Below are 72,089 nucleotides of genomic sequence, written 5' to 3' on the forward strand. Positions count from 1 at the left end.
CAATTTTAAGGAGTTTCTGCTATTTATAGGTATTTGATGACACTAAACAAATGGATTCTAATTGGGGCATGTCCAAGGCCATGCACAGTAGAAAATGTAAACAACATCGAAATTTTCATTGAAATCGTCTGGCCAACGTGAAGCACACAGAAAGGATACTAAATTGGATTAAGTGTGTACAGATAATTAATGGTGGCACTTTTAGAATACTATGTGTAATGTTGAAAAGCCCATCTCTGATATTATTCTAACATGTTGGAAAAGGTTCAAAACAAAGTGATTGGGCAAATTTCAGGTATTAATCGTCAAAGTATTACAAAGCAATTAATGTTGTTTTTAGAAATATCAGATCTCAGATAGGAATTTGTTTAAAAAGATTATATTTTTCAAAAAATAAGATAATCTTTCCCTGAAACACAAGCATGCAATACTGTAAATTTGGTTTTAATGGATTATTTATTATGCAAAAGAAATTGAGATACAGACAAGAAAAAGTATTTACATGTAGCACACGTTGAAAGATTTCAAAACAGGTGGTAAAATACAATTCCAGTAATTCTAACAGCACTCCTTTGCAGTATTCTTATCAGGGGACAAACTTTCTTCTCTAGCACACACAGGGTTTGGATCTGATTCCTTTCCTTGACAACTGGATTGCACCTTATTTGAATGTTCATGCCTAGACATTCACAGTTTCAAATAACCTTTACAGCCAAACACTTTTGGTTTGGACCTTTTGAACTAATTCAATACACTGGCGTTGCTTCTCTCTCTTCTTCTGGAGCAACTGCTTTACATATCAAATTTCAGTCAACAATTCTGTCAAATCACCAGCTCAAAAAAGATTTTTGTGAATTATTGGGTGTTTCCCCAAGTCAAAACAAAATCCAGAACCTTCGAACTGAAACCAAATGTGCATCACTGTTTATTCTGTTTGCTGATAAAACTCTTGCAATATAACTAACACCCCATTGCTCTCCAATAAGCCTCTTTACAAGAAATGAATACAGCTACAAAAATACCAAGTTATTGGAGTCTTTTGAGGAAGTAATAATGTGCTCTGAATAAAAGGGAAACCTGTGGATCTAGTGAACTTAGATTTCTGAAAGACAATTGATAAGGTGCTACAACTAAGAATATTGCAAATGAAAGGAGCAGTTGTGGTAGGGGAGAACACATTGACATGAAGAGAAGCATCTTGGCCTGCTGTGTTCATGCAGCTCCACACTTTGTTATCTCGGATTCTCCAGAATCTGCAGTTCCCATTATCTCTGACATGAAGAGAAGATGAGTTAGGTAATATGAAACAGAGAAAGCACAAAGGGGTTGTTACATCTTTCCAACCGGAAAATACGTGTTATATTACATGAATCAGTGGGATCTTTTATTGAAGGGGAATTAAATAACAAAATAAGGTTATGTTTGAATTATGCATTACATTGATGAGGCTACATCTGGAAGACTGTGTGTAGATTGGTTTCCATATTTAAATTATGCAAATGCATTGGAAGCAGTTCACAGAAAGTTTACGAGACTAATAGCTGTAATGCGCAGGTTGCTTGATAAAGGAAAGTTGGACAGAATAGGCTTGTACGTAGTTGAGTTTATTAGAGTAAGAGGTGACTAGATTGTAATGTATAAGATGCTGAAGAGATATGAGGTGGCTCTGGATATCAGGTTTGCTACTGTGAAAGAATCTAGAATAAAGGGTCACCGTTTGACAAAAAGCAGGTTACATATTGAAGACAGAGTTGAAGAGATTTTTTTCTCACAAAAGGGCAAAACTATTTGGAATTCTTCCCCAAAAATTGGTGGAAGCAGAGAATTTGAATATTTTTAACAGAAATGTAGATAGGTTCTTATCAGTGGGGGTGGGGTGGGGAGACGGTGAATGATTATCAACAGTAAGTAATTAGATCACCCATGATCCTAGAAACCTTACGGTTTCTAGGCTATTCAGCCCATCAAGAAAATACTGACCCTCTGAAGAGCATCACACCTAGACCAAGCCTCCCTACCCTATCCCTGCAACCCTACATGTTCCGTGACCAACCCACCTAATCTGCATGGATGCTGTCGGCAATTTGCGTGGCCAGTTTAATTAACCTGAATATCTTTGTATTGTGGGAGGAAACCAGAGTACCTAGAGAAAACCTACGCAGATACAGGGAGAATGTGCACACTCCACAATTACCAATGCCTGAGGGTGAAACTGAACCTGAGTCCCTGCCTCTATGAGGCTGCAGTGCTAACCACTGAGCCACTGTGCCATCATTGAATGGCAGGGGAGACCTGAGGGTGAAGTGGCCTACTTCTGCTTCTTGTATTTTTGCATTTATACCTACACCATCTGCAGCTCATAGAATATTCCCCTAAGCTGGTTGCAGCTCTGCAGCTTGGCAATATAACTGCTTTGACTTGTACATCAGCTTTCAAGATTGATGACTGCCTTTTATTCTGATGGGAACATATCAGAGTACTTGTAGCTGAGCACTTTCTTTTGTTGGTATCTTGCAAAGGAGAACTTACACTCACAATTTATAATGCAATAGATGCCATATTTTAACATTGTGCCTCTTTCTACAGGGCAATGAAGAATGAAGCCGTTTCCAGATGTGTTCTCATTTTTCCTTTTTAATGATAATTTTTTAACTAAATCTCCATTCTTTACGGATTCTATATTGCCTTCTCCAACACAGATTCAGAAATGGTCAATATTGATAAGAATTATGCGCATGATTTGTTGATCTGTAGAAAGGTTCTAATGGATCACTGCAAGGCTCAACAAGTGTAATTTTTACTCTTTTTCTTACAAACTTGCAACAAAGCTTTCAAGGGAAAATCATTTTCAGTTACAAAAGAGATTGAACTCTTTCCTTACTTGTTCTGCCAATTAACCAATCCATGTGTGAATTTTTAATTCTTATAATTAATTGTGATAAAACACATTATAAAATACACGGCAAGATCTGCTTTTCATTGTTTATTATCGGCTATATTTTGGATGAAGGGGTGTGGGCTGAGATATACTTTGCTGGCTGACAGTGGAATTTTATTATGATACATTCTGTTATTATATACTTCGCATTATAACGAGCTCTGTTGTTGGTCCCATTGAGATTACTATTCTACAACTTGGAGAACAGCTGACACTTCAGCAAAGTAAGTCTTGATAAAAAAGACATTAATAGCTCCCAGGAGTTTCTAAAAATGAGGCTTGATTGTTGTCCTGCCAGTTTTAAGACTGATGATATATTTGAGCATTTTGAGCTAAGAACTATCTTCAGGCTGTGGTAAATTAGAGGGATTAGATTTAACATTTCAGAAGATGTAAAGATTTATAATGGTGCAAGTATAAAAAGGGATAGAGAATGCAAAATAAGCATATCATTTTCTAATCCTGATAAAACTTACAAAAGAATGCATATCTTTGTGATTCATTCATGGGATGTGGGCAAAACTGCTTCTGTCAGCATTCATTTTCCATCCCGAATTTCCCAGAACACAATTAAGAGTCAACCACATTGCTGTGGTTCTGGAGGCACATGTAGGCCAGACCAGGTCGGGGTAACAGATAAAACACAGCAGTCTGTTAGGATCTATGCAACAGTTCATTAGCCTGGTTCTGCATTATAAGAACATTTGTTCTATCCTTTCATGCATTACTTGATACTTAAGTCAGGTTGGTTCAATCATTTTTCGCGTGAAGCAAAAATAGGTGGTGTTTCTAGAATATAAGAGCTTATAATTTCCTCTTGAGAAGTGAAAATGTTGTCTCAAACTTCCTGATGTTTTGACATTGTGTCAATCTATCATTTATCAAACATACTAAATACTGCCCTAATTATATTACTTACTCAAGAGATAAATGTGGAGAACATAAATTATTCACTAAAGGGAATCAGTTCCATTAAGTATAGTTATTTTATGCAGATTTTTTTTTCTGTCTATCCATTAGGAAATGCTTACTGGTAGTCTGACCCTCTGATTTTCCCTCTTGTCACATGTGATATTGTGATGTAGTGATATTGGCTCAAATTGCAAACTCAGATTGAGGGTGCTGAGGATACTAATCTGCCTGTAAGTACTGTTCAGTATAAAATATTCACGGTACAATTAAATAGCCATTAGTAAACTTCATAATATTCAAAATAAAATTTGAATTAAGTATTAACTATGAATAAAAGCTCACTGATTTTATATAAGTTGGTCTCCAGGATCATTGCACCAATATTTGCAGACAAGCAGGGATGACAAAATACAAGTAGGTGATTTTAGGGTTATGGAGTTCCTGTTGAATTTAACATGAACAACTCAAGTTCTTCTTCAATCTCAGAGCAAGGCACAGAGGATGTGACATGGAGATTACAACAGGGCTGGTGGGATTAAGGTGGGAAAGGAGTTAACATCGTGGAGAAGAGAGTGGTTGTAATCGGTAGACAGGAATCTCTGTACCTCTGACAGGCTGACAGCGTGCATACTTATTCCCCCGTGTCTAAAAGACATTCGGTAAATAGGATAGTGATGCAGCACTCCCACCTTCCTTTTCTTGCCTGCTTTCTATAGCCCCGGAAATGGAGTCAGCAAATGTTAATGTTATATCAAGTCCTCAAATATTCCCCACATTAGGATATTACCAGGTCACAAAGTATGTTGCAGTGAAAACGGTATACATAGTGCAGTGGGGCATTAAAGTATTTAGGTTTTAAAGTAACCTCAGGGGTCTAGAGCCAATACAAAAGTTCAATCACATCAGGTTGGCTGTATTAAAAAGTACAAATTCTAAGAATAATTTACGTATGTGCATATATCAATAAAGAAATGTACATTTCCATTCTAAGAAAGTCAGTTTAACTAATTGCTTTATAGTTTCTTGTGCAGTAACATTCTTGTACAATAAGAATATTAAATATATATATTTAATGTTGGATTATTTTAATTATTGGATTAATCTCATAATGTCCGGTCTTATAACTTTAGTAATCCAAAAAAAGCAAACGTGTTTAATTTTTTATACATCTGCATATTAAAAATGAAAAATTAATGGCTCATACTCATTATGTTTCCTTGGGCGAATGTGATGATTTGTATATTTAATCAGAGAATGTTTAATTGTATAACACTTAAACTGTATTCATTGCTTTAAAAAAAGACATGAAGTTGAAGCATTTCATCTTGCCCTGATCAAGTCTGCGATGTAAGAAAACCAACTTAGAAAGGGAACAGAAATTTATAAAGTTTGAAAACAGGGTGTTGACTGTTTGAACTGTGGTTGGCATAGAGATGCGGAAAGAACTGTTAACAGTCTTGGTCAACTAATTAAATTCTAATTTGACAAGTCAACTCTGATTGATCAAGGCATAACCATCAAAATGCAGAAGAGACTGGTTTGCTCCATAACTTTTCTTTTTTTCAATGGAAAAGCAGCAACATATTCTTTGTTCTGTAGAGAACAGGGCCCTACATATGTGAATAAATATAGCTTCCAGTTTACAGAAATAAATTAAACTACGATTCTTGCTGGATCCCCATGACAATATCCTGGTGAGAGGCATGGCTTGAAGGGGGGAGTCCCTAATTGTTTGCTCAGTTTAAAGTGACCTCTGCAACATGTCTGTAGCTACCTTTGATTCTCAAAGATGAAAGCACCAGAATCTCACAAGTAAGGCTTACTGTTGTTGGAAGTCAATCATCTTATCATTTGCATATTGGTGAGAGTTCCTTTGAGTTCTGGTTTTGGCCCAGCCTTTTGTAACTGCTTCCTCAAATGAAAATCCCTCCCTCATAACGTCAGATGTGGGAAATTCATTGATTGCACAGAATCAGCAGCATACGTAAGTCCTGAGACACTGAAGCAGCCTGCATCGCTATACAGCAAGACCTGGAAAATATTAAGGCTTTTAACACCTGCACAGCTTTTTTCCTATTTTTGCAGGTTCTAAAAATCCAACCCAGAGTGTTCAATTCATGCAGCAAACTTTTGAATGGACAAATAAACATGAACAGCCTGGAATTACATAGGAAAATGAGGGATTGTAGTTGGCTTCTGGATGGATGAAATAAAATAAGCCAATTAGTCCTCCTCTTTTATAAGTATCTTCTAACAGTGTGAACAGTCAGTAATAAATAGTTCTTACAAAATGACTATGTGAAGAAAACTGGAAAATGTGAAAGGATTTTTATGATGTCTGTCGTGCAAAAGTTAAAGTATGTTGTGGTTCACCAACTGTTCAGAAGAGATAGAAAGTTTTTTTTAAATGGAATTATTTGCTTCACAAACTTGCTTGGAAGAGGTGGGGATTAAATTGCTAAAGATTGTTTAGCGACATTCTTTGGAAGTTGGTTGCTGATTTTCCAGGGGCATCTCTGTCAGTGGAAATAGGTGCCCTGAAAAGCTTGCAGCAGAAAGGTAGACTCACTCACTCTTTCTGTCCCTGGAGAAGAGAAGAAACTTCAAAGCATTTCCAGGTGAAAAAAAAATCTCTCTTGGCTGAAATTTTGTATGAACCTGAAAAAGTCAAGGATCAAGATATTGAACTGACTCTTATTTGAATTCAACTCTAATTTGAAGGCCCAAAAGTTCTCTGGCTGTCAGTAATTATATCTCTATATCATAGGAAGGAGACTGGTCTATGAGAAGTCTTTCTTCATTATCTTTTTTTGAGTTTGGACCTCTGGCCCAATTCAATGTTTTGACAATTTTGTTTTTCAGGCCATATCACTTTTTCTGAGCTGCAGTGTTTTGTCAATCATGTGAATGTGTGCGCTTAGGATTCCACATTGTAGCTGAGTTGACAATCATTTTACCTCTTACTGTAAGAATAAGTTTGTTTATAACAAACAGGTTATTTTTGGGAGCATTACCAAAGCCTGTTGGACGTTTCTTTTCTTCTTGATCATAATGCAAAAAAAATGGTGATTGAATCAAAATATGTAAACTTTTGGTGTAGCTCATGGAGTTGTGGGGCTTGATGATCATTGCAATTCTCCTGTCAGAGTTGTAACAGAGCGTGCTACCAAAAGCTGAAAAGGAAATCAGATGGCTGCTCTTGAAGGGAGCCAGCACTGACACAGAGGGGTGGATGGCCTCCTTCTATACTTTAATCTTTTTATGATACCATCCCGTTTTGGACTGGGGTGATGTTTGTGCTTATGTCCACAACAATTGCAACAGCAGAACGTAATTCCTGTTTTGAAATCCTTCACAGATAACTGAAATGAAATATTACCTGGCAAAACTGAGAAATGGAAGAATTTTTCAAGACACGATAGTTTATATACAGACCAGAACATTTCCACAACAGAGCAAGGTCGAGCAAAAAAGATGTATTTACTGAAATAATTTGTGCATATGTTAAAGCAGAAATGGGGTGCATTTCAGAGTTGATAACACAATGAGCACTAGGCTGAATACAGAAAGTTTAGAGGAGGGTTAGGGAAGTAAATGTGAAAGCCGCAGTCAACTGAGATATGGGGCAGGCATCAGCAAAATGGGCAATTATGAATTTACATCTTTCTTCAAAGAAAAGGGACATGAAGATAATCTAAGTAACTCCAATTCACCAAGGAAGTTTTTGGAAACAAAATGCCAGTATAAAATTCATGGTCACTTGCACAAGTGTTGATGAATTCAGAAATTCCACTTTGGATTTATTAAAGGAAACCCCATATTTATTCAACGAGTCTCTGCACTTTGAAAAAAGAAACAGATATTTGAGGATGGCAATGCAACAGCCGTGGTGCACGTAGATCACAAGGCATTTATTAAAATGTTGAATAATAGGAAACACTTCAGTTATGCAGATGCAATGCAAATTCTGAGTGTACTCTTCAAAAACAAGGTTGGGAGGAGACTTGATAGGGGTGATCAAAATCATGAGCAAAGTAGATAAAGAAAAACTGTTGTCCTTGACAGAATGGTCGAGAACTAAAGAATACCAGTTGAAGATAATGGGCAGCAAAAAACTGTTTTGTTAAAGAAGAGCTTTTCATGCAGCATTGTTGGAATGAACATAACGGAGTGTGTGGTGAAGGCAAATTCAATGATAGCTTTCTGATCAGCAATGGCAAAATGTAGGGGAGTGGGATTGAGGAGTGAATTGGACTTGTAGAGAACTGGCACAGACAAAACTAGCTACTCCTTTGTGTGATAACCATTTAATGATTCTGTGGCAGCAAGTTTACCAGTGCTTTGTCAATAGGTTGGGAGAAATGAGGCATTCAAAACAATTAGAAGGTGTCAGGGGGAAGAAACACAGCATCCTCCTGCAGCCATGCCATTTTGCCAGCTAGTTATATGCCCAGTTAGGGAACACGGCCCGTCACCAAAAGTATTTTGTCTGTGCCACGTGGGTAGCCTCCCAGTGGGGTCATCAGGAGGTAGTGGAGCACTGCGATTATAAACATGCTGTTTCATACACTGATATCCAGAAGTAGAATTCAGCAGCAATGGCTTTCAGAAATTAACAAGCAACATTTTGCAAATTATAGTTTAGCACAAACATCAGTTACATCTTTTGATTGATTGATTGATGTTTGTCATTGTGTACCAGAGTACAGTGAAAAGCTTTGTTTACAAGCAGTACAGGCAGATCATCGCAAGCAAGGATGTACAAATCAAAGGCTGTAATTTAAACTCAGACAAAGGTATATAGATTAGATTGCACAGGATGTGTGCTAGGCAAGATTAACATTAGCAAGATCAGCATTATTTGAGGCTGTCATCCATCTGTCTAATAACCACCAAGACGAAGCTGTTCTGAATATCCTGATGCATGTGTTCAAGCTTCTGTATCTTCAGGCAATGGATGGGGTTGTGGGAGAGCATTACTAGGGTGCAGTGGACACAAACGCAGTCTAACAATAACAAAAACCTAGAAAAGGGTAAGAAAGGAGGGAAAGACTAGATTGATTGTTCAGCTCTTGAAAGACCCTTCACCATAACTCTTATTTTACTAAGTAACAAAAAAATTGCCCACCAGCAGCAGTATAACAATAATAAAATAAAACTAGAAAGGGTGGGAGAAAAAGGGAGAGAATAAAATTAAACAGTGGTGGGGTAAGAGATAATACATTCCAGACCCCATGTTGCTCATCTCTCTACAAAGACTTATAGAATGCTGGTGAACATGACGTCCTCCCTCCCAAAGGACACCAAGCATATTTGTGAAAGAGGCATTTGTCGTGGAGTGCAGGGCTCTTTTATTTTATTACTGGATTAAGAACATCAATGTGTAGGCCATCTTTTATTGCCTAGAGGCCAGCGAAGAGTTGAGCACATTTTTTGGGGAGCTTGGAGTAAATGTAAGCCAGACTAAGAAATATGGCGGATTTCCTCTCCTAAAGGCATTTGTGAACCAAGTGAAGTATTAAAACAATCGACAGTGTGTACATGGGCACATTTAGCATGACACAGTATAACAGCACACAAACAGACCCTCTGGTTCAACTCGTTCATGTGGACCAGGTTTCCCAAACTAAATTAATCCTATTTGCCTGCATTTGGCCCATATCCTTCTAAACTTTTCCTATTCATGCATATGACCAAATATTTTTAACATTGTAACTGTATCTGCATCCTCCTCTTCTTTTGGCATTTCATTGGAAAAATGAACCATCCTCTGTGTGAAAAAGCAGCCCCTCAGATTCCTTTTAAATCTTTGCCCCTCACCTGAAAATTATACCCATTAGTCTTGAGGTCCCCTATTGTCAGGAAAAAAAAACCTTTGTTATTTACCTATCTATGCCACTCATGATTTTACAATCTTCTATAAGATTACCTCTCAACATGTTATGCTCTGGGGAATAAAAGTCCCAGCCTATTCAGTCTCTCCCCATAACTCAATCGATTAACTTTTAATTCAAGATTTTTACGGGATTCACATTTCCTATTTGATATTAATGAGTTTCAAATTTGTATCACCATATCATCATCCAGGGATTCTGAATTATTTGTCTGGCGACATTATCATGTTAGCACTTTTCACCATCTCCAACAAGTGCTCAGCTCTTTGTTCTGTATACCCACCATCAAATTACCAAATTAAACAGGTAACAATCCACAAGAACTACCCACCAGGTGAAGTCCAACAATAACAATAAACAGGAAGGCTCGGAAAAAGGAAGGGGATAAATCAAAATGGCAATCCATTAAGGAGCTCACTATCACTTTCTCAATAGCAACAACAGATGGAGCAAGTAAATATTAGCCAATTAGTGATGTTCACATCCCACAAGTAAATTTTTTAAAAAAATTCAATCATCATGTGCTTGTAAAACTTGAAGCAGTGTCCAACACGAGATGTGATTCTGTGATTGGACAATACTTGCTGAACAATCTGACTGCCCCAAGCATTATATCAACATTAACAACAAAATTAAGATGAACAGTCAAGCTTATAAAATCACTCACTTACACATACAACAAGCCACATACATTCATGTCCTATCCTTTTCAAATAAAATAATGTGTTAACATATGGCATCCTTTTTCACATGAACAGAAATTGGAGAGGCAGCATTTCTTTGGTGCATTCCCATGGCAACGCCTCTACTAATCTGAGGCTACTTCCCAAGCGTTTAGCTTCCTCTGACATACAACATAAACTTGTTGTTCCCTTTGAAATTTGGCATTTTAGTAATTCTGTTCTGATGACTGCAGGGTGAAAAGTTTCAAAAGCATGCTTCTTTTATATCAACTCTTACATCCTCTATTATCAAGTTCAATTATGCATTTAAATAATTCCTCATTTTGTCCTCTCAATTTCCTAACTTGTTCCTTTTCTCCTTAATCCTTCCACTGACATGTATCCTTCTTCATTCCATGTTTTCTGTTAAGATAGTACTGTGCTACTGAGCATTTATGGCACTCACATTAAACTGGCTGACATAAACTCCATACCTAACTGCATACTTTTTAAGTGATATAATTTATTTATCTGCAAATGTATCTTCCTTAAATATGGCATGCCGACTGGCGAATAGTAGTGGATTAATGATCTGTTTGCTGTGTCTGTGAGCATTGCCATAGTTCTTCAATTCAATCTCAGTCTTAGCAATTAATGTACATGTTTCCTGATTCATGATGTCATTGCTAAACAGAGGAAAAACAAAATCATCCTGTTTATGTGAAATAACCAATGGATCTCCCTTTCTCCCAAATAAGCAATTTTCTTCTACTTCATTCATAATTTGTGGGTGTCACTGCCTAGGCCAGCATTTTGCCCATCCACTTCACTAAGTCGAGAGTGAGAGACCAGGTAAGGATGGCAGTTTCCTTCCCCAAAGGAGATTGGTGAGCCAAGTGGGTTATTTCCGACATGGGCAATGGATTCATAGTTGTCATCAGACTCTTAATTCCAGATTTAAAAAAAAATTCAAACTCTACCATGGTGGGATCTGAAGCTAGGTCCCCAGAATATTACCTGGGAATCTGGATTACCAGTCCGGTGATAACGCCACTAAACCAAGACATCCTCTCGATTAGTTATGCATCAGCACATATACTTCCTACTTGAATTTCTGAATTAAAACTCTTTTATCAATTAATACTTCATGTTATTTCTGTTTATACAGTTAGCCTCTTAGTAACTTCTGACCTTCAATTTTTGATCATTTTATTTCCCTTTTCCATCTTTAGATAGTCTAAGAATATCAGGCATGAATACTTAAATAGTTGACAACAGTTCACTCACAATGTGGAAAATATTTAATTCTATAATTCTGTTTGCAGCAAAGTCTTATAATCACCAAACATCTGCAGTCAAAAATTATTGCAAGGAAAGTGAACATTTGAGAGTAAATCAACATTGAGACGTCATCCAAGTTCATAATCAGAAAAATCTACAATTTATTTTGAAGGCAAAACAGGAAGAAATATGGTACAATTACAGTTGTTCTTGTTTAATTATTGCATATCTCTCTCTGATTCCTGTTCCTTCCCTCGTTTACTGGATCTGCTGCTATGTCTTTTTCATCTATCACTGAGGCCGCTACTTAATTCATCTAAGGCTCCTGACCAAGATATGTTGGCTCATGGTCAACTCTCCATGCTTCATCAACTCTCCCTTATTGGAGAGGATGGGATGATCACAATGATTTTAGAAGGCAGAAGAAAACATTGTCAGCCATAATTGAAATTATCCTCTCCTTTGGATAACCCATTTCAACTTCCATATTAACTGCCTACCTTTACCTCTCTCTGAGATGGCTTATAACAGAAACCCTTTCTATTCTAATCTCCAGAACACTACTGATTTCTTGGCTGATGTCCTGTCCTTCACTACCTGAAAATGTCAGTTTATCCAAAGCTCTGCCTTTTTTATTCCTTCCCAGTGCAAATTTGACAACAAGTTTGATAATCCCTCTGCTGGTCTCTATCGGTTCCCAGCTGCTGTCTTGATCCTCTTTATTTCTTACAATTTTCAGCCCCATTTGGGATAACAGGTATCTTGAATTATGGCAAATGTCCCTTCCTTTCATTCAGGTAAACTTTGAGACAATTGAGAGCTCATGCCAATATATTGCCTACATCAGCCCAGAGATTTCAGGGCCCAGGGCGATGCACTGGTTGAACTGTCAGTTTGGATTTTGGCAAAAGGAATGGAAGTGAATCCCCAAGCAGTTCAGCTTTCATTTTATTTTATATATATGTCCTTCGCTTGCAAAGGACCATTTGGTCAGATAGTTTTTGGAGAACTTTCATAACTGATTGGTGTTGCCACCACCAAGTTCCTGGGAATCCTCTAAAAATAATACCAAATATCATAACAGAATATTCAATATCTAGGTTTATCTGATTTAACTCATTTTTGTAGAGAGGCTGAAAGCTTTGATGATGAGAAGTTCAAAGCAAACCACAATTTTATTTTTCTCAAAGTGGGTAAAATGAATCATTGCAGATTTGCTGTTTAACATTACGCCATAACACTAACTTTAATGCCAGTGCTCAGTGTATGTTTTTCTAAGGCCAAGTAAGCTAAAATATCTTCCTGGGATAGGAAACATGCAGATGAAGAATAAAGTCTCTTATTTAAGGAAAGCTTCAACTTCAAAATAAGATTAAAAACTACTGAAAACACTGAAAGCAGGAAATTGCTAAAATTTATAACCCAGCAGGATCCTTCTAACGTTCATGAATATTCAACAATCATGTTCTTTGTTAATGAGATACTCTGACTTGCAAATCAAATAGGCGAGTGCAGGTTTTCAATTTGGGAAATACAATAAACTACATGTTACATTTGTTTCCAACAACATTTTGTTCATACTGCTCACTGTAAACAGGCATGACCAAACATAAAATCACATTCCTAAACTTTATATTCATGTCCAAAACCAAATGTGAATATGAATATTCCTTTATTAGCTTAAAATGGTTCTGCTGTCAGTTTCATCTCAAAACCATCACGTCCAATAACATTGTTCAAACCTGGATGTAGGTTTTGCGAATTACAACATTTGACCAAATACATACAGGTTAAATTTATAAGTGGAATTTAATGATGTGACAGCGGTATCACCCACTGGAGAACTGGTGGGAACATAATATTGCTTCTCACCAAGAAACTAAATGTAATGAGAAGGTAGTCACTGAAGTGGAATCATCAGGCCACTAAATCAAAGGGAACTCCCAGCAAGGTGGAAATCCTGCCTGACAGCAGTCAGCCAATCAGAAACAGTCAATTCTCCAGCGCCAGCAGCATCACTGGGAGCTTTTTTCTAATCCCACAAGCAAGCCTGCTCTGGATTACTTGCAAAATAACAATGTGATTGAGATGAGGGAACTGAGAGGGGACTCACTGGAATGGTGGCTGAGGATCCTTTGTTGAACACAAAGTTGCCACCAATGAGGGGACCATGTTCATTTCCCTGCTGACAAACAAACAGGACGGCATATCAAGAATGTGAGCTCTCTGCCTACTGAAGGTTGAATCTTTTTTTACTCATTCATGAGATGTTGGAATTGGTCAATAAACCAGCCTTTACTCCAATCCATAACTGCCCTTCTTGAATCCCAGAATGGTTAAGGTGCAGAATGAGGCCATTTGGCTCATCCTGCTTGCACTGACTATAAAAACGAGCTTCATTACCTCCTTCTTTTTCTTGAGACCCATGAGCACTACTTCACTGTTAAAAAAAAAAATCCAATGCCTTCTTGAATGCACCGACCATATCCTCTCTACTCACTGTTGGAATTTTTTTTCTCATATCACCATTGCTTCTTTCTTACATCACTTTAAATATATGCCCTCTCATCTTTGTTCTTTTTATGACCAGGAACAACTTCATCCTATATATCCTTATCCAGTATGCTCGTGACTTTGAAACACTCTATCAAATCTCTATCAGCCTTCTACTTTCAAGGAATACAGTCCCAACTTCGTCAATCTACCCTCATCACCGAATTTTCTCATTTCTGGAACCATTCTTAGAAATAGTCTCTGCACTCTCACTAATGCATTCACATCTTTCCTATGACATTCCAGCTGAGGTCTAACAAGAGTCTAACACAAGTTTAACATCAATTCCTTTTTCTTGTACATTATGCCTGGATGGTGCTGAGCTCTTTTAATGCTGCTATGGATCTGTACTCACCTGGGTATGAAAGTATTCCAACTCATCAGTTGAGCCCTGACAGTGGACAGTCTTTGGCGAGTCAAGTGGTAAGTGACTCACCACAGAATTCTGAATCCCCAACCTGCTCTAATAGTCACACTATTTATTTGACTGGCGCGGTACACATTCTGGCTGAGGCGATCTGTTGGCTCAGTTGGCTAGACAGCTGGTTTGTGATGCAGAGTATTGCCAACAGCACAGTTTCCGTTTCCACACCATTATAGCTGTGATTATCAAGGAAGCTCACCTTATCAACCTTAACCCTTGCTTGAGGTGTGGTGACCCACAAGTTAAACCACCACCAGTCATCTCCCTCTGAAGACAGAGCAGCCCTAGGGTCTGCTGGGACTGTGGCAAATGTATGTTTACATCTTCTGGTCAAAAGTAACCTATTTGTTGATGTTGACAGTGGAAGATTTAGAAAAAGTAAGGCCTTTAAACTTTAGAGGAAGATATTTAGATTCTCTCTTGCTAGGAATAATCATTGCCTGGCACCTGTTATTTGTCACTTACCAATCAAGATTGGGTGTTCTTTAGGTAATGCTCCACTTGGATAAGAATTGTTTTGGTCACTTGTCTAAGAGTCACAAATGACCCTGAACATTGTACAAAAAATGTGAATGGTTCTATTTCTGATTGCAGAATGGAAGTGGCAGAATGAGACATTTAAATGGTTATTAAATGGCTTCAAACTGACCTCCAGCAGGAAGGTCATGCTCCACCCTATTCACTGAAGCTTGATTGGCATGATGGAGAAAAAGCTAATTCCCACACCCTCCTGACTGATCAAGTAGTTCTGCGTTAACTATGAACTCATCCATAACAGGTCAGCAGGGAATCGAATTCTGTCCTGAATGTGTACCTACCTCTATCTCATATCCACACAATATGTGTAATGTTAACTAAAGACTCTGAATATAAGTAGCATGGGTTGATTTTATATTTCTTGAATTGCAGCTGATACTCTGCCAATTTCCAACAGATTGATTAATTTTCCCTTCTGTAAGCGCCCATAAATGTCATTGAGCAAATATTTGTCAAACTAATTTTATGTTTGTGTCTTTTTTCTGAAGACAGGACTCTTGGTCATATTATTGCACAATAAATCACTGAATGAATATTATGCCACTCAGCTGGGTAATCTGTCATCACCACTACCCTCTATCAGTACTAGAGGCACTTTTGTTTTTACGTCTGTTTCCAAATAACAGGTCTACAAAACAGTGATGAATTCATTTAAATTAGAACATGGCCCCCATTAACACCTTTGAACAATTATTTGACTGAAATAGTGCCAACAAACAATGCCAAATTGTAAACTCTAAACTGGAAGATTATTTTCCTGTCAAAATTAAGTCCCTTTTTCCGAGTTCCACATTGTAAACCAATTAAAACTCAGAGGACCAAAATTAATGCAAGTTACAGGCTCCAACAGTGTTTTTTTAACAAATTCAATCGTAAGCTTTTTTTTGATAGTGATACAATTTTCAGTAATATTTCACCTGATGAGTGCACAGACAAGTAATAGAGCTAAAATAAGTTAATTCAAATGCTCACAATGACATGCACATAACAAGCCTGCTGTGATTTCAGGACATAAAGATAAATTTGTGTTGCTAATGTTTTCTACTCTGCTGAATTCAGAGAAAGGGAAGCTCAACATTTATAATTCAGCTCTTTACATCTCTCTTCTCTATTTAATCAGCAGTGTAGCTCAACTTATCTTGAAAGAACCAGTTTATCACAGTCATGTTGGCATGTCAGAAATGTAATAGCAGAAGAAATATTAAACACTGGGCAAAACTAAGGAATATGACATCTGAAACAAAACATCGAGAAAATAGAGAAAGATACTTTGAAGAAAGCCGACCACCAACACATTTCTGGGAAAACCTGGTATTCCTGGGATATGGTTATTATACAGGAAATCTGCACTGTGTTTAGGCTTTTATTCCTACCATCCTTGGCCTATGAGGCTTACTCTGGATATCAATAACCAAAAGCAATCCGAACAACTGTTATATAGTGAACTATTCTGTATTGAAGCCAAGTGTATTACAGAATACTGCAAAATAGTAATTCATCACAAGCTTACCTGTGCAATGCTTACAATTGACCAAGTTTGTGAGGGCCTGTCTGTGAATCAGGCCAAAACAGGTTATCCGAATGTTCCATTCCAAAGTCCAGTCACTGATCAAATGACTCCTGTTCCTGAGATAGTTAGCTATCCCTCTGAGGTATACTTTCTTTTCCTCCTTTTCCATGCAAGCAGCCTGTATGATTAAACCTTGACACTGTGTAGTCCTTAGCAACTTATCAGTTTGTACCTGAAATGATTCAAAGTGTGTCATATTTTCCATCGTTGAATAATCTTTCACTTATCAAGACAACTGCTTGTTTTCTCTGAAAAGAGGTTTCTCTCTGGGTTTTCATGAACCTTGACTTCAGGTCAGCTTGCACAGGCTGCTCATTCAAACTACTTCTTTGCAACTTTTATGTTTCTCAATTAACCACTTTGCTGGTGATTAAAGTCAACTGATGGGGTTGTAGTTGGTTGAATTAGATTTGCTCTGCTTTTTGAGGAGAGGAAATACTGAGTAATTTTTGACATTGTTTGATAAATGGCAATGTTGCAGATGTACTGGAGCACCTTAGCCATAGGTATAGCTTGATCTTGGGAAAATCTTCAGTATATAGCCGAGATGTTATCAGGAGCCACGGGTTGTGCTGTATCCAGCACTTTCTCCTCACATATCACATAGAATAGATTGATTTGGTTGGAGACTGGATTCAGTGATGATGGAGAGCTCTTAGGAGGCAGAGATAGATCATCCATGTAGCACTCACGGCTGAAGCTTTTTTCAAATGCTTCAGGTTTGTCTTTTGCACTCTCATCATTGGAAAGGAGCATATTTTTGGAGATTACTCCTGGTTAGTTGTTCAGTGGTTTACCATTCTTTATTTGGTTGCATGCTTTTATTCTCTTCTGGACTAATTACTCATAGTATATATTTTTTTCTTTTAATTCACTCATGGGGCATGGGCTTTACTGGCTGGCCAACATTTACTGTCCATCACAAGTTGGCCTTGAGAAGGTGGTGGTGGTGAACTGTCTTCTTGAACCACTGCAGTCCATGCGCTATAGGTATACCCACAATGCTTTTAGGATTGAAATTCCAGGATTTTGACCCAGCGACATTGGAGTAATGATGAAAAATTTTCAAGTCACGATGGTGAATCACTTGGAGGGGAACTTGCAGATCGTGGTGTCCAACGTCCTTTTGAAAGAAGTGGTTGAGGGTTTAGATGGAGCTGTCAAAAGATCTTTGGCAAAATTTCTGCATTCCTGACTTGTGCTTTGTAGACCTCAGAGAGTATTTGGGGAAACAGGAGATGAGTTACTTACTGTAGTATTCCATTCCTCTGAATTGTTCTAAGGGCCATTGCATTTATTTATTGAGTCCAGTTGAGCTTTGGGTCAATGATAATTTTAAAAAGTTGATAATGGGGAATTCAGTGTGGGAAACACCTTTGAGTACTATGGGGTGGTGGTATGATTCCCTGAGTATGTCTTTGTCAGGCTGTTGCCTCACTAGTACTAGTACAGAGCTTGAATTATTGATTAGCTCAAAACATTAAATGGATGTGCAGGCCTGTGTTAGAGATAATGGGAACTGCAGATGCTGGAGATTCCAAGATAATAAAATGTGAGGCTGGATGAACACAGCAGGCCAAGCAGCATCTCAGGAGCACAAAAGCTGACGTTTCGGGCCTAGACCCTTCATCAGAGAGGGGGATGGGGGGAGGGAACTGGAATAAATTATTCCAGTTCCCTCCCCCCATCCCCCTCTCTGATGAAGGGTCTAGGCCCGAAACGTCAGCTTTTGTGCTCCTGAGATGCTGCTTGGCCTGCTGTGTTCATCCAGCCTCACATTTTATTATCGTGCAGGCCTGTGTTATTGCTTTTCCACATGAGTACTTCATCTTTGGATTTGCTTAGCTTCTGAATTATGTCCCCTTATCCTCCTCCCTGAACTGTTGATAATGGTAAAGAGAAGGAATGCCAGGCAATAAATTACAGCTTCTGGTTGAATGCAATTCTACTGCTGTAGTCCGTCAAAATCTCAAAACTGTCTAATTAAAAACTCCTAAAACTGCTGTGAATCTGACCCATAAAGTATAGTGGTCATGCCATACAACACAATGGAGTATGTCTGTAGCGTAATACTGGGACTTAGTCTCGACATGGACTGTTCAGTAGGCACTTCTATCAATACAATCCATACGTATGCACGTGCAAGGGTAAACTTTTGAGGACACGCTTATGCAAGTCTATCAGGCAGCCATTTTCAGCATGAGTGGTCCTCACCCGAAACCACCAATCCTCTTTCTGGTCTGATATCTCATCCTACTCCCCAGTGAAAGTTTCCACATATCTTAACCTTTGGCCAGCACATTTTCAGTCTTCCTTCACTCACTTTCCCAATGTTTCCCTTTCTTCTGCACTCCCAACACACTTGATGCACACCCACATTTTGGTTTTATGGACGCTAGGTCTTAATGAATTAGGTCTGGATCATTCATTGCATCTACTGCAAGCGAGAAATGGATGCAACCAAACTTATTGACCAGAGTCAAAACAGGCATTGCTGTAAAAGCTCAGCAGGTCTGGCAGCATCTGTGAACAGAAATTAGAGTTAACATTCCGGGTCAAGTAACCCCTTCTCGGAACTGTTCTTGACCCAAGAAGTTGATTCTGATTTCTCTCCACAGATGCTGCGAGACCTGCTGAGCCTTTCCAGCAATTTCTATTTTTGTCTCAGATTAACAGCATCCACAGTTCTTTTGGTTTTTATTTTATCAACCAGTGTGTTCATCCTAATATGGTTAGGACTTCAAAACAAAAACAAAATAAATAGAAATTTGAAGCACTCGCTCACATAAAATTGTAATATTAGTTAGATCCAGTGAACAGCATTGAAGTAGCAAGTTATTAGAATAAATGATTCAAACATGCATTCACTAAAATGCTCTAAGATGTTCACAAAGATGTTCCTGATAATGCAAAATAAGTTCAGTTGAAAACATATCAAGATTTTGAAAAAGCAAATACTAATGATCCACTGGAATAAGAATCAAATACAAACATCAGCTCAATAGTCAGTTTAAGTACTGTAAAATGATTTCACATCAACAGCACAGTTGTTGCATTCAAATCTGGTCATAAATCTACTTTGAGGTAGTTATCCAATCTGTTAAGTACTGTCCGGAAGAGATTTCCCCCTGGACAACCAGAAAAAGGGGATGCAGAACAAAATCAATATTGTCTGCAGTTAGACTTCAGCTTTGTTTAAGCATATACTAATAATATGATACTTCAGCATACTCAACATTGTTTAAGGGAAAGGCAGTCAACCGTAACTGCAATCTTCCTTCTCCAACAGATACTGTAATAGAAATGGAACAAGAATGCACTCAGAAATTTACTTGATCATGATTGATTTTTCAGCCATTTGATTCAGATTGCAGGATGGTTATATAGTGTTGAAACAGGTGAATTTATGACCTTGGTGAAAATTCTGTAGGTGTGCATATATACAAAAAATCTAAGAAGCATGACTGGGTGGATTTTACCTCCCTGTTGAATTAATGCAGCAACCAATAGCCCCACCCATACCTTTGGCCTTGACTGTGAGGTCATCTTTAGGTAACTGCTCCATTCTTCTGTCATCATGACAAACCTCAAAGCCAAGTATAAATTTTCAGTTGGCCATCAAAAGGTACTTATGACTGGCCTTTAGCATGTTGAATTTGCTAGGCAGGAAAATGTAAGACTGGTCAGAAACAAGGATTGGCATGTTATTCTACAATGTAAATCCTGCAGTTGCCTGCATTTATTCCTGGCCTCCATCAATAATTGACACATTGTTACTGCTGAGGTTCTGCTTGTCAATTTGTTGCCGAGTTTCTCATTCCTTCATCTTGGTTGTACTTGGTAGTTACAGTAGTCGTGACAATTAGATTCTCCACCTCCTCCTACTCCAATTTCATATCCATCCCTATGTATATGTCCTAACCCATGGCACTCAGATAGTAACCATGTTTCCTGGAGTCCCACCCTTTTTTTGCACACAGCAGTACCTATGACCCACACAAAACTGTTCCGTACTATCAGCACATTCCTTTTCTCTCCACCCGACTTGTCTACCACAATGTGATAGTCTTTTAACTCATCCACTCTGGAGCAATTATTGTCATTCACTAATGCAGAAAGAATCTCAAAATTTTTAAACAACTGTAATATCAAAACGAACCTTGCTAAATGTCTCATTTTCTCCTGCCATACATCTTGCCAGAGTCCACATTGCTCAGAGCCTGAAAAGTTTCCAGTCAATTCCTCTAAAGGAATGAATTTCAATCTTAAAAATGCAGTTCCATAAAAATCTCAAAATGAATCTTGGACAAAATTGGGAGATGTGGGAAACCACTGAAAACAGATATTTTAGGCAGAGACAAATAGAGATGTATATATTTTATAGATGCAAAGATTTGGGAAGGGAGGGAATATAGGGTCAAATGGTAATTATTGAGCTTGTAGATAGGAGGTTATGTCAATGGTTATGTTATGATCACATGATAGAAAGAAAGTAGAGAAGAAGATAGTATAGCTCAGGCCTTTTCCTCAGCTATAACGCACATATTGCGAAGTCGGGTAAAGTAGTTGTGGATTCTAAGGCATGAAGTTAGCATTCGCTGTGTGGAAAATGCTAGGTGGGGAAAGCAGCATGTGGTCCCTTTAAAAGATGATGATTTTTATGCTTGAAATGTAAAAAAAGATGTTTGTGAGCAGCAGCAGCTTGTGGGTTTGCAGGTGCACAGACAGCCCCTGAATTGAAACATTTGTAACAAAAAAATGTACAGATTAGAAGCTAAGCAGCAATTTTGTTCTGTTATCAAGGTGACAAGTTTTGAATTTGGTTAATAGAATTGAATCAGGCACTCCGAGACGAAAAACCAATTAAATTTAAATCTGTCGGTTTTGACAACAGAGAACCAATCCTATAATAAGAAATAGATATGTCATCAAGTGTATAAAAGGAGAGGACAAGAGGAAAATCAGGAGAGCCAACTGCCATCTGCCAAGAGAACAGCTCTCGGCTCTAAAATTAAGAATCGCTGGCTCTCACAGAATTCTGTAAGCCTTAGAGTAAGCTCCATTTAAATTAAAGGTACCAATGGCATAAGTAATTAATGTTCTTGACAGAAGAATTTGGCATAGACGACGTTCCTGACATAAGCATTTGTCGAAGCAGAACATTCTGCAAGATATACTTTGGCTGTAATTTCAAGAGACTAAATTATATTTTTAAAAAAATTTCTTTTATATAAGTGGATCTTTCATTTATTGGAACAGCGTACCATTATAATCTTGTTTTATTCAGTAAAAGATAGTAGTTAGAAGGGTTTATTCAGTTTATTCATAATTACTTTTTGATTATAAAGAGAGGGTCAAGAGTCTATTTTTATTTAACCATTCTTTTATAACAGATCAGGGCTCTTTTAACACATTATAGGGTGAGGCGCACCTCTCTAGGTATTTTGGTTTTAGTTATTAGAGGGGTCAACCTCCACTTTGAACACATATAGTTACTAACAAGTTACTTTAAAATTCCTTAGACTCCAGTCAATCTTCTTTCATAGAGAAGTGGCTCCAACTATCGTTATAACACCATACAACAACAAATATACTAGAGAGGAGGGCTTTTCACAGCCTATACAAAACACCTCTGAAATAATGATAGAGCTCAGATAAGGTCTTTCCCTTTTGAATAAAGACTACTGTTAAGTTATATTTGCACAAATAGTCACTCCCGATAATTTACTCCATTGTTTAATGCTTTATCAAGTGCTATAAATGGTCTGGAGGAGATGCCTGCTTGGCCCTACTTTTTGAAAATTAAAACCTGTGTTTGCTCTTCTGGTACATCCACTATGATCATGAATTGCTTCAAGATTGCCATCCTTGTTTCACAAATCTCCTGATTTGGCTTTTGTAATCCTTGCTAATATTTTCTATCCCTAATTGCTATTTACATGATTCAATACAAGTTAATAAAGGAACGATCAGTTATTGCTGCGTGACAATGCAGTTTTTTTGTAACAGATTTATGATGTTTTGGACTATAGCTGTGAAAATCCAACTCTCCTACCAGTGCCTCATTCGAATCACAGCTGCACACCAATAATCTGGGAGGTGCAGTTGTTTGTTGCAAACCAAACCACACCTCCGCTCGGTTTGCAATAAACAACTGCACCTCCCAGTCGCGAACCATTTTAACTCCCCCTCCCATTCCTCAGATGACATGTCCATCATGGGCCTCCTGCAGTGCCACAAGGATGCCACCCAAAGGTTGCAGGAACAGCAACTCATATTCCACTTGGGAATCCTGCAGCCCAATGGTATCAATGTGGACTTCACAAGCTTCAAAATCTCCCCTTCCCCCATTGCATCCCAAAACCAGCCCAGTCCGTCCCCTCCCCCCAATACATCCCAAAACCAGCCCAGCCTGTCTCTGCTTCCCTAACCTGTTCTTCCTCTCACCCGTCCCTTCCTCCCACCTCAAGCCGCACCTCCATTTCCTACCTACCACCTCATCCCACCTCCTTGACCTCCCTATCTTCCCTGGACTGACCTATCCCCTCCCTACCTCCCCACCTATACTCTCCTCTCCACCGATCTTCTTTTCTCTCCATCTTCGGTCCGCCTCCCCCTCTCTCCCTATTTATTCCAGTTCCCTCTCCCCATCCCCCTCTCTGCTGAAGGGTCTAGGCCCGAAATGTCAGCTTTTGTGCTCCTGAGATGCTGCTTGGCCTGCTGTGTTCATCCAGCTCCACACTTTGTTATCTTAAATTGGAGATCCCGTTTGTTTCGGGATGAATGGGAACACAGAAACAGGAGTCGACCTTTTAGGTCATCAAGCTGTCTTCCATTCAACATGTTCATGGCTGCCAAACCCTTCAATGACTTTTACTCTTCCCATAGCCTTGTACCCTATTGGTAACCAGAAATCTTTAAAGCACGATCTTAATCATACCTAAAGACTGAGCTTCAACAATCTGATGAGGTGGAGAATTCCAAATGTTCAGAGCCTTCTCAGTGAAGAATTTCTCTGACCTAAATGGCACCCACTAATTTTAAAATGGTGCCCTGGTTCTAGGCTCCCCCAACCAGAAAAAAACATCTTATCTGCACCTACCCTGTCTATATTTATTTTGCAGGTTTCAATGTGATTTATTCCCATTCTTCAAAACTCCAGAGAATACAGGAGTAACAACTGTCAGGCCTTGGAATTGACAGGCCTAATTTCAGACAAACTACAAAGTTAGGATGCTAAGAGCTAAACATTGATGTAAATGTAGGAAATCACAGGGTTTTTTTTTAAAAAAAGGTTCCATTCTGAAAATATTATTTGGAGCAAAGGGAAATTTGAGAAATGCATGTCCAAAGGGGCAAGAGTACAGATGATGAATCCAATCAGGTCAGGTGGTGAACAAACAAAAATAACAAAGTGCATAACTCTAAAGAACAGAAATAAAACATAATGGATTAAGAACTTTATCACAGTAAGTGAGTGAAAATGTTGTATTGCACCTCACGTTTCCCTTGTTTCATTATCAAAACAAGAAGAAGACAGCATAAGAGGAATTCATGAGTGAGAACAACACCTGCTATCCTTCTTTATATTCTGAAGGCTAATGATCTGTTTGAAACTGTAATTTACTGCTTAAACACTGAAATGTGTTACACTCTGCTGTGTGACAATAAGAGATTCCCTACAGGATCTAATCCCTTATGTTAAAAATAGAAACATATGTTTGTGATAACAAGGTGTAGAGCTGGATGAACACAGCAAGCCAAGCAGCATCAGAGGAGCCGGCAGGCTGACGTTTCGGGCCTAGACCCTTCTTCAGAAAAACTGGTCATTTTTGTATCTATTTCATACAATAAATAAACATGTAAGTATGGAAAGAATGTTTAATGCCATTTTGAGTTGTTCTGATCTAGGACTCCTTGATCTAATTCGTGCCATTCTGAAGCACCCTCTCCCACTCCCTGATGTTTTATCTTGCTGCCAGTTCCCCTGAACAGTGACTTCTCCTGCTCCCTTCTTGTCGCACCTCTCGCTGCTGGCCCTCTGGCTTACATCTTCTTCTACTCCATGACCCATCCTCTTGCTGATCTCATTTAACATCTCTCTCATTTAACATCTCACTTCCCTGTTCCTTCTGTCTATCCAGTCCTCATCTTTAGAGCTCTCATCTAAGCCTGAAATGTCAGCCTGCCTGCTCCTCTGATGCTGCTTGGCCTGCTGTGTTCATCCAGCTCTACACCTTGTTATCTCAGATTCTTCAACATCTGCAGTTCCTACTACCTCTGAACATATGTTTGTTACAGGATACTCATTGGTGGAACATAACTGTTTCCCCTGGACCCTTACCAGGAATCTCTGGATGTCCCCAAAATGGCTTTATGTATTTTTCAGAATTGGCAACAGCTCCAATAGGTCCCTGTCTAGTAATAAACTTTGATGAGGGACCAGTCTATTTGGTCTCGTGATGTGGGCTTTCACTTCCATCATGGTATTTGTGCTCAATGATGCAACATTTTTGTTAATCCACATAAAATACAAACTAGACATGGTTGCTGTATTACTGAGAGATTCAAGAAAGTTTTATTACAATTCCTGTTATATATAATACTCACAGAAACTTCAGAATCATCATGTTGTGTTTCACATGGCCCCAGTTAAGATGAAGATCGAAATCTTTGTACCATTTTGTCATGTTATGTTAGAGTTAACACTGTGAGCATATCTTGCAAGTATACACATACGAACTGTGAGATATAATAGGGTTCATACGTCCCTAAATAAATTATTGTACCTGACATCGCTCCTGCCAGATTGACGTAGAAAATGAGACTTGGAAGCTGTAATGAGTGAATCCTCACGCTGAATTCCTCGTTGTGTATCCTGGTCATTCCACAACTATGCTTATTCTACTTGTCCAGTTAAAATCAACTCTGTTGGGTGAATCCACATCATTACACTCACTAATTTGTCAAAATATAAAATTTCTAATGACTTGCCAGATTATCCAAATTATTTGAATCAATGTTCTTTTTTTTGGTTTATTTATTTGGCATCACGTTCGTCAATTTTAGTCAGGGAAATATATTATTATCTAACTTATACTTGTTAAACCAAGTAACTATTGCAGTGAGCAGATCTTGACGCTGACAAATAGATTATTAAATTCAAAATGAAATTCTGATGATCCTTAATCTATAAGTTTAGCTAATAACAGCAGTTTTACTCTCTGGTACAAGTATTATTGCAGATCATTTGACTTACAGTGGCTGTAAATTTGTTAATCCTTATGGAAGTACAGCTGCTGTCAATTAAAACAGATGACAGGCTTCTTTTTGATTGACAACAATACTGCATTTCCACTGCTGAGGAAGGAGAAAGTTCATTGTAAACCTAAGGACCATGTTTTTCTCTCAAGCTAAGAAGATTCAGACTGATATTGAAATATTTGGTTCTTGTAGGAGAGTCTTAGTGTCAGCCAGAGTGCAAGTTCAAATATGCTGAACACTGCGACAAATTAAGCTGGATAATTAAAGTGAACTAACAGCATGGGGTGAATGGCAAGAATTTCAAAATTGTGTTTGGAAATAGTTTTATAATTTTATGAACAGGGTATAATTAGCAAGGAGAAATAAGTTTAGCTTTTGCACATGTGGCCCAAGCTTTCAAATATTAAGAGAAGCCCTTTCCTCTGGTGCACCTGAAGAATAAATGAAGCTCTTCAAGTACCTATATGAATAGGCTCAAGTTTTGTTTGTGTCTTTTAGCCATGGTCTCAGGAGTGTGGACCTGTTTCCTTCTCTTCACACCTATAGTATACACCTGTTTTGCATTTCTATCCCTTTTTTACCATCATTGGCAGTGGATGCTCTTGTAGCACCCAGATAGTGCCCCTATCTCTGATCCAGGATGCCTGGATTCTCATTTTAACTGTTCCAGAGGTGTGTAAGAATATCTCTGAAGATACTAACTAGAAATTAGCTGCTTTTACTGCAGGCACCCTTATCTCCCACCAAATCTGTTGAGCTATTGTTCCTTCTCTCGGGGCTGAATGAGCTTCCTGAGCACTGGAGTAGGTATGAATTGTTTTCCAATTTTGATGGTTTTGGAATGTCTAGTATTTCCCTTGGATGTGTATTTGTTCAGTTTGATTAGCGTTGCGAATATCTTTACATCCATAGGTGGAACAGGTATGCATGTAGAACAATGGTGTGGAATGTATTTGAGCAATGGTAGGAAATTGAGTGAGATAGCAGGAACTGCAGATGCTGGAGTCAGAGTATTGCCTGGCCTGCTATGTTCCTCCAGCTCCCCACTTTGTTATCTGAGAAATTGAATGGCTGTGTGTCACTGTAGGCTCCGTAAGGTCTGAAGTTGTTTGTTTCCTGCAGTCTGGCTTCCATTGTTTAAGCTGGGGCAAGAATGAGGGTCTTTTTTTAGTTTCTGCAAGCTAAACCCTGTTCTAGACATCTGGCCCTGGAGTTGTCTATTTCCCAGCCTTTTACTGGCTCAGATGCAGCCCATGGTTTCTGGCATCCCAAAAGTTCAGTGAATTTAATCCAATGTAGTTTCCACAATTTCTACCTTCAGAAGGTTTTAAGTCCAGGGTATGTTCATAAACCAATGGGGATTTTTGCCCCTCCTTACAAGTCCAAGTCTATTTTCTTGAGTTAGCAGGATTGAGTTTAAGTTTGTGCAAAGGAACATTGAAGGTGTTTCCATGGAGTCTGTGGAAAAGCCTCAGCACATACATTTATTTCAGTGAGCCCAACATAAACAGGCTGATGTTAACAGTAAGCCAGCCAGGGAACTGCACAGATGTGAGTCAGGAATCTGGTCAGTCATCAATTAAGGCTGTCATTCAAAGCTGATCGGGGATTGTCCTAAAGGTCTGTTCGCTGGAAGTTAAGGGAGCTATCAGACCTGACCGCTGTGGTGGGGAATTGGAGAAGACAGTTGTGGGGTTTGGAAGCAGTATAGTGGGATACAGAGTGCAGGATGATTGTTAAGGGGAGCAACTGAATAGATAAGGTCAAGAGATGGTGAAGCACGGGAGGACAGCAGGAGATGAGTGATGAGTGGGGGTGGAGGGGGGTGATGCTCATCTGTGATTCAGCAGCAGGGAAACCCAAACTCAGCTGGGCAATTTGTACTTAGTACGATTTCAAACATTTCCTCTTTTGTTTGTAGTAGAGGTTGGGAGTGGGAGTCATAAGTAAATCTTCTTGAACAGTGGGTAATGTCTGCATAACTGCAATGATATCAAGTTATTTAACTGTTCATCAGTTTAAACATGATAAAAATGCTGCTGATGTCAGTGTGAGCATCAAAATGACTCGTTGAACACTTGCAATGTTAGTTTGTTAATATTTTACTAAATGTGCTTTATAAATGCTTTTTCTGATTTCTAAGAGGAATAATAATCTCAGAAAAGGGATTCTCAACTCGAACATCTAAGTGCTTCTTCAGGGTGTTCTATCTTTGGTGTGATGTTATGAACAGAAACTTGTTTTTAGAAGAATGTAAACTTTGAAAAGAGATTAATCAGTTGAGGGAATTGAAAAGCTTTGAATAGATTCCATGAATAGGATCTGTTAAAACAGAAAAGGATGTATTAGAATTTTAGACATTTATTTTGTTTTATCTTAACGTGGCTCCCGTGGTCTGCCAATGGCGGATATTGGGTGAGTTGGCATGGAAGGTATAAGGGCAAAGAAAGATGGGTGTTCATATATTCGATATGGGCTGGCATAAAGGTGCCATAATGATCATAAGGAGCAATGGAGGTGGGTGAAGTGCCATGAGAGGATGAGGGGCATGGAGATGGCAGAAAGTGTAGATAAACGTGTGATAGGTTGAGGGAAGCGAGTGCTGGAGAAGCAAAGATTTCATGCATCAATTGGAATATAGTACTTGTGAACACAGGATTGTCTGAAATCAGCTCGCCTTAGTATTTAGCTACCCTATGGTAGTTACCCCAATCTGCTCGAGTCTTTTTTGAGTAAAATTGTTATTTTTTATTGGAAAACAACAAAGATCTATCATTTTGCACCATGTGGAATGATGTCTGCAAAGTAATACATTTGGAAGAATAGAAGATAACAAACTGTGGGGTTGGATGAACACAGCAGGCCAAGCAGCATCTTAGAAACACAAAAACTGACGTTTCGGGCTGAGACCCTTCATCAGAAAAGGGGGGTGGGGAGAGGATTCTGAAATTAATAGGGAGAGAGGGGGAGGCAGACTGAAGATGGTTATAGGAGAAGATAGATGCAGAGGAAAGTATAGGTGGGGAGGTAGGGAGGGGATTGGTCAGTCTGGGGAGGACGGACAGGTCAATGGGGCGGGATGTGGTTAGTAGGTAGAAAATGGAGGTGAGGCTTGAGGTGGGAGGAGGGATAGGTGAGAGGAAGTACAGGTTAGGCAGGCTGGGATGAGCTGGGCTGATTTTGGGATGCAGTGGGGGAAGGGGAGATTTTGACGCTGGTGAAATCCACATTAATGCCATTGGGCTGCAGGGTTCCCAATCGGAATATGAGTTGCTGTTCCTGCAACGTATGGGTGGCATCATTATGGCACTGCAGGAGGCCCAGGATGGACATGTTGTCTAAGGAATGGGAGGGGGAGTTAAAATGGTTTGCGACTGGGAGGTGCAATTGTTTACTGCGAACCGAGTGTAGGCATTCTGCAAAGTGGTCCCCAAGCCTCCGCTTGGTTTCCCCAATGTAGAGGAAGCCACACCGTGTACAGCGGATGCAGTATACCACATTGGCAGATGTGCAAGTGAACATCTGCTTGATATGGAAGGTCATCTTGGGGCCTGGGATGTGGGTGAGGGAGGAGGTGTGGGGGCAGGTGTAGCACTTCCTGCGGTTGCAGGGGAAAGTGCCGGGTGTGGTGGGGTTGGAGGGGAGTGTGGAGCGGACAAGGGAGTCATGGAGAGAGTGGTCTCTCCTGAAGGCAGACAAGGGTGGGGAGGGAAAATGTCTTTGGTGGTGGGGTCAGATTGTAGATGGCGGAAGTCTCAGAGGATGATGTGTTGTATCCGGAGGTTGGTGGGGTGGTATGTGAGGATGAGGGGGATTCTCTTTTGGCAGTTATTGCGAGGGCAAGGTGTGAGGGATGAGGTGCAGGAAATGCGGGAGACACGGTCGAGCGCGTTCTCGACCACTGCGGGTGGGGGGGGGGGGAGGAGTTGCAGCCCTTGAAGAACGAGGACATCTGAGATATGCGGGAGTGGACTGCCTCATCCTGGGAGCGATGCAGCGGAGGCGAAGGAATTGAGAATAGCAGATAGACTTGTTCAAAACAAATGTTGAGGAAAAAGTCACGGTTAAGGGCTTAAAGCCTTTGATGAGAGTGTAATGTTGTTTGAGATAGCCGGCATCAAAATAATAATCCTGTATTCAGTGGGTTAATGACTGACAATGAATGATTGCTCCGGTGAATGATGCTCAGCTGGTGAGTTGGTTTGGATGATTCGCAGATTGCCCTGGAAAGCAGTTAACCGACAGTCTATTTTGCAGCTGGGAATGGGCTTTGGGTCATTGAGCGAGGGGCTTTGACGATGCATTTGGGAACTCTCTCTGCTTGCCTGCAGACAAGGGCAGATTGTCATTGCTTCCAGTCTGACCACTGGATTGATGGCACCATGTCCTCAGTGCAAATACTGTGATGGATTTAGAAAGTACTGAAAAAATGGGCACAGGCTTGTGCTAGGTTACTTTCTTCTTTCATATTTGATCTTCTCGTGAAATTGGATAAAAGACAATATAAACATATTTTTATTTGCGGAAAAGAAAAAGAGGTCATATATATTGGGGATAAATTGCAAACTACAATAAATCATGTTGCAAATGGACATGGGAGCCACCTGCATCTGTTCATTATGTATACTTGTTTGGACTGATTTGATTAATTAATGCTATCCATATATTTTAATGGTCCCATTTCTGTGTACTTCATTTAAAAACTCAACTGAGAATAATTTTGCTTTATTAGTTCCTTATGAATGAGGACTGCCTTACTTATGAAACTGAGGGTTACCTTTTCAATATAAACATTTTAAACATTAGTTGAATTTGATATTTGCATTCACAAGCATTTTGAAATGCATACAGCTGTTTAAAGAATATTCACAAATTATAAATACAATTTTAGAATACTGAAAAATGTTTTTAGTGCATTGTCAATACATTTAAACAGAGTGTGCATTATGGTGGACATTAATACGTTTTACAGCATATTGAGAACATCTTTCGAACAACATTTACATAATAAATCTGTTCTTGAGTATCATTGCCACTGTTCAAATAATGAATTTATAACATGCCCATATTAATACCAATAGATATATAATTTATGTAGGTTGTTGTTCCAAGATTATCCCCCCATACACTGTTCTCTCTCTCCATGAACCATATACTCATTTGAATCAAGAGGTCCCATTTCCATTAACAGCTTACATTTTGGCAGGGGATATCTAAATTACAAATGGATAACATGTTTCTGTTCATTTGATGCCAGTATTGAAAATAACACATACTATTATCTCAAATAAGAGTTCCAGATATTTCAATTCTCCTGCTACATTTTCCCAGGAAAAAAGAGTAGAAAATAGGGAAAAATGTGGAAAAAAGTTAATATCATTAATAAAATGGGATTCTGCCTCAGTTCCTAAAACAGAACAAGATTTACACTGAGAGTCCAGACTCGTAAATGGATTATGTCAGCGGATTTTGTTTGCTAGCTTGAGAGAACAGTCAAGTCTCTTGAAATGACATCTTTATGTGGTTATAAGAAGTGACTTTTCTAAGCTTTCTTAATTGATGTGTTAAATCAATTACTTATTGATACCTTAATGGTCAGTTTGATTGACAGTCATATAAACAGGAGGTTTATTTCCAAATTAAGGTGTTTGAATGAGGCCCTTTTGCAACAGATCCCCATATGCTATTTTTAGTATCAGTTACTTTGTTCTGCACAATGTATCTACTGAATCATGAGTTGGCATGGAGGGTGATAGGGGCCATCAGACTGGATTGGAGGCATAAATTAGCATTGAGTTGGTATGGTGCTTAAGAGTCATAATTTGATCGGCAGCACATGTTGTTGTGGGAAGTGACAGTGTGTAATACTTTGAACATACTATTCGAATATCATAGCTGCGTGTATACTCCATAGTGACTATTCATAATGAATTAGAAATGAAATCTCTATTTGATTGCTATTCTCCCTCACCAGCCTGATGTGGTTTAGAATTTCTTGTCAGATCACCCCTAAAGATTCACTGTTCCACAACATTAATGATGAAGTGAGAAACACATGATCATGTGAGGAAAGCCAACCTGTCCTGAATGGAAGCGACAGAAATGTGCATGATCAATGTTAGAATTGGACAAATTTAAGATATGGCCACAGAGTATTAGTAGTTGAGGTGACAAAAACAAATGCAGTCAAAGAGATGCTAGATAAATGCAACTAATTAATGGAAAGATCTGTTTAATTTGTTGCTATTTCCTTATTTTTCATGATTAAACCCTCTTTCACATTCTGTTGAGGGCAAATGATCAATTTAGATGATCCTTTCATTTTTAATATAGAAATATAATGCAGAAATTTTTGCTGTTTTTATAGTTTCATACTGTAATCATTATTCTTGAAGTCATTTTCCTGTTTTCTTATTCTGTTCATTTTTATGAACTGTTACTGATTTTTATCTTTAAATTTGACACTATGAATTTGGTCATAGATGATATATCCTTTCCACTGAGATTTTACTTGTAAATAATTCAAAGAAAGTTCAATTTAGTTTGCCTTATTTAATTAAGAGATGTCTTCTTTTTTAAAAAAATCAATAATCAAACATATATACATAAATCACCCTATTAATGGACGATAGGTTTGAAATATGGTTGAGCATACAAACAGGTTCCCTTGAACAATACTGAGATTTATAAGTTTATCCGGAAAAATTAGCTAATACTCAATACAAAGTTTACAGATATCTATTCGTGAAATGATGCCTCAACAGATCATTAGTCTACAATGCTAAAATATCAAATTTACAAAGCTACATACTTTGAGATAGTTCTCCTCATTCACTACACCCACCCCCTGAATGAGTGATCACTGAATTTACTCCTAAAATACAATATTTTCTTAAATTGTATGTTATGATCTTGATTTGTATGTTTTCCAAATGTTTTATGAGATGATACAATTTGTATTGAAATACACTGTGCATATTCATTGCGATCAAGTATTTGGTTCTTTGTCCATTGTCGTTTGCTTCTTTGAAGCACAGCACTTTTAACTCTGCACATTTCAGGACAATCAATCAATCAGCCTCTGATATAATTATCATCTTGCAAAACCAATCATTCCAAAGCAGGTATTTTTCTCCAAACAGTTAAAGAGAAAGCATGTCCATTGAAATGTGTTTGAATTATGCAGACTAAACGGAGATGAAAAGAAAATGGATGCCAAAATGGTCCTTAAAAAGAAAGGATTTTATTTTCTTTGGGGAGACCAGTCATCTTCAAAGTTTCATGTCTCCTATTCATAGAACATATTCACTGTGGATCAACAAATACTTGGCTTGGTGTAACAATGACTAATATACTTAAGTTTCATTTGACTGTTCAGAAGCTTTGCCAAACTTGCTCATTATTATCATGGTTTTTCTTTGAGCTGTTGAGGTTTTTAAAAGCATTAATTATGTAACTTGTGTCACTTGTACAACAAGATGACTTGATCACAAAAATATTGATTAAGTGAGAGAAAGAGTTATTTGTGAACAAATTATTTCATGATAATCTTGAACTTGTCCTCTTCATGATCCAGGCCATGGTTTGACCTGTTGCCGGCCTCCCAAATTCAGTAGTAAAAGTATCATCATAGCACAGTCAGTCAATCTCATTAGGTTCAAATTTTTCAATGGCATTGTGGCCCTCAATTGTTGAGGATGGGCCGTCAACCTCTGCCTTAGAAGACTTTTCCTTCACAGATGCTGCCAGACCTGCTGAGCTTTTACAGTAACTTTGTTTTTGTTTGAACCTAATAGTTAGGTAGAGGGGCTAAACGCGTTGGGAATGCAGGCACCCAACCGATTCCAACTCCTGCCCTTCCTCCACATTGCTATATATCCAAATACCCTCAAGACCTCAGCCCTTCCAACTCACACTATTTTCATCAGTGCTAATGACCACCCTAGTATGGCTGTGTTAGATACTTAGAAAGGAATGACAGACCAAAATTTGCCCAGAGTTATTATTAACATAATTGTAAACTATGTTTAAAAAATATCTTCTCTATTTGCGGCATTTGCTATTTTAATTAGGATGTCCCAGTTCTTTTTTTTAAAATCAAGAATATGGGAATTACATTTGCTCATAAATATATAGTATTGTTGCTCTGAATTCTGACAGCTTTCCACAAATCAGTTTCTCTGCATTTTAGTTCAAACAAGACTCAATAACTTCAGTTACATAAATTAACTGCACATTGTTGGCCTGCAGATTAAATATTAGGATCATTTCTAAAAATTAGAAAAAATAGCTACAAAGAAAGGCAATTGAGTCTTCCTAACATTTAGTTTTCAGAAGCATTGTTTAATTCTTACTGCAAAACGTTCCAATATTCTAATTTGTATCATAGATAGTAGGAACTGCAGATGCTGGAGAATCTGAGATAACAAGGTGCACAGCTGGATGAACACAGCAAGCCAAACAGCATTGTAGGAGCAGGAAAGCTGACGTTTTGGGTCTCGACCCTTCTTCAGAAATGGGTTTATTCATTTCTGAAGAAGGGTCTCAGCCCGAAACGTCAAGCTTTCCTGCTCCTATGATGTTGCTTCGCCTGCCGTGTTCTTCTAATTTGTATGATTGTCAACACCAACAAGCTGCAATGTCAGTCAAGGTGGCTCTATACAACCTTTAGGATAATAATTGCTCACCTCGACTACAATCCGTTAGAGTGCAAAGTTGTCAGATTGTGTCTGACTTTATTCATGACTTCATTATGTTGGCTTACTACCTTAAAAGTGAGAAATAAAGTTATTGTTGAATATGATTAGAATGCAGGAATGTATTTTGGCATGCAAAAAACAACTGAGGAATACTGCTGGCACCAAAATTTTCACAAAGGAAAGAAATGTTGTTTGGTAACTTATGCTGAGTGAGAGGAAAGGGTTGCTTTGTCTCTGATGCTTGACTCATCTCCTGTAAAGTGTATAAGCTGATTAATATGTGGTGCGTCACATACCTTCATAGAAGCTCCTACTGTGCAAAGGCAGTGCTATTTATTGCAGCCTTCACTCAAACTCAACGTTCACGGATAGATCATATTTACAACCAGCTGCAAATTTGAGAGACAACAAAGCCTTGATCCACCTCTGGACACAAACTCGCCTGTTGAACGGTCTTACATTAGAGTTTCACCAATGCAGGTATAATTAAGTTACTGCTAGCATTTATAGACAGCTAAGTTCAATTAATTACCAATGGCTTTTGTTTTCTATCTTTACCTTTTATATATAAATATTTCAATCTAACTAGAATGTTAGATCACTCTCATATACGTGTTTTAAAATAGCTTTGTCTTAATATCAATTGTATTCACTTCTCAAGACCCATGTTTTTGTTTAATCTGGGAGGAACTAGATTGATTCAGAGACAGTAGGAACTGCAGATGCTGAAGAATCTGCTGGAGGGCTGCTGGGTCCATCCAGCTCTACACCTTATTATCTCAGGAACTAGATTTTTTTCCCATTTTAACAAATACAATGGAGTATTTACATTTAAAAGACATTAAGTTACTGATTTTAAAATTACATTGCCAAATATCGTTTTATGGATGAAAGATGTCATTCCCTATTGGTTTTAGTTATATGCTCATGAAGCATTTAACGAAAGGTTACAACTCCTTATGTTCTCTGGCTTAAAAATATCAACATGACTTTTGCTTGCAACAGAATGCAAAGCTTACCTGCATAGTAGTGTGATTCATCTGTGAGTAGATGCTATTTTGATTAGGAATTATTTGGGGCGGCACGGTAGCTCAGTAGTTAGCACTACAGCCTCACAGCACCAGGGACTCGGGTTCGATTCCCACCTCAGGCGACTGACTGTGTGGAGTTTGCACATTCTCCCTGTGTCTGCGTTGGTTTCCTCGGGGTGCTCCAGTTTCCTCCCACAGACCAAAGATGTGCAGGTTAGGTGGATTGGCCATTCTAAATTGCCTGTAGTGTTCAGGGGTGTGTGGGTTATAGGGTGATGGGTCTGGATGGGATGCTTCAAGGGGCGGTGTGGACTTGTTGGACCAAAGGGCCTGTTTCCACACAGTAGGGAATCTAATCTAATCTATTTCAAGTCCAACTACACTGCACAGGAAACCTCTCAAATAACAAGAACTGAGAAGTAACATGAGATTGCATTTTAATAAAGTGTGAAGCTGGATGAACATCGCAGGCCAAGCAGCATCTCAGGAGCACAAAAGCTGACGCTTCGGGCCTAGACCCTTCATCAGAGACTTCCTTAGTCAGCCATGATTGCCTTGTCCTCCCTGAACCATACTTCTTTTTCCTAGGGGAAAAGAAGCTGGCATGGCTCCAGGAAAATAATAGGAACTAAGGGTCTAGGCCCGAAACATCAGCTTTTGTGCTCTTGAGATGCTGCTTGGCCTGCTGTGTTCATCCAGCTTCACACTTTATTATCTTGGATTCTCCAGCATCTGCAGTTCCCACTGTCACTGAGATTGCATTTTCCCCTGTTCTAAATCACACATTGTGCAAATACCAACTCACTTTAATCATAGCAATCATCAAGAATCTTTCTTTAAATCTGCTCTGGGATTAACTGATACTTCAGCCTGGATTATCATAGAGTTAAAACAATGCCAGAATCACTTAAAAATGATGAATGAAAATCCAAACCTGAAATCCTGCCCTTATTCATTCCTGGCGATCCAAAATGTTCAGTGGAAAGGCATAAGGCTGTGGGATAATGACCACTGTGCATTTGATCTGCTGTCTTCATTTTGGAGGCAAATAAAATAACAGATCTTTTTGGGCATTAAAAGCAACTTTGGCCAACTGAACAGTATGCTGGGAAAACCAGCGTGCTGGGAAGGGAGATAGTAAGAACAGCTGATGCTGAAATCAGAGATAATACCGCATGGAGCTGAGGAGCACTGCAGGTTGGGTCCTTTCTTCTTTCTGAACTAAATTGTTTCCTGAACTGAAACATCAACTTTCCTGCTCCTCTGATGGGCCTGGCCTGCTGTGCTCCTCCAGCTCCACATTGTGTTATCCATGCTAGGAAGGAAACTGAGATAGTAAGCCAGGAAACTTGTAGAATTCATTGTCAAATTGGATCAAGCTAGACAGATATGCAAGCCATTTATCTCAATTAACTATATTGTATAGATATTGATGAGACTATGCTGCAAGATTTTGGATGGAACAATAGATTGGAGTTTCAGAAGAACTGCTTTGAGACAGCCTGGCTCCTTGGGTCAGCTCAATCAATAGAGAAAATATAATATCAAATATTGCTTTTTGCAAAACCTAAGTAGGAAAGTAAATTAGACACATATGAAAATGATGCATGCATAGTCCCTAATATTTTCCTGGAGCCATGCCAGCTTCTTTTCCCCTAGGAAAAAGAAGCATGGTTCAGGGAGGATAAGGCAACTGACTAAGGAAGTCTGGGATAGCATAAAAGCAAAAGAGAAAACATATAATGTTGTGAATGGCAGTTGGAAACCAGAGGTTTGGGAGGCTTATACAAAGACTAACAGAGGGCAACAAAAAAAAAGTAAGGAGGGAGAAGATTAAATATGAGGGTAAGCTCGCCAGTAACATAAAGGAAGACTGTAAGAGTTTCTTTAGATATATAAAGGGCAAAAGAGAGGCAAAAGTGGACATTTGGACCACTTGAAAATGACAGTGCAGACATAGCAGTGGGGAACAAGGAAATAGCTGAGAAACTGAATAGTTATTTTGCATCAATCTTCATGGTGGAAAACATGAGTAATATCCCAAAAAATTCAAGACAGTCAAGGGGAAGAGCTGAGTATAGTGGCCATCACCAAGGAAAAAGGTGCCAGAAAAACTGAATAGCCTGAAGGTGGATAAATCACCTGGACCAGATGGACTACACTCCAGAGTCGAAAGGAGATAGCTGAAGAGATAGTGGAGGTGTTAATGGTGATCTTTCAGGAATCACTGGAGTCAGGGAGGGTCTCAGAGGACTGGAAAATGGCTAACATGACACCCCTATTTAAAATGGGAGTAAGGCAAAAGATGGAAAATTACAGGCCGGTTAGCCTAACTTCGGTCATGGGTAAGATTTTGGAGCCCATTGTAAAGGATGAAATTTCTGAATATTTGGAACTGCACAGTAACGTAGGGCAAAGTCAGCATGTTTTCATCAAGGGAGATCATGCTTGAAAAATCTGGTAGAATTCTTTGAGGAAGTACCAAGCAGAGTAAACCACAGAGAGCCAATGGATGTTATATACTTGGGCTTTAAGAAGGCCTTTGACAAGGTGCCGCACAGGAAGCTGCTCAGTAAGATAGGGGCCCATGGTGTTAGAGGCAAGGTGCTACCATGGATTGAAGATTGGCTGTCTGGCAGAAAGCAGAGAGTGGGGATAAAAGGGCCTTTCTCAGGATGGCAGCTGGTGACAAGTGATGGTTCACGAGCGTCAGTTTTGGGAGCACAACTTTTCACTTTGTAGATGAATGATCTAGATGAAGGAACTGTGGGCATTCTGGCTAAGTTTGTAGACGATAAAAGATAAGTGGAGGGACAGGTATGAGGAGAAGAGAAGGCTGCAGGTGGACTTGGACAGGTTAGGAGAGTGGGAAAAGAAGTGGCAGATGGAGTACAATGTGGGAAACTGTGAGGTCATGCACTTTGGTAAGAAGAATAGAAGTAAGGACTATTTTTTAGATGGAGAGAAAATTCAGAAGTCTGAAGTGCAAAGAGACTTGGAAGTTCTCATCCAGGATTCTCTCAAGGTAAACTTCTAGGTTGAGTCAGTAGTCAGGAAGGGAAATGCAATGTTGGCATTTATTTTGAGAGGACTTGAATATAAAAGCAGGGATGTACTTCTGAGGCTTTATTAGTCTCTGGTCAGGTCATATTTGGAATATTGTGTGCAGTTTTGGGCCCCATACCTCAGGAAGGATATACTGGCCCAGGAGTGGGTGCAGAGGAGGTTCACAAGAATGGTCCCAGGAATGAAAATTTTAACATACGGGGAATGGTTAAGGACTTTGGGACTAGGCTCATTTACATGGATGATGGGGGATCTAATTGAAACTTACAGAATACTGAATACAGAATAGAAGTTGGGAAGATGTTTTCATTTATAGGAAAGACTAAGACCCAAAGTCATAGCGTTACAGTAAAGTTAAGACCTATTAGAACAGAGATAAGGAGAAACTTCTTCAGCCAGAGAGAGTGTTGAAACTATGGAATTCACTGCTACAGAAGGCTGAGGAGGCCAGGTCATTGAGTACATTTAAGACTTAGATAGGTAGGTTCTTGATTGTCAAGTAAATCGAGAGTTATGGGGAGTAAGTGGGAAAATAGGCTTGAAGAACTTATCAGCCATGATTAAATGGCGGAGCAGACTAGGTGGGTCAAATGGCCTAATTTCTCCTCCTCTGTCTTATGGTCTCATGGTTGCGGTTTGTGGTTCAGAGTAATCTTTAACTGTAACCTGGATAGAGGAACCTCATGAAAGGCAAGATCAAATGGTCTTTACCGTGCTCTTTCAACAAACCTCCTGAGTTTTTGGTGGTCTAGACACCCAGCCAACCATTATGGGGCTTGGCTAAGAGCTCAGATCACTAAAAGCAATTAGTTAGTGGGTGTTCTGTCCTGATAACTGAAATGAATTGATTTTGCTTGATGGATTGTTGTTTCTTTTTCCGGGGTAACTTCTGTCAATGTCTCAATGCCATTTGGACTAGATTTGGAGGTATAGAATGTTTGAAGCTTGTTATTCGTGACTTTATGGCTGATGATTAATACTTTTATAGAACTGTACGAACAGCAGTGTCTATTTCTTCTTAGTGGTCCATGCTATTAATATCCAGTGGCTTTCTACATGCAATTATTATTCAGTGGCTCACTACATTGCTAGTATTATTACATGTCTCATTAGGCATAGACATAGTGCACACTGGGCAAATGCAAGTGGAAAGGGAATGAGTTAGCAATGAGTTGCCCCGACATTATGAATAGTCATGGGTGTGGTTATATGGCACTAAATTGGCATGAAAGGCATAAGGAGCCATACAGGTAGATGATAGACAGGAATGGTTAAGAGGCAAATGAGGGCAAGATGACCCAAATATGTCTCCCACAACGAGGTGAAGAATCTGAGAACAAGGCCAAGCCTTTGAGCATTGGTATGTGTCTGTCCCTGCTGCCCGACCTCAGCTTCTCCAGTCAGTGTGACCAACTCCATTCTGCAATTTTATTATCACAGTCTAGTGTTAATTGTTAATTGGATCTGGACACCAATTATTTGTTCTTGCTTCTTCTCAAGTTTTGAAAGATTAAACCAAAATGTTATTTTACAAATTGTACATTTTGTGTGCAGATTGCATTAAAAGTTATAGGACAATGCACAACCATTTAAGACATCACATCATTTTTAAAAACTTCCCAAAATGGTAACAGAAATCTGTTTGCATTGGGAGAATTATACGAACGAAACGAACATTTGAGGAGCATTAGCTTGCATTCAGTTGGAAGAATCAAGATTTTTTTTAAAACTTCTTGTGGGAATAAAAATCTATATTTTGGAAAGATTTTGGTTTCAGTTTGCAGATGCCCTGGTTGTAGTTGGGTGAATAAAACAGTTTGTTCTTGAGAAAGGAGACAGATCAGAACAATTAGAGTAGGTGGTTGTGCTTAAAAGTTCCAAACAAAATTCTTTGATCAGAATTCTGAAGGGCATATTTGAAGCTCAGTTGTAAGAATCCCCAAGGAAGAGTTTATCAAACTCCAAGACTGGAAATTGAAAGAAACAGTGAAGTCAAAACTTGCAGATCTGATAGAGAAGGGAGTTCTCCATGGTGTCTGAGTACTATACTATTGTGACTGATGGAATATTCTACTTTTGTAGTCGTTTTAATATCTTTCAAATTTTGTTATATGTAAATAGCCTGCTTTATTTGATTCTATCCTTTCTTTTATGTAATAAACTCATATTTCCCTGTTAAAATTAGATCTGTTGCTTGTGTTTCAGTGAAAGATCGCCTCGTTAAATAGAAAATGGTCAGGATCTGTCAGGCCAGATTTAGTCGGGTCCTGACTTGACCAGTAATAACAGCAGCTGGGATTGTAATAATCCTCACAAATCATTCCTAAAAATCACAAAACATTCACAACATTTAAAAAAAAATGTATTCCCAAACCAGATGGGTCCAAAAGGACTATTTCAAATCTAAATCTTCAATTTTCAAGTTGAAACAAACCCATTTAATTTTTTTTTGCTGTCGGGGAAAAGAAAGATTTCAAACTCTAAAGGAGGACAACTGGCTCGCTTAGAGCTGTTATTTTTGCACTGCTGCCAATGCTGACACCTGACATTTCATTGTTTCAAACTCTTACTGCTCATTGCAAATCTGTGGGTACTTGACATGCTCAATTACAAATAAATTGTTTCTATTAAATCAAGTACAACTGAGGTCCATTTTGATGACTCCTGGGCTGTGCACTGAATATTAACCTCCAGATCAGAGATTTCAGGCTAGCCAGCTTGTAGGCTGTAAGGACGCTCATTTTTGGGTGCTGCAGGATCTGATTTCAGGGTGCAGGGGAATCCAATGCAGCAGTGAACTAGACTACATTTGTTTAACCACCAAGAATATTCTTGGTCCTTTGAAGGTACACAAACAAACAATCATTTACATGCCGTATGTCCTCTCTGGCTGAACAGCCAGCCAATAAGAAATCCTAACGGGACCAAACAGGATAAATATGGTAAGGATATTCCCAGGAGAGTCCAGAAACAGCGGTCACTGTCTAAGGATACGGGAATAGGCCATTCAGGACTGAGATGGGATGAGATTATTTTCAGTCAGAGTGGTGAGTCTCCAGAATTCTTTGCCACAGAAAGTGATTGAGCACAAAACATCAAATGTTTTCAAGAAGAAGTTAGATATAGTTCTCAGGATTAAAGGATCAAAGGGTATGGGAGAATGTAGAAACAGAGTACTGAATTGGATGATCTGTCATGATCACATTGAATAGTGATGTAGACTTGAATGACTAAATTGGCCTACTCCTGCTCCTATTTTCCATGCTTCTATTCCCCCCCGCCACTGTTTATCGTGCATATTATTCCTATGTATTGACGCTAACGGTAGTGAGGCATATGCCAGCTCAAGCTATTACAGATTGTGATGGAGTAAGGTTTTACTGCTGCTGATGACCCAGAATGCTCATGGATTCCAGTTTTGACTTGTTAAGGTTGTTCTGAATCTATCACAGTGCAACTGTAGTTGCATGCAGTGTCACTGATGGTGCCCTCATTGTGAAAGCAGGACTTTGTCTCTACAAAACTGTGGAGGATTCCCTCCTTCCAATACAGGACAAAAATATCTATGAGGGGGAATTTAATGATGACAAGAATGTTTTGTTTCCTGTCGTTGTCACTTGCTCATACTCAGTTTGGCTGCTACACACGTTGGAATTCAGTCATTTCTGAAAATAGTGTGCTCCCTAGCCATTTGTGCGCATCCCCATTGAACACTGCAGTGCCACATTTCCCAGGTCTGTTCTGCCAGTGGAACACGACATACACAAGGAATATGATGAGTGAAATGTATATGATTCTGTGAATATGCCAAGCTGTTGCTTTACCAGTCTAGGGAACATTTCTTCAAATGTTGTTGGAGACATGTACAGTGTTACAGGCAATGTATTAGCATGGACAGAGGATTGGTTAACTAACAGGAAGCAAAGATCGGGGATGAAAGTGGCACTTTTGTAGCTAGCAATCAGTGGCTGGCGGTGTGCCTCAAGGATCAGTGTTGGGACCGCAACACTGATGATCTGGAGTTGGGGACAATGTGTAATGTGTCAAAAGTTTGTGGATAAATCTAAGCTGAGTGAGACAGCAAAATGTGCAGAGAACTCTGAAAGTCTGCAGAGGGATACAAACAGTTTAAGTGAGTGGGCAAAGGTCCGGCAGATGGAGTACAATGTCGATAAATGTGAATTCATCCATTTTGGAAGGAATAATGGTAAAAAGGACTATTATTTGAACAGTAAAAAAAATAGTATGCTGCTGTGCTGGGTGTCCTTGTGCATGAATCACAGAGGCTGCTTTGCAGGTACAAGATGTCATTAAGAAGGCAAAGAGAATTTTGTCCTTCATCCCCAGAGGGGCGGCGCGGTGGCTCAGTAGTTAGCACTGCACCCTTTCAACACCAGGGACCTGGGTTCGATCCCAACTTTGGGCGACTGTCTGTGTGGAGTTTGCACATTCTCCCCGTGTCTGTGTGGGTTTTCTCCAGGTGCTCCAGTTTCCTTCCACAGTCAAAAGGTGTGCAAGCTAGGTAGATCGGCCATGCTAAATTGCCTGTCATGTTCAGGGGTGTGTGGGTTAGAGGGGGATGGGTCTGGGTGGGATGCTTCAAGGGGCAGTGTGGACTTGTTGGGCCAAAGGGCCTGTTTTCACACTGTAGGGAATCTAATCTAAAAGCAGGGACATTATGTTACAGCTGTGTTGGGTGCTGGTGAGGCCACACTTGGAGAACTGCAAGCTGTTTTGTTCTCCTTACTTGAGAAAGCATGTATTGGCACTGGAAGGGGTGCAGAGGAGGTTGACTAGGTTAATTCTGGAGTTGACTGGTTTGGCTTATGTGGACAGATTGAGTAGACTAGGAATATGGTCAACACAGCGTGAAGCTGAAGGAATACAGCAAGTCCGGCAGCGTCAGAGGAACAGGACAGTCAACATTTCAGGCCTCGACCCTTCATCAGGACGAGGATTATATTCACTGGAATTTCAAAGAATGAGGGTCAATCTTAGGAAAATAATGAAGGGAACAGATAAGATAGAAGCAGGGAGGATGTTTCCTCTGGCGAGTGAAATGGAACAAGCATAGTCTCAAACTAAGAGCGGGGGAACAGACTTAGGACTGAATTGAGTATTAATTTCTTCACCCAAAGGGTTGTGCATCTGTGGAATTCCCTGCCCAGTGAAGTAGTTAAGACTTCCTCACTGAAGGTTTTTGAAGTTAAGGTAGGTAACTTTTTGAACAATAAAGGGATTAAGGGTGATGGTGAGAGGGTCAGCAAACAGAGTTGAAGCTATGAAAAGATCAGCCATGATCTTACTGAATGGTGGAGTGGGTTCAAGGGGCCAGATGGCCTACTCCTGCTCCTGGTTCTTATGTTCCTTGGATTTCGCAATTGGACTAGGTGTGCCATTGTTGTGACCACTGCTTAGGTTTTTGTTGAATGTTTCTTTTTTTGTAATTCTTGGAATTTGTTCAGCTGGTATAGCTAATTGACTTGTTCAGTCAGTTCAGAGGGCATTCAACAGTTAACCGCATTATTGTGAATTTGGAGTTACATACATGCCAGACAGAGTTAAGATTGGCAGGTTTCCTTCCCAAATGGACATGATTGCACCAAACATATTATCAACAACCATCTAGAAGTTTCACCGTCACTATTCCTGATTTGACATTTTAATTCTAAATTCATTTAATTCACTGAATTTGAATTTTGCACCTGCTGTTGTAGTATTTGAATCTTGCCCCTGGTCAATTATTCATGTTTTCTGAATTACCAGTCCAGTAAATTTATGACTAGGCAACTGTTCAACAAAAAGAACAGCGAGACGCGCACAAACAGAATGCTCAGTGCGCCAAAAATTGGGACTTCAGGCAAACAGGGTTTTCAGTAAATTGAACATTTTTACAATCATGGAATAAAACAAAGAAGAAATTAGAGTAGAGATCACAGATTACAATTACTTCTGCACAACGGTACCATTTTGTTAATCAATAATGAATTACAGCTTGTCCGTTCTTCAGTAATTTTCTTAATTTGAGAGAAAAAAATTGCTTTAGATCCTGGACTGAATCCCTACATTGTTTTTGTTGAACTCACTTGGGTGCTGGTGGAGGTGGTGTAATTACCCTTGATGGTTCAGTCTGTTGAATATGAAACATTTGCCAGATTAAATTCTTTCAGACACAGGACACAGAAGAACAAAGCAACTGAAAATATAAATTGCAATTTTCACTCATTTCAACACAAATTACTCTTCTCAGATTGAGACCAAATCAGAAATCAACAAAAACAATGCAGAGATCCATATACCATGATTGTCATTTTCTACTGATAGCTACAATATGATGAACTTGGAATGAAAGGAGGAGGCAACAGATACAGTTCACCAATTCCACAACAATCGATTAGGTTGCAAATGCTCAGTCCAAACTCATTTGGTGTGAATGTGATGCGTGACCAACCAGAAGAGGAGGTTCCACAAATATTCCCATTCTCAAGGATGTGCAAGTCCAGCATATTGATGCAAGAGACAAGGCAAAAAAATTGCAAACCATCTTCTGCCAGAAGTGCCCATGTGAAGATATGATTACCAGCATAATAGATGCCAAGATTCAGCCAACACATTTGTTAATCAGAAATGGCTAAACATATCAAATCTTACAAAAAAGATAGGCCCTGACAACATCCTGGCAGTGGTACTAAAAACAGATACTCGAGAACTAGCTGCACATCTAACAGAGCTATTCGAGTACAGCTACAACACTGATATCTTAGAAAGAGAAGGGGAGCAGTCACAATAGAGGCAAGGAGTTTTTCAATGAGTAATTCAGTCCTTGATGCACAAAAACATGTCCACTTTCTGCAAGGCACTTTCAGAAATGTGATAAAGTACTGTATAATTGACTTAGTGAGTGCAGCTACAACATGTCTGAAGAAGCTCACTACTGAGCTGGCTTGTTTTTGTTCAGATGTTTCATCACCATGCTAGGTGACATGATCAGTGGAGCTTCTGATGAAGCAATGTTATTCTACTCCGCTTGGAATTTATACTATCCGGTCTGTTATGGTGAGTGCTGTCATTTCTGGTTTTGATCTGAACGGGTTTGTATATTGGGTCCATATGAATGCCTCAGGAACCAGGTACTGCCCTGCAACGTGAAATGCAAACCTCCACTCAACAATCCACAGACATATAAAATGGCTGAACAGAATGGACACAGAATGTTACAAGCAATGATTAATGATGCCCATAACCGACTCCACAGGTATGAATGAGAAATTGCATGCCAAAAATCACAGTATCTAAACTGAACAGATCAGCAATGGACTACAAGCCTGGAACAGACCATCACCATCAAACAATACAATACCAGAACTAAGGAGAAAGACACAAGCTACAGGAGAAACTCACCAAACTGATCCATCACAAAAACAAGTACAACAACCAGACACGTAGAGAAGAAACCTATCCATCAGAAAGCTCACAGAAAACGGAGAAAGCTGTCCTGTTATGCAGACTGAACTATAACCACACAGATACGAACAGAACAAACTTCATGGCCCATCTGGAGGCTACATTAGAAGACAACAAACTGACGGATGAAACACAACAAGCTATCTGACCAGCTGTAATCCCCACACTATACAGAAGGAACAAAGGAGACAACCTGAATGTAACAGAGAGAAAAGCACGAGATAAACTCAGGAAAGACAAGAACATTGTAATCCTACCAGCAGGCAAAGGGTGTATGGCCGTTATTATGAACAAACCAGACTACATTAAGAAAGCACAGACATTGCTTGCAGATACAACCACTTACCAACGCGTGGTGATAGACTCAACACCACAGCTTGGTAACAGGAACACCCAGACACTGAGGAATCTCATGAATGCAGGGCAGATAGCCAAGGCAGACTTCATGAAAATGAAACCAGAAGGCACAAACATGCCCCACTTCTATGGACTGCCTAACGTACATAGACCAGACATCCCTCTCAGACCCATTGTTTCCCTATCAGGCACACCTTCACATCCTCATCCCACCCCCTTGACCCGTCCTTCCTCACTGGACTGACCTAACTCCTCCCTATTTCCCCAGTGACACTCACCTTCACTGGCTCCATCCCGCCTCTTTGACCTGCCTGTCTCCTCTCCGCCTATCTTCTCCTCTATCCATCTTCTAGCCGCCTCTCCCTCTCTCTCTGTTTATTTCGGAAAGCCCCCTTTCCCTCCCCCATTTCTGACGAAGGGTCTAGGCCCGAAACATCAGCCTTCCTGCTCCTCTGATGCTGCCTGCCTGCTGTGTTCATCCAGCTCTATACCTTGTTATCTCAGATTCTCCAGCATCTGCAATTCCTGCTATCTCGGAAACAATTTAACCCCACCACAAAGCCTCTTCTAAGGATGTCTACCCTGAAGAATTTACGCTCCTCCCTCCGGAACAACCTCAGTGGATCTCTCTCCCACTGCAACTCTCTCATAATCTCTTCGGCCCTGAAATTGCTCCCAGTTCGTCCCTGCCTCCCTAACCTGTCCTTCCTCCCACCTATCCCCTCCTCCCACCCCAAGCCCCACTCGCATCTCCTACCTACTAACCTCATCCCGCCTCCTTGACCTGAACGTCCTCCCTGGACTGACCTATCTCCTCACTACCTCCCCACCTATACTCACCTTTACTGGCTCCATCCATGCCTCTTTGACCTGTCTGTCTCCTCGCCACCCTTCTATCCGCCTCCCCCTCTCTCCCTATTTATTTAAGAACCCCCTTCCCCTTCCCCATTTCTGAAGAAGGGTCCAGGCCCAAAATGTCAGTTGCCCTACTCCTCTGATGCTGCTCTGCCTGCTGTTCATCCAGCTCTACACCTTGTTATCTCACACCTGCAGATGAACTGGGCAAGGACCTACAACAGAGATTGAAACACCAAGCAGATGGATCACCCCATTCGATCCACTCAGCCCAAGATTTCCTTCACACCCTCAAGAAACGTTAAATTCAGCGATGACAAGATTGTGGTATCTTTTGGTGTCACAGCTTTATTCACATCAATTGACATCCCACTGGCCAAAGAAATAGTGCCCATATTCCCACAGGAAACAGCAACACAGATCAGCAGCTCCATCAGCAAGGACAACATACTTTAAATTACTAGGCCTCTACCTCACAAACATGTTGTCTTTAATAGTCAAGTATACAAACAGATCAACAGTAACCAACAGGGTCACCCATCTCAGGACTCATTGCAAAAGCAGTCATGCAAAGACTAGAAAATACCACCCTCCTGCACATTCAACCTAAACTGTGGATCCAGTACGTAGATGACACATTTGTCATTATTATATGCAAAGGGTCTCCACTTTGTGGAACAAATGACTGCACGTCCCAGTACACTGCACTTCAACTGTCTCTCCCACTCTTTGGATGACTTGTCCATCTTCGGCCTCCTCCAGTGCCTCACCGATGCCACCCAAAGGCTGGAGGAACAGCACTTCATATTCTGCTTGGGAACCCTGCAGCCCAATGGTCTCAATGTGAACATCATTATGGACAATGTGGGCTAGCCTCACCCCCACCTCCTTGCTATGTCCATCTTCCCTCCCATATCCCTACCCCTCCCTCCCAACTGACCAACACCCATCCCTACTCCCAACCTACATTCACCTTTACTGGCTCCATCCCCGCCTCCTTGACCTGTCTGTCTTGTCTCCATCTATCTGCTCCTCTATCCACCTTCCATCATCGCCTCCCCATCTCTCTTTTATTTCAGAGTCCCCTTGCCCTCTCCCATTTCTGAAGAAGGGTCCAGACCCAAAACGTCAGTGTTCCTGCTCCTAAAATGCTGCTTGGCCTGCTGTGTTCATCCAGTTCTACATCTGGTTATCTCAGATTCTCCAGCATCGGCAGTTCCTACTATCTCTGCATTAGGACACTGTTTGAATGGGCCAGGATATACCAACACTCCAGAACTATTCCGGGAAGAGGAAGAACACTTGTACAAGGTCCTCGCTTTAAACGGATATTCCGACAACTTCATCCACAAAAACCTACAAAACAGACAACAACTGGAGGATCCAAGATAACAAAGTGTGAAGTTCGAAGAACATAGCCGGCCAAGCAGCATCTCAGGAGCACAAAAGCTGACGTTTCGGGCCTAGACCCTTCATCAGAGAGGGGGATGGGGGGAGGGAACTGGAATAAATAGGGAGAGAGGGGGAGGCGGACCGAAGATGGAGAGAGAAGAAGATAGGTGGAGAGAGTATAGGTGGGGAGGTAGGGAGGGGATAGGTCAGTCCAGGGAAGACGGACAGGTCAAGGAGGCGGGATAAGGTGGTAGGTAGGAACAACAACTGGAGGACACAGTATGCCCTCACACATTGGCCACACTGCCCTACATCAACAATATTTCGGAACTGACAACAAGACTCCTAAGACCATTAGGAATCAAGGTTGGCCACAAGCCTCCAGCTACTCTACGACAAACATTACAAGGTTTAAAGACCCCATTCCCATAACATGCAGGACAAACACGGTCTACAAAATACCATGCAACGACTGCCACAAATGTTAGATCGGACAGACAGCAAGGAAACTAGCCATCGGAATACATGAATATCAGTTAGCAGCAAAATGGCACAACAAACTCTCCTTAATATCTGTACATTCAGACAATGAAGGCCATCAATTTAACTGGGACAAGGTAACCAAATTTTTGAGAAAGATGTCATAATACAGAATCCAAAAGCATATTAAAATGCACATTGAAACTGGCCATTATGCTAAGTCAAGTGCTCAGGCTATTTATTGCACATTCATGAAGTTATTGGAGAGAAATTATTTTAAGAGGCAAGGACTGGTAAGGGATGGTCAGCATGGATTTGTGAAAGGGAAATTATGTCTCACAGACTTGATTGCAATTTTTCAGGATGTAACCAAAAAGATTGATGAGTGCAGAGTGGTAGATGTTGTCTACAAGCTCTTTACTAAAGTCATTACTAATTAACATACTATGCTGAACTTTGTCGAAGTTAGATTAGGGATTCAGGGAGAGCTTGCCAATTGGATACAAATTGGCTTGATGGCAGAAGACAGAGTGATGTTGGAGGATTATTTTATGGACTAGAGGCCTGTGGCCAGTGGTGTTCTGCATGGATCGGTGCTGAGTCCCCTTTTTTTGTAATTTAGATAAACAAATCTGCTGAAAATTTCAGATGCATGGTGAGTAAGTTTGAGGATGATACTGAAATTGGTGGTATAGTGGACAGTGAAGAAGATTTTCTAGGATTACAACGGGATCTTCATCAATTGGGCCGATGGGCTGACAAGGAGCAGATGGAGTTTAATTTGGATAAATATGAGGTATTGCATTTTGGTGAAAAAAACAAAGATAGGACTTATAAAGTTAACGGTCTGATCCTGGGTAGTGTTGTAGAACAGAGAGGCCAGGTATATAGTTCTTTGAAAGCTGCATCACAGATAGACAGGGTATTTAAGAAGGCATTCACTGCTTTTGCCTTCATTGCTCAGACCACTGAGTTATAGGATAGTAAAAACCGAAAGAACTGCAGAAGGGTCACCGGACCCGAAATGTTAACTCTGCTTTTTTTTCCTTCACAGATGCTGTCAGACCGACTGAGTATAGAAGTTTGGACGTCATGTTGAAGTTGTACAGGCCATTGCTGAGGTCACTTTTGGAGGACTGTGTATAGTTCTGGTTGCCTTGCTATAGGAAGGATATAACTAAATTGGAGAGGGTTGAGAAAAGATTTACCAGGATGATGCTGTGACTGCCAAGACTGAATTATAAGGAGAGGCTGGATAGGCTGGGACATTTTTCACTGGAGCTTGGGAGGTTGAGGGGTGAGCTTATAAAGGTTTATAAAATCATGAGGGGCATAGCTGAGGCGAATAGCAAAGGTCTCTCTGTAAGGCGGATGAATTCCAAACTAGGGCCATGAGCAATTAATGCTGGTCATGACGACAACACACATTCTGTTTAATAAAATGGAAAAATTAATAAAGTTAAATATGGAACTCAAGAGAAACTTGTACACCAAAAGCAGTATCTTGCAATACCATAAGGAGTAGTTGAGATGAATGCGATGATGTTTTTACAGGAAAACTGAATAAATACATGAAGGAAGGAATACATTTTTTACTGCTACATGAAATTGAATAGAAGAAAGTCTCATGTACAGCAATAATCACTAGTGCAGACCAAGTGGGCTGAATGGTCTGTTTCCATCCTCTAAAATGTATATAATTATATGCAAACAGCACTGCTGGAAGTTCTTGTATTTAAAACAGCATCTTCTAATTAAATAGTTATGCATTCTGGACTGACTTTTCAGCTCCTAATTATAATTAGGATTTAGTTACCCTTCACTGAAACTAGAGGTGGCAGTTTTTTTTTCCACAAACTGCATTTTACCTTCTAATTGTTCTCTTGGGTGTTCACATATAGGTGTGTGTGTGTGTGTGCGTGCGTGTATGTGCGTGTGCATGTTGGGAGAGGGAATGGAGTGTGGGTGTTAGAACCTAATTGCCATATGGGAGATCTTAAATAAAACATTAAGCTGGTTGCTATTCTTTAAAAAGAATTCAAAATTAATTAGTGAACCTTGCAGTACATAAGCCTGTAAACAACATTACTGTGCATCATTAGATACTGCAGAGAAAATGAGATTGTATGGCATACTGACACATTATTAGGTATGCAAGGGAAAAAACTTGAAGCTGACAAATTAGTCTTTCACACAGTTGTTTGCAAAACTGGATTTGCCCAGTTACATTTAAAGCTTTCATTCATCATAACAAATGACAGAAGTTGTGCATGTACAAGATTTCCTGATCTCAGTACAAATCTATAAAAATAATGTTGCTTGACCATAGCTACAGCTTACAGCAACTTCCGGCAATAAAACATCTTTTGGCTAGAAGGAATTGTTACTTTTAAGACGTCAGTCATTACTCATTTGTTTCCCATCCAATTTGAAAATAATATTCTGTGCCTCAAAACATGAAATTAAAATTTACTTTAACCAAGCACAGTTTTGAATTAAAAATAAAACAACATTAACAGGAGGTATGCTTAGTCCAGCATTTTAGTATGTGACTGTCATCACAAAGTCACCTCATCAGTTAAATAGATAGGCTGGGAGATGGATTACAACTCATGTTAGTTTACCAGAACAACTCTCATTTGAAGTTGCTAAAAGATTTTTTTAAAATCTATTTATTCTTGAAGTCCTATGTTTTGCTGTAATGTTACAGGACTCAGTGCAGAGCACAGAAGTTTGATAGCTGTCAGATACTTTAACATGCCAAAAAAAATTGGAGACATTATTCAGCATTTGAAATCAAAGAGCAAATTGTCAGAAGCAACTGATATATGGGCCATAATAGATGAAAAGGAAGGACATCCAGATGTTCATGCACACTGATCGTTTCTCTAATCTCTGTCTATTCTTATGTACTTCTGTGAACAATTATGGCATCTGGTGGGCAGCCCATGACCAGAGGTGGCACTAGATGGTTGGCTGCCTGCATATTTTTAAAAGCAGAGGCAGCTAGATTCTTGATAATCAGTGGATGATAGATTATTTGGTATGCAATAACATAAAATTTGAATGGTGGAGCCAGCTCAAAAGGACCAAGTGGTCTACTTTTGTTCCTTGTTTGTAGTTGCATGGGTAAGGAGAAGTGCCAAAATTAGAATACCTGCATTGTGTGCAAATGGACACTGAAATATCTAAAGCGTTATGGACTTACTGCTGATCAAACAGTGAAGAGACAGAAATTTCACTTGACTTGACACAGTATTCAATTTTCCTTCACTGTAGCTGGGTCAAAATCCTGGAACTCCCTCCCCAATGGCATTGTGGGTCAACTCACAACAGGTGGACTGCAGTGATTCAAGAAGGCAGCTCACCACCACCTTCTCAAGGGCAACTACGGTTGGACAATAAATGCTGGCCGGCCAGTGATGCCCACAAATGAGTAAAAAAAATTACAATGTTTTTGGTAATTTCCAGCTCCAAAGCCTTGCTTCAAGTTTAATAGGTTTTCCCACTTTGCAGCTTAGTTATTGAAGGATTGGCGCTGTTGCAAGATCCAGCATGGATCCATTTTGATGTTCACTCATTTGAAGAAGAAAGAATAAAAGATATTAAAGAAATGTATACTTCTGTACATTTAAACATGACTTGATTATTGTTTTTGTAGTATGGTAAAGGAAGGAAAACTACAAGCAATAATTTCTTCTAAACTCGCACATCACTGCAAACCTTATATGCAGCTATCCTTGAACAAGGACAGTTTCAGAAAACCACAGTGAACAGACTGCTGATTTGAGATAGAGATAGTAGGAACTGCAGATGGTAGAGAAGGGTCTAGGCCCTAAATGTCAGCCATCCTGCTCCTTTGACGCTGCTTGGACTGCTGCATTCATCCAGCTCTATCCCCTGTGTTCACTGATTTGAATTAACTTTGTTAATGTTCAGGTATAAGGGGAGGTGATGGCCTGGTGGTATTATCGCTGGACCATTAATCTGGACTGAGAGACTTTTGGGGCCAAGAAATAAAACTCAGACCCACTCATGGGGAAACAACCATTCGTTGAATTTCAGAAGTATAACTCCTTAATTGCTATGATGGCACTGAACGTCCTCTTTTCTAACGTCTGGTGGCTAGTGCCAACATTTGAAGAGCTGTCTCACAAACTTGTGAAACAACAGCTGACATAATCATACATATAAAATCATACTTTACAGACAATGTGCCAGACGCGACCATCATCGTCCCTAGATACGTTGTGTGCCATTGGTGGGAAAGTGGAGGTGACAGCACCGTGGTATACAGCTGGGAGGGGATTGGCTTGGGAGCACTCAACATTCACTCTGGACCTCATGAAGACTTATGGCATCAGATTAAACAAGGACAAGGAAACCTCCTGATGGTTACCACCAACTAGGTTCCTTCAGCTGATGAATCAGTCACCCCCACATTGAAAAACACTTGGACAAAGCATTGAGGGTGGCAAGAGCACAAAATATACACTTGTTGGAGGATTTCCATATCCACCACCAACAATGGCTTGGCAGTAGCACAGCTAATCGAGCTGGTAGGGTCTAAATAGCCACTGGGCTGGGGGACTGCTGCAGGTGGTTAGGAAACCAAAAAGAAAGAAAGAAAAACATACTTGACTTAATTCTGCCAATCCACTAAAGATATATCTGACAATAACAGTATCATTAAGAATAACATCTTGCAGAGTGCTCGTACAGACAAAATCCTGCCTTCACATTCAGAATACTTTCCATCATTTTATGAGGCTCTGTCGCTGTGCAAAATGAGGCAGATTTTGAATATCTCTAGCAAGATTGGACTGAGGATTCATGAGGCACTGTGGGCCATTAGCAGCTGCAGCAGAATTGTACTCCCTAACAATTAACATCATGGCCTGGCATACTCCAACTCAACCATGAACAAGCAAGTCAGGGAATCAATCTTGGTTAAATGGAGAGTGCAGGATGGCATGCGAGGAGCAGTATCAGGAGTACCGACAAATGAGGTGTCAACCTGGTGAAGCTACCGGATAGGACTACTTGTGTTCCAAAATAGCATAAGCAGCAAGTGATAGATAGAGCTAAGTGAATCGACAAACAACAGATAATATCTAAGTTGTGCAGTCCTGCCACATCCATCGTGAATCGTGGTGGACAATTAAACTGACTGGAGGAGGCTTCACAAATATCCCCATCCTCAAATGATGGAAAAGTCCAGTGCATCAGTGCAAAAGGTAATGCTGAAGCCAGCACTTCCAAGTGGATGATCCTTCTCGGTCAACATCAGTGGTATCTGTGGCTTAATACTGGTCTCCAGCATCAATGTGATTTGTTCCATGTGATGCCAAGAAATTGTCAGAGGCACAGGATACTGCAAAATCTCTAGACCCTGATAACATTCCAGCAACAACACTGAAAACTTGTGCTCCAGAACTTGCCACTCCCCTAGCTACGCTGTTCCAATGCAGCTGCAATATCAGCATCTACTTAAAAATGTGTAAAATTGCCCAGGTTCATCCTGTATGCAAAAAAACAAGACAAATCCAACCAGGCCAACTGACACTCACGATCATCAGGAAAGTGATGGAAGGTATCATCAACAATGCTGTCAACATGCACCTGTTTAACAATGACTATTCACTGACTCCCCAGTTTGTGATTTGCCAGGGTCACTCAACTTTTGACCTCATTACAGCCTTGGTTCAAACAGGACAAAAGAGCTAAATTCCAGAGGTGAGGTGAGACTGACAGCCTTTGACATCAAGGCTGCATTTGAGTGTGGCATCAAGCAGCCCTAGCAAAACTGGAACCTACATGTTTGAGAGGGGGTCGGGTATTCCCCACTGTTTGGAGTCAGATCTGGCATATAAGATGATGTTTGTGGTTGTTAGAGGTGCATCATCTCAACTCCAGCACATCTCTGCAGGAGTTCTTCAGGGTAGAGTCCTTAGCCTGGCCATCTTCAGCTATTTCATCAATCACCTTCCCTCCATCACAAGGTTGGAGCTGGGAGTGTTTGCTGATGATTGCACAACATTCACTGCCATTTGTGACTCATCAGGTACTGAAACAGTCCATGTTCAAATGCAACAAAATCAGGACATATTCAGGATTGGGAAAATAAGTGGCAAGTAACATTCATACCACGTAAGTGTCAGGTAATGACCATTTCCAACAAGAGAGAATCTAACCACTGTCCGTTGACATGCAATGGCGTTACTCTCACTGAATCCCTCACTATTAACATCCTAGGGTTACCATTGATTTGAAACTCACTGGACTCAAAATAACAATGGCTACAAGAGCAGTTCAAAGACTAGGAATACTATGGTGGGTACCTCACCTCCTGAGTCCCCAAAGCCAGTCCACCATCTACAAAGCACAATTCTAGAATTCTAAACCATCACCAGTGAAATATTACTTACATACTTCCAAGTCAGGATGGTGTGTGACTTATAGGGATGTTGAAGAAAATACTGAAGTACAAAATTATGACTGTGAAATATTACTGAATCGGATTGTACAATAATTGTCCAGATTAGCACTATTTTACATTGTACACAGGATAGCAGAAGTTGTTACTCTATCTGCCATTCGACTATGCAAGATGATAAATAAAATTGTATAGTTTTGCAACAATAGGACTATGGGACTTATGTTGTATTACACTATAATTGGTAAAACAAAGTTACACCTTACAATAAATTTATAGGTCAATGCAACATTACACAATGTTCTAATAGATAAATATATTTTAATTGTGTAGATTGCAGCTGTGAAGGAATACAGGTTTATGAAAAACTATCAAATTTCACTAACATAACTGTTTGATTATGCAAAACTGGTAATGCTACATTTTATTGTAACAATGTAGGGCAGTACAAAGCAAACAACATGTAACACGTACTATGAAGCCATGCAGAACTGCAGCACACAATAATTTTATCAAAAGTGTGAAACTATGAAATAGAAACTGCAGTGATAGTCTCGAAAAGAATAATTAATGATATATTTCCCTTTAGCTGAATATTTTCCAAATAACATAGTAGAATATTAGGTGTTGTTGAGAACAGTTTCAAAAACATTGTCAGCATCAAAACATGTGAAATTAACTGAACCAATTTTCTCAGAGATCCATTTAAGGGATTTAAACTTTTACATAAATCAAGTGGAGAAGGTGTAATTTCCTTACCTTGCAAAAAATAGACTGTGATAAAATTCAGAGTTACTTCTTGAAAAATTAAGATAAAATGCCAAAACAAATTTTAAAAAGCTGCTCACATATGCTAGCATCAATGTTTGCACTGGAACCTTTGAGAATTACTCACAAATTGTTTCTATTTACAATGACTATTAAACATAGCACAACTTAAATTTGGGCCTCTTGCAGCAAGTTTTACTGCTGGAGCTCCCATTTTATCTGGTTGATACCATGATTGGCGTTGGAATTAACGTTATTGAGAAATGGTGTCTACAGTGCCTAGAATGAAAACAGACTGGGGAAAAAAAAAGCTATATTTATTCAACAAGGTATTTGCCTTGATTCGATCCATGACACCTGTTCTGATTCTGCCATGAGATTAAAATCTGAAAAGCCCTCCAATTTTTTTCTGAAGAGTCTAGGCCCAAAATGTCAGCTTTCCTGTTCCTCTGATGCTGCTTGGCCTGCTGTGTTCCTCCAGCTCTACACCTTGTTATCTCAAGACCTCCAGTAAGACCTGGTCCAGTGAGTCGGTCCCATTCAATTGTGCCACACATGAGCATAATAAGTCCATTGAACCCATATGACATAAACTGTGTAAATTTCCTGTGAAGGCAAAAGAAAATCAAAATGCTAAGGCCAACTCAGGGAAATAGATCTTGGAGTAGAGATAATGGGAAGTGCAGATGCTGGAGAATCCAAGATAACAAAGTGTGGAGCTGGATGAACACAGCAGGCCAAGCAGCATCTCAGGAGCACAAAAGCTGATGTTTCGGGCCAAGGCCTCTCTGATGAAGGATCTAGGCCCGAAATGTCAGCTTTTGTGCTCCTGAGATGCTGCTTGGCCTGCTGTGTTCATCCAGCTACACACTGAGATCTTGGAGTAGACTTAGTTATAAAAATATTCCTTTATTTCATTATGATCGCACTCCTAACTGCAGCTCCAGCACCGCTTCACTGAAGTTTCAGAGATTTCTTTTTCAGCTGTGAAGCTTCTTTTTTAATACTTCTTAACACCTTCTGATGAGGTCAAAAACTGAAGTCGATTGAATTGCTCAGCGGGTCTGGCAGCATCTGTGAAGAAAATATCAGAGTTAATGTTTCGGGTCCAGTGACCCTTCCTCAGAAAGGAGATCTGATTTCTTCTCTAGACTCTCATTTTTTTCTGACTTTAAAGGCAAATAAGGAGTAAAATCAGAGCCAGCAAGGACAGGAATTGATGGAGGGAAGGAACCTCCAACTCTGACTACATTTGCAGAAATAGAGAAGGTTTTGAAATCTGAAATGAATCAGAAGTGTTTGTAGAAGTTGGAATTTCGAAAGGCAACCATTAAAGAAGTTGTATCAGATAGCAAAACCCTCCCAAGGAACTGGCAATAATTTCAGCTCTGGTTCATACATTGACAAAAGAATTCCAGAGGTGAGATGAAAGTGACAGCCCTTGATATCAAGGCTACATTCAACCCAGCGTGGCATCATTGAGCCCTAATAAACTTAGAGTCAGTGGCAATTGGGGATAATTCTGCACTGGTTAGAGTCATACAAATGTTTTAATAGATATGCAGATCCTTCCCATCTCAAAGTTCAGGCATCATCAATAAGTTAAATGTATGCACAGACTGTAGGCTAGACCAACATTTATCAGCCCATTTATCTGCAAATAGTATTGGGCTGCCTTCTCAAACTGATACAATACTTGGAGTATCAAGCGAAATGAAAACAGTGCTGTTTAGCAGCGATGGTCAACATGAAGATCCAGCTACTGAGGTGAATAGGCAATACAGTTCCAAGTTAGCATAGTGTGTGGCTTTGAGGAGAACTTGTAGGTAGTGGTGTGTAATGAATCTGCTGCAGAGATGTCGTGGAGCTGAGGTGACTGATCTCCAACAACCACAACCACCTTCCTTTGCATGACTCTAACTAGTGCAGAACTATGCCCGATTGCCATTGACTCCAAGTTTACTCAGGCTCATTGATGCCACATCAGGTTGAATATAGCCTTGATACCAAAGGCTGTCACTTTCTTCTCAACCCTAGAATTCTTCTATCCATATTTGAACCAAAACTGAAATATGGTCAAGAGCTGAGTTGCCCAGGTGTAACCCAAACAAAATGTCAGTGAGCATATTATGGCTCAGGTGCTGCTTGATAGCACTGTTGTTGGCACCTTCAATCACTTCACTGATGATCAAGAATGGATAGTAACGGGCTGGGTTGAATTCATCCTGCTTTTTATGTGCCAGCCATTCCTAAGCAATTTTCCACATTGTGGGTAGGTACCTGTGTTGTACTAGAACAGCTATGCAGGGGAAAAGCCATTTCTAGAGCAAAAATCTTCTGTACTGTTGTCTGAATGTTGTCAGGGTCCGGCGCCTTTGCAGTACCAATGCCTCCAATCATTTCTCGATATCATATGGAGTAAATCAAATCAGCTAAAGACTGCTATCTGAGGTGCTCGGGAATGCTGAGATGGATCATCCACGTGGTACTTTCGGCTAAACATTGTTACAAATGCTTCAGTTTTATTTTTTTGCACTGATGTGCTGGTCTCCTCTAACAGTAAGGTTAAGAATAGTCGTGAAGCCTCCTCCTCCACTGAGTTGTTTAATTGTCCACCACCATTTAAGACTAAATGTGGCAAGACTGCAGAGCTTAGATCTGATAAGTTGATTGTGGACTCACTTATCTCTGTACATCACTTGATGTTTACGTTGCTTGTCTTGTGCTGTAACTTCACAAAGTTGACACAGCTTTAGTAATACCTGGGTGTTGCTCCTGGCATGCCTTCCTCCGCTCTTCATTTCCCAAAACATTAAATTATTGAACTAAATACAAAAGCAAAATAGTGTTATGCTGGAAATCTGAAATAAAAATAGAAAATGCTAGAAGTCAACAAGTAAGGCTGCACCTATGAATAGGAGAACAAAGTCTGCACTGATGAAAAGCTGCAGAATTGAAACATTCATTAATTTCCCTTGCACAGGCGTTGCCAGAATTGAACGAGCATTTATAGCACTTTCAGTGTATTTTATGTTAAACATCTTACTTTATTCAAGATGTAAGAATCTATGAGCTTTCCAAATAAAAATTATGCATTAAAAATTATGCTGTCTCTGAATGTTGATTTATCCCATTATATTCTCTGACCCTTTCATGTATTTTGCTCAGGTTATTAGACCTTCATGGAGGATGCTTATAAATCATAATCAGTTCAGAAGCTTTGTAAGTGCAGCTACATGTAGAACAGGGTGTAAGTACTAAAAATGGGTTGAGTGTAACTGGTCTGCAAAATTCTATTTCCAGTGACCAATTTGTCATATTGCAATTCAAGTTCATTTACAGAAGTTGAAAACTGTCAGTACAAAAAAAGACTGATGAAAGCAGTACAAATAACTAAGAGCAAGGCTGAGGTACTGCATTGGCTTGACAGAACAAATTCATTATTGCCTGCAATGTTACAATCCAAAATCCTGTATGAAGAATTAATAGTACAGTATGTGCACCAACATAACTTTCTCAACTGAGTCATTGCCTGACACATGGAAAGGTTAAACCTGCAGGAATCTAGTCTCATGTTTTCATCCTGCTCCCATCTTGAATAAATAATCTGGATGCAATCCAAAACATTCAAATCTATGACAATACAGAAACGTCATATTTCATTGTCTCAAAAGATCAGTAGAACTGCACATTAAGATAACTTTATTGCAAGTATTCAAAAGGAAATAATAGGATCAACATTCATATGCAATAAAACTCTCAAAAATCATTGGCTAGACAGTATCAAATTTTACAGTCTCTATGAGAATTGAATTACAGAAGGGAAACAATTAATTTAAATGCACAAAATATTCAGCTGCAAATTGTGTTACCCAACATCGACCATACTTAATTTTTGGAATCTGACACAGCAAGAACACAAATTAAAAAGAACTAAGCATCTTCAGTGATAATGGGAACTGCAGATGCTGGAGAATCCGAGATAACAAAATGTGAAGCTGGATGAACACAGCAGGCCAAGCAGCATCTCAGGAGCACAAAAGCTGACGTTTCAGGCCTAGACCCTTCATCAGAGAGGGTCTGTGATGAAGGGTCCAGGCCCGAGGCATCAGCTTTTGTGCTCCTGAGATGCTGCTTGGCCTGCTGTGTTCATCAACTTCACACTTTGTTATCTAAGCATCTTCAGTATTAACTTTGAAAATAACAATATGAATCGGCAAAGAAATTCATGAAGAAAGCAATTTCAAAGCTACAACTAGGTTTGTGTTTCATTACAAAACACACAACTGCCAATATTTACTGTTTTCAATGAAACCTACCTTACAGTGGAAAATTTCAGAAAATCAATTATGGCTTGCGATTGTTGTCCTTATGGTTAATATTCATTGCAGCTGAAATAAAGCAAGGATCAGGACATACAGATGCTCGAGTATGCACCTGAATTCTCTAAGTTCATGCTGATCTGAGTACAACCTCAAATCCAGATTCCTGCCTACCACTGAACTTTTCACTGCCTTGTTTTTGCTAAACAAGAGTCTATCAACTCTGCCACAAAAATATTCAAGGACTCTACTTCCACCACTGTTTCAGAAGAAAGTTACAAAGACTTGACCTCTCGGAGTAATAAAAATGCTAAATCTTTTTTCAATGGGTGACTATCAATTATTGAAGAGCCCTTTCACTTTCACAACAAAAATGGGAATTGCTGGAAAAACTCAGCAGGTCTGGCAGCATCTTTGGAGAGAAATCAAAGTTAATGTTTTGGGGCCAGTGACTCTTCTTCAGAACTGATGGCAGCTAGGAAAAGATTGTTTTTTTATGCAAAAGATAGAGCCGGGGAATGAGGTAAGGAGTAAATGGATAGGTGAAGTTAGGTCCAAAGACAGAGGAGAATCATTAGACAGTCAAGGGAGTGGATAAAAGTAAGCCTAGGAGAATGAACAGTTACTAACAACTGGTGTTGTATAATAGCAGTCCATGTGATAACAAGGCCTGATAATGTGGTAGTTCAGGCAAAGGGCATGGGGAAGATCAAGGCCTAAAATTGTTGAACTCAACATTGAGTCCAGGAAACTGTCAAGTTCCCAAGTGGAAAATGAGGTGCCGAGCTTCGCTGGAGCACGCACAGCAAGCCAGAGACAGAGAAGTTGGCTAGGGATGTTTATTTTGCAGACAGAACATAGGTGTTCTGTGAAGTGGTCACTCAGTCAATGCTTTTCCCCGACGTAGGGGAGACCACATTGTGAGCAACAAATGCAGCAGATGAGATTGAGTGAAATGCAGATAAAGAGCGACTTAATCTGGAAGGTGTGTCTGGGTCCGAGGATATTGAGGAGAGAGGAACTAAATGCCACGTGTTTCACAGTCTGCGATGCAGGGGAAGGTGCTGTGGGTTGGGTGGGATGTCTGTAGTGAAGGAGTAGTGGACCAGGGTGTCCCATGGAAAATGGTCTTTGCAGAAGTCTTATAAGGAAGGGAAGGGGAATGTGTGTTTGGTGATGGCATCCTGTCGGTGGTGATGGAAATGGAGACTAATGATCCTCTGGACGTGGATGCTGGTAGGATGGTAGGTCAGTAAAAGAAGACTACAAGGGATGGTTAGATAATTAAACTTCTCCACTGATTGTCATTTTCCTGAGTTCCGTGATTATAAAATGTGAGATTTATGTAGGTGTTTGAACAACATTTATTGTAAGTTTGGGTTTCTGATTTCTTACTTTGTAACCGGTGGGTTTTCTATGTATTTGAAGTTAACAATTAACTTTTAATTATTATATAGCTATAGTAATTTATTTTAAAATGGTTTTGAGGCCCAGCTTAAATTGTTTTGAAACCCAGTGCAGTAAATAACGATGGTTCAAGGATTGTTAGGGTCTTCTGGAATATGTTTTGATTTAAGCTTACGTGAAGCACCCACCGATTTTCTTACCTGCCATCTATCTATGCCTAATTATAATGTTTTATTTTTAATTTTGATATTACCTTTAACATTACTAGTTAACTGTAGACTGTGGGTCTCTTCTTCATAATTATTATCTGATTGAAATGTATTAATTCCATATATTTACTGAACCGTCCCCTTAACTGTGCGCCATTGTATCTCCATTAATCCATCCATTAACCTAATTTGCCAGTGAATTTTAGCCAGCTCTGATTTCATTCTCCATAATTGCTTTTGTTTTCAATTATGTAACATAACCTTAGACCTAATCTTCTCTTGGTGAAACTGAAAGTAAAAATTCCAGATTTTTTTTGCTGCTACAACCTGGGGGGGCACTTTCATGGAAATTATTAATTAATTCCATCTCATTGCACAGTTGTGAGGCTTATGTGGCATGGCCTCAGGTTGGCTACAGAACACGCTGTTCCAAGTACTGCACCATCAAATATTTTATACGCTCATCTAGATTAGCTTTGCACATCTTCCATTAGATCTGGAAATTAAAATTTAAAATTTAAAACTGTCAGTATGCCTTTCTGAGAATCTTTCATTATTTGCTCCTTTATGTTCTATTCTATCATCTGTTTACTGTTGTCGTGTGAAGGGCGGGGGGGAAGAGGGGAAGGGGAATGATGTACTCTATACCCACAAATATCTTTTTATCAATATCATTTGTTATTTCTACTCAATTTGTTCCCTCATCTTATTTACAGTCTTAATACGATTCTCTTTGGCCTTGAGTCTATTATTTAATTTACCACATCACCACAAATTTTATACTTTACCCTACTTTTCAGTTTGAAACCATCTCTCCTTCCCTTATTATGTGGTCAGCAAGAATTAGCTGGAGACCATCCTAATGTTAGAATTTCTACTTTCCCAAGCATGGGGACCTGTGCCCTGTAAACCAGGGCCTGTTTCTCCCATTGCAGTCTTTGACTTACACATTTATCTCTATAATCTGACTTGCCCTTTAATATTTCACAAATGGCTCAGGTAATAGTGCACTGATTATGAATTTCTCAGTTTTGCTTCTTAATTTGGCATCTAGCTATTCATGCAGACACTTTTTTTGTCGCACCAATGTCATTTGATTCACCTTCTCACTGCTACTTCCTCTCAATCCCTGACCAGATGTCCTTAAACCTCAAATCTTCGTCACCATACTACATTGCATTCCTTTCCGTTTCTCCTTAGTCCTATCCCTTAGTCCTGCAGCCCTCACTCTCATTCAGACAAGTTGAAAGGTTATCAGGTCGATTGCTCCATTGCAACAACCGAAGCTATTGTGTTCCTCCCCTTTGGATCCCCTTAGCTAACTCACTCTTCTGGCCACGAACAAGACAAACAACCCAATCCTAAGAGATGTCAGTGCCTGTAGAACAAATGCCTCCTCAATTTTACTTGATTGTCCTCTAAGTAGCCCCTGGGCTTACTTCAGAAACCCATTCTTCTGCAAATTACTCAATAAAAGGCCTTTGACAAAACGTATTCCATCAAAAGATTAGCTGCTCCAAACTCAACTGTTATTATTCTGAAACAAAACATTAGTCAAAATCTGAGAGAACAAGGTGTAGAGCTGGATGAACACAGCAAGCCAAGCAGCGTCAGAAAGAAGGGTCTAGGCCCAAAACGTCAGCTTTCCTGTTCCTCTGATGCCGCTTGGCCTGCTGTGTTTATCCAGCTCTACACCTTGTTATCACAGATTCTCCAGCATCTGCAGTTCCTACCATCTTCGTCAAAATTAACTGCTTTACAGTAAGCAGTATCGATTAAGAATACCAATGTAAAGGGAAACAATATTTTTATCGTATCTGAACAGAGTGTGCTGTCCGTTTGTCAACTAGACACTGGTCAAGGGAGGTGCTGCCATGATCATTTCGTTAATGGCTGTTAATTAACCGCCCAGCTTTGTTCAAAATCAAACCAGGCAGATTGACTCTGATCAAGGATTTTCCTGAGAAAAGAAGTAGAGAATAGCTATTGTTTGTTTTGCTCAATTGCAACATTACATTTTTATTGGCAAAGAACAGACCTGGTGTTTTAATGTATGTAGTTTCCAGTCTGTGAAAATAAATGCATCACGTTGAAAATCTAACTGACATGTTAACATGCTTATCACTGATAAGTCTTAGCACACTTGGGTTTGAGTTACCCGGTCCAAGAATCACATTTAATGTTGCACACTGTTTTGAATATTGTAAGCACAAACTGGACAAACATGATCAGGAGCTGTTTGAGACAATCTACCAGTCTTTGGGAAATGTAGTGTACATATCTAGCAATATACGAGCACTGAATTTCACATCCAATGTTATCCATTTGTGTTATAAGTAGAACACTGGCTTAATAACAGCATTCTATAAATACCACTCATGTTTCTACAGCCTTAGAGTGCAACTGGTATCTTCACCTGTTGCATTCTATTTCAGTCTTTCTATGCCCAACTCTCACAGATATCTTGCTGCATTCTTGAGAATAACCCCCAAAACTCCCAGTCCTTGCATATGTCTGTTTTGTATTTGATATTTTTGCTATTCTTGAATCCATAGCTGCATGTGAAAATTTCCTTGCATGTCAATGTCTCATTCTGCATTCAACTTTTAAACAAATCTGTCCAATGAACACCCTACCCTTGGCATGCGAGTTAACAAATCTGCCAAGGGGTTCTCAACTACTGTCTACCACAAGACTACCTTCATCAGGAACGGTACACATGGGGATTCGTGGAATTCCACATGCTCCAACTCTGGCCTTATCAGCAACTTAGTAAATAACACCCTAAGCCATCTGATCACCTTCAAAGCTTGATCGTGAAATAGGCAAATAAAGTCATCAATAGCTTCTGTGAGTGGATATTTCTCATTGGATATCATGAGCTTAATGCAGCCACTGTCAGACTTGAAAAGTGCTCAGTATACCTCAGAATACCTGGAAAGGTAAGGGACATGAAAATCTTTCACAGTAGCACCTTGTAGTTGTGACATGAGTGGTGATCACCACAAGATGCTACATTAAAGACAAAAAGATATTCTGCCTATCATATAAATGAGTAATACAAAATATAAATTTCAGTATCTGTTTGCTGCTAGGGATGTACACTGTAAATCCCAAAAACTGGCAAATCATATCAATTGCTTTTCCGTTTAGCTGTTCAAAACAGGCAAAGATATTGAACACAACCAATTAGCCCATGTTTGCAAAACGCTCAAAAAAGCCAAACAATATTAGTTCAGAATTTGTGACTGAATTATTTAGTAAATGTTGGCTGCAGTGTGCGAAGACTTCAGGTGACAAACAATTTATGATTTTTAGTGAAGCTTGCAGTGTGTAACACTTCCACATCCTGGAAACAACACATATTAATAGACTGGGCTATGTTCTTGGCAGACAAAAAGAACTTGTGCACACACTAAACCCTGTTTAAACAGAAAAATTAGGCAAGAGGCATTCTCTGGTTCATTGCTTAGAGCAATATCATGCTAGCACTGTCGGGCTAATATTGCTAATACTTTGGTCTTTATTATGTGGTGTTATTATTTCAATGCATCCTCTAGGGAACCCATTAATATTGCAAAGCTCAAGACACTAGTAAACATTTAAATAATGTGCAAGCATCTTGAATGCTCCTTCTGTTCACATATCCTTTCATTTTCATTTGAACATCGAATGATTGTTTTGAATAACATGCATTCTTTTAAAACAAAGTTGCAACAAAACTTGGTGAACTGATTTCAACAAGTTTGTCCATGAAATACAACACTGTCAGTCCTGTTTGCTCCATTTGCAGCCAAGCACAGGTTCTCAAGTATGATCGTGAACGTTTGTATCTCCACAACAGAATTCCAATTTGCTGACACTATGACATTTTGGTTAGTTTTTAAAATTACATTTCGACTTATGTGGAGCCATTTGTACTTCATTACAGTTATGGTGTGTGATTTAAACCATTTTCCACCCTGTTGTGGCTAACACTTGAGGTTGTACATCAGGAAGAAGACATTACTTGGAATATGTCAATATTTGGAGATGGTTAATGGAAGTTTAGAAAGGCCTAATTTTCCAAAAAAAATGTCCTGTGTGATTTATATAATGGACCTTTTCCTGCTAAAGGATAAGTTGATTTTCTCCCTTTTTTCGGGATCCAGTTCGCCAATGTGATTTTGCCTCTCTGCTACTTGAAAATTGAAAGAAGGTACCACAAATGTTGAGAATTTTCACAAAAGTACACAAAAGAGTGCAGAAAGATACTTCACACAAGTCAAAACAAGGTTTCAGTTAGCGATAAGAATTATTTCACTTTGAGCAATTTTCTGTTGCAAGGCATTGTGGCTTTGACAGCTGTTTATAAACTTTGAAATGTGTCATTCCATAGTTATAAACTAAGAAAGTACACAAGGGATCTTGAGCTGACAAAAACATGAAAATGTTATGACAAGGGTCAGCTCAGGAAATCTAATGTTCTATTGCCAGCTTTGATTTCTCACTTATCGACTAACTTCAATATCTTTATGATATTATATTATTATCATGCACCATCATTGCTTTCATGCAACCAATGCCAGAGCATCATTATACTCAATAAAACAGACAGTCCCAGTCTAAACAAATACCATATTTACAGTTTCATCTATTTCTCAAATCAAAAATTGTGCTTAGAAATTCACATTTTTAGAAATTTCCTTTACAAGGATACACATTTCAAAAGCTGCAGAGAACTAACAATTCAGTTTAAATATGTATTTATATTTATGCATATCAATCACATCCTGTGAGGACCAATGTTAAGCTGGGTTATTTTGCTTCTTCTATTCACGATCACCCAATGTATACAACATTAGCTAATTAAGACCACCTATTGCTCTGTGTTTAAATCCACTATTCTAAAGTGACACACTGCTTGAAGGAGACAGACTTTTCCTGCACTTCCTTCAAATTTATGCCCACCCTCACATCTGTCAAAAGTTAAGACATTGGACAAGTATTGGATCCAAAGCCGAATTTTATGACACTGGAACACCAACCTCTTTTATCTGCCTTCAAAATTGTTTCTTTAAAATAAATTGGAGAGGGCAGTTCTTTCATGAAAACAGAATAGCCTCTATTGTCACATGTACTGAATGAGTATAGTTGAACTTATAGTTGATGAAAACAAAAGTAGCTAGGCACAACTTTTTTTGTTACAAGATTTGTTACAGAAATAAAGCATCCAGCGCGGAGGTCAGTACAGCAACGGGAGGCTGCCACAGGAGGCCAAAAGGTTGCCACGCCACGCTGACAGACCACATCTCACACCACCCCCGCTCCCCCCACCCCCAAGCCCCCCAACACACACACACACACACACACACACACACACAAGCTGCTATGCTGAGAGGTCGCCACACCAATGCCAGGAAGCCACTGCAGGTTGCCACGAGATTGCTATGCCACGGCGAGAGGCCACCTCGCTAGGCCCGGAGTCATCACTACAGGCTTGGAATCGTTGCTCCTCACCAGAGGTCGCCAGAGTCCAGGAGTCATCGTTAGAGGCCGTGAGTTCAAGGGACAAAAAAGAAAGAGAAGAAGAAGAAAAAAAAAGAGGGTGGAGCAGGTCAGCAAGCGGAAGAGTGAATACTGGTTTACCCCAAAGGTCATCAAGCTTCTGGCGAGGGAAAAGGCTAAGGAGGAGAGCCCTTCATAGCAACATCAGCTAGTGTGGGAATTGAACCCAAGCTGTTGCCATCAAGTTTGCCATTACAAACCAGCTTTCTAGCCAACTAAGCTACTGAAATATCATGCTTTATAAAAAGCTTATTGGTTTCTAACACACAATAAATATGCAATGTCAGTAATTTCAAACTCTTAAATATCACACATTCTCAATGCTGGTTAGCAAATAGAAAAGACATTGATTTAATCACATGCAAACCCAGGGCAACGCTTTATAATTGCTGCCAGAGACTGGTGCGAGACAATGGACTGCCAAGAAATTCAATGAGGTTTTGAAAATCCTGTCTCCCACACAGTTCATGACCTTACATATCCATAGGTTTGTAAATTCATATTGCACATAATATTAGGAAACAGGAAAACATATATGACCCGAAGAGTCTCTAAATACTCACAGGTAATTATACCACATCAACCAAGAAACGTCTCTCTCAGTTATCAGAATCATAATCTACTCATCATAAATCAGGCACACCTGTCCTCCCCTCCCCATTAGAATAGCTCACACCTGTTTCACTCAAATTGATAGGTTAAGATTAAACTTCCTTAATATTTGGAATTAGCTGAGCATTCCCTTTATTCTTCCAGTTAAATAAATCCATTACTCCTTAGTCAGACTGTGCAGCCAAAACTTAAAAAGAATTGAGGAGAGAAACAGAATAACTTTTGAACTACACATTTACTTTTAATCGTTAAATGTAGTCTTCATTTTTCCTTTGAACACAAATCAAGTTTAATATAGTTGCCAATCAGAAAAATATATTGTGCATACAGAGAATGTAAGTCGGACAATGAAACATTTTCTTTTTACTCACAAATGATCTGTAATTTGTGCAAATTAAAAGCTATTTTGATTAAAATGCACAATACATTTATTTGACATCAGCGTGATTTCTTTAACAAAGTAAGTTTTTTTTCTTATAATGTGGAAAAATAAAGGGAAGACTTGCAACAGAGATTTATAGCTAAGTGTTAGTTTTGATGACATGGTGAGTTTCACGTGTAAATTACATCTTTTTGAATGAAGTTGGTTTTTCCATGTTCTCAACTGCATATGCTTTTCCTTTGGCCATTATGGAGTATGAGAATGTATATTGTGGAATTCTGCTGGTTTCAGGTTCCCCATTTCTTATATAGGAGATGAAAATCAGTTCTGATCCTGCACACCATTATCAAATTGTGGTGCAGAGTGTTACAAGTGCGGGAAAGGTCTGCTAGATTAGACAGCTCATGAAGAAACCTTGCTGAGGAATTGAAAACATTTGGAAGAGCAAGGACTGCATAATTTTCATACTGTAAGGGAGAAAAACAAGTGAAACAATCCAATGCATATGGGACAACATTACTTTTTAGGCATAGTTGAGTCCAGAAAAATTGGCTCAATATGTTGCGGTTTTAGGAGAATTTAGCATAGTAGCAACCCTCTGATTGGTGCAGTTGCAGGTTAGCAGAGAGAAATGCAAACAAAATCAGCACAAACCTCCTGAAGCTGGCTGCTTCAATATTTCTTTTCCTGTCCCATTTTTTCTGTAAAGTTGTTCTTCACAATTCTATATTGAAAGAACAGCTAAATTATATTCAGTGGTGCTAACATAAATAATTCTAGGAAGGATAAAAGACCCAGGTCCAATTAAGCAAATGGGGTAAAGAAAGGCTAATTATTGTTGTGCAGATAACAGCATGGCATCAGTGAAGAATCAAAATGTCTATGAGAAATTGCCATTCAGTCTTCTGACTTAGACTCGTTTCACAATAACAGTTTTGTCCTCCACTCGTAATATATTTTTTCTTGTCTGTTTCTTTAAGTGAATGTGAGAATGTGGGATTTAAAATGGGCAAATGTTTAAGTAGTAAGATCACGAATTAGCAAACCATTTTTAAAAATAATGTATTGGTTAAGAAAATCCATTTGATTACAACAGTTATATCCTTATTAATGACTAAAACTTGATGTGTTTTTATTATAACCTGAATCAGACCAGCAGGGGCTTCAGGAATTTTAGTCATTTCGTTAAACTTTCACACATGGGACAAGTCAGGAAACAGTGGGACTCGACATTGATGCACTAGCATAAAGACATCCAGAATCCATAACTGTTGGTACCAATGTCCTCAAAACATAACACTGTCACACATGATAATAAAATGTGAGGCTGGATGAACACAGCAGGCCAAGCAGCATCTCAGGAGCACAAAAGCTAGACCCTTCATCAGAGAGGGGGATGGGGAGAGGGAACTGGAATAAATAGGGAGAGAGGGGGAGGCGGACCGAAGATGGAGAGTAAAGAAGATAGGTGGAGAGAGTGTAGGTGGGGAGGTAGGGAGGGGATAGGTCAGTCCAGGGAAGACGGACAGGTCAAGGAGGTGGGATGAGGTTAGTAGGTAGCTGGGGGTGCGGCTTGGGGTGGGAGGAAGGGATGGGTGAGAGGAAGAACCGGTTAGGGAGGCAGAGACAGGTTGGACTGGTTTTGGGATGCAGTGGGTGGGGGGGAAGAGCTGGGCTGGTTGTGTTGTGCAGTGGGGGGAGGGGACGAACTGGGCTGGTTTAGGGATGCAGTAGGGGAAGGGGAGATTTAGAAACCACTTTTCCACTCCCCCTCCCATTCTCTAGATGACATGTCCATCATGGGCCTCCTGCAGTGCCACAATGATGCCACCCGAAGGTTGCAGGAACAGCAACTCATATTCCGCCTGGGAACCCTGCAGCCATATGGTATCAATGTGGACTTCACCAGTTTCAAAATCTCCCCTTCCCCTACTGCATCCCTAAACCAGCCCAATTCGTCCCCTCCCCCCACTGCACCACACAACCAGCCCAGCTCTTCCCCCCCACCCACTGCATCCCAAAACCAGTCCAACCTGTCTCTGCCTCCCTAACCGGTTCTTCCTCTCACCCATCCCTTTCTCCCACCTCAAGCCGCACCCCCAGCTACTTACTAACCTCATCCCACCTCCTTGACCTGTCCGTCTTCCCTGGACTGACCTATCCCCTCCCTACCTCCCCACCTACACTCTCTCCACCTATCTTCTTTACTCTCCATCTTCGGTCCGCCTCCCCCTCTCTCCCTATTTATTACAGTTCCCTCTCCCCATCCCCCTCTCTGATGAAGGGTCTAGGCCCGAAACGTCAGCTTTTGTGCTCCTGAGATGCTGCTTGGCCTGCTGTGTTCATCCAGCCTCACATTTTATTATCTTGGAATTCTCCAGCATCTGCAGTTCCCATTATCTCTGACAGCTAGATTTACTTCTTTTACAAAGTTACAAAACACACATTATACATCCTCACTCTTCAAAAGTCAGGTTCATTTCTCTCAATCTCTTAATCCACAGTAAAAACAATAAAATTAAAGTGATTTTACGTAATGTCAATGTAAAAGGAGATTGCTGATTTTTTTTTGTTTAAAAGGCTCTCAAGGCAGCAAAATGCTTTGTTTGCCTCAAATGAGTGAAAGGTGATGTGCTTTCATTGGGAATTTTTCTTTAGGTAGCCACTTGTTAGTGCTTGCCTGAGTTTCAAAGGTTTCAGCTTTGCACACAATTGTGGAGCTGTTGAAAGTCTTATGAATGGTGTGTTTACATGTTTGTGTACAAACTTAATAGACTATAAAACATTAGAAGTTTATTTTGCAACTTTTGTCAATGGTAGTATGTTTGAATAAATAGTTTTCTTGATTATTACAGGTTTCATAATGTTTCAATGATTTTGAGATAATTTGATTGCTACTCCACGGCTCTGGATGAAAAGAGTATCTATTGGACAAATAGTTAAGTCATTGAGGTGCCATGGTGACCCAAGGGGGACGGGGGCATGAGGGTACATGGGAGAAATAAAAGGAGCAGTGAAATATGATGG

This window comes from Stegostoma tigrinum, chromosome 12, assembly GCF_030684315.1.
Source record: "Stegostoma tigrinum isolate sSteTig4 chromosome 12, sSteTig4.hap1, whole genome shotgun sequence".
Classification (NCBI taxonomy): domain Eukaryota; kingdom Metazoa; phylum Chordata; class Chondrichthyes; order Orectolobiformes; family Stegostomatidae; genus Stegostoma; species Stegostoma tigrinum.